Consider the following 72,089-nt stretch of genomic DNA (forward strand, 5'->3'; position numbering starts at 1 on the left):
AAATTGTCGTTTCAAAAGGAAAAAAAGTTGAATCAAAAATTAATTTTATTGCGCCACATAAACCCAGCTGTCAAATTCAACAATAAATATTTTTAAACCAAATTACGAGTGGTTATTGAAACAATGATAGACAATTATAAGCCGACAAATAATACAGATATATATTGTTGTGATACAGAATATATTTGATTTTAAAAACGTTTTCTCTGCGTGAATGTTAGTTCTTACATCATGGGACAGCAATTGCATTTCTACTCTGTAGAATTTCCACCTCTCGTTCTTTGCTTTTAAGAAAATCGGATATGACGTCGGATAACTCTTCAAAAGAAATCAAACCGAATCCTTCAATAAAGTATTTAGAAACTTTTTTATGTGGATACACCTATACCCCATTTTTATGTTTTAAGCTAGCTTTACATAGACATTCCACGAGATTTCCGTGTGTTCTCTTATATTGGAACTTTCCAATCAGTCTTCCTTTTAATCGGCTGTCCGAAGTAAACATATTAATATCGTAATATTTGGCAACCTTATTTTTAGAGAAGTTCCATGATTTGGCCATGATAATAGCTTTTAACGCTTTGAGTATAGTGTTTCTTGAATTATAAGCACGTTCTGTTATTCTATGATAATTGCGAACCTTGTGTACTACCTAGAGAGAAAACACAAATTCAATCTCTAAAGAGAAACTTTTCACTTGCCCCACGTGATTGGAAAATTGACGGTGTTTCAATTTAGTTATTTTTAGGTCTATGTCGAATTAATTCTAAAACTTTTTTTATTCCAGTTTAAAACTGTCAGAGGGGACAACTTAAAAGTGGTACAGAATATTTTTTCCGCAACTTTTTTCCACTGAAAATATTAAAATAAGATTGCACGCTGCCAACTTGTTACGGAGTACCAGTTGACAGGTTAACACTCTTTCGCTCTATTATGCAATAATGGTTGAAAATTCTCAGGAATCTCTTACCTACCGTAATGTTCTGAATGGCCTCAACGGCTTACGCATGATTTTGAAACGTTAATTCACATATTCAGTAAAATATACACATTATTTTCACTTACCCCATTTACCCACTTGCCCCGCGGTACCTTATACTAATATTCTTTCACGAATATCGAAGAATAGCTTTTGCTGCAAATCTGTAGGAAATAAGTCAAACAAAATCTCATCTTCGACAAAATTGCACATAGGACACTCATGCGTCCACCGGCAGCCAAGGGACTGTGATACTATGAATCTGAGACTATGAATGTTTGTGTTCGTCTAGGTACATACACGGGAAAAAAATCTGTGGTAAAAATTACTATTGTAGCTGACTACGCCCATTCTTGAAACTACCATGGAATTTCAGACCAATTTACTATGTTTACGGTACATCCCACCACATTACTGGTCCACTTGACAGAAATAATTTACAACAATCTGATTTCGACAATAGACATGGTAAAATCAAGCGCATTTCTGGTCTGCTGAAAATTGCCGGTGCGAGCGCTTAAGTTAACCCCCTAAAATGGTAGTTTTTACTGCACAATTTTTTTGCGTGTATGAATGAAGAGGTAACTTATTCAATTTAGGTTAGGCCATTATATATAGATCTTACCAGCCGATCAAACAGGTTTTTGAGATGGATACTCAAGTCTTATATGTACAAGAAACTCAAGATAGCATAACAGTTGAGGTCAGATCAGAATACGCTTATCAGTCAAATGATAAGATTTCCTAGTTAAAATTAAGGGGACACGGGAGACCGTGTTATTTTCCCTATCTTTCGTCTCACTCTAACAATAATCATCAAAACTTTGTGGAAGCAAATCTCGAGTTTTTGTGGACCGATGAACCTGAAAATTTATCGGGTTGTGCACTCCATGTATAGAATCATAGTGATACATTTTCGCATCGATATATAGAGTGGTTCTTGGGATTTGCTTCTTGAAATGGATAGGATGATTATGATGACGTCCCGTGCGGCCTTAAGGGGTCTATTTTGTAATTCGAGCAAATTCACGTGACTCGTCTGAAGTCATTGTCGATCAAAGTAAGCATGCATATTTCAGATGTCACCCGTCGACTCCCATAGTAATCCAGTCACATAGAGTGACAACTGTCGATAAACTCGATTGACAGAGCCAAGTCGAGCGAAATTTTTGGTCGACAGTGACTCCAGTCGAGTCGTTTTTGATCGACTCGACTTATAAAATAGGGCCCTAAATCGTGCATAATTAAATTCGATTTCTGATTTACTTAATCATCAATACCTTCAGACGTATTCAAGTACTTGTGCTGCAACTTATCATTTATTTTTATCTAAATATGAAATGACAATTTCGAGGATAAATCATTTTATTTTCAGTTTTTTGAGACTGTTATACATTTTTTGATAAAACGAACTAAAACTATCAACTTTTCCGTGCTGTTATGGCACATAAACATTTTCAATAAGTTTACAACTACAAAATACATATGGTTATTATGGGAGTATCTTATTTAATAATTTGGTAATCGAGAAAGAAGGATCAGCTTTGGTATTATGCCAAATAGCACTATGCCATAAGAGGCACTCCCGTAATTACCGAACATGCATGTCAGTCCCATGTTTGCTGGATGTCACATGAGAGAATTATGTGTTTATGGGCAGTAGAGAAAACTTAACACCAACTCAAGCACTTCTTCGCTTATACCAGTAAATTCCACCTCCAATGGCTGCCACAATCACTATGACCGCAGCACCAATTATGACCAGGTGAGAACTTCCATTTCCACCTTCGTTGCTACCATTGGTGTTGTCCTGGGCCTTGTGCCCATCTTCGTGATCAGTTTTACCGGGTTCCTCCGGCGGCGGCTGTGGCGGTGGCGGCGAAGGCGTCGTTTGAGGAGAAGGAACTGGTTCAGGACGAGGTCTAGGAGGCATCGGCCCGGTACAGCACATTCCTTCAACCTCCCGCTCATTCTGTTCGCAGTTGCTGTGCCGATCAGTCGGCGTGGCAATATTGTGTTCTTGGAGGAAATCAAGCATGTCCTTTATATTTCGGCACTGGAAACTGTTTCCGTTCAGGTACACGGCTTTCAGCGATTTCATGTCCAGCAGATGGGCGTAGTCGATGCTGTCCATATTATTGTCATTCAGTTTGAGAGTTTCCAAAGCCGTGAAAGGATAGAAGATTTCTAGTCTCAAATCTGAGGGCAATATGTCGTTTTTCGATAGGTCTATGGTTTTTAACAGAGGTAAACCGATTTTCTTAGTGTTGTCCAGGTATAGCACTCCTGTTCCGGCTAGATTGAGATCTTGCAGTTGAACCATGTTTGAGAATACCGACAGATCGAGAGTACTGTCCTCCCAGAGATCTTCATTTTCACTCAAATTGAGTGTCTCGAGCTTAAGGCAGCTTGTCACATTGGCAACATTTCCCAAACGATTGCTACTTAAATCTAATTCCCTGAGATTTTCGCACTGATTGTTCCGGTACATCAATACCTTTTCGATGTAATTGTTCTTGGCGTGCAGAGCTAACAAATTCTTTGTGATTGTCACTGTTTGCAGTTGACAATTTTCAACCTTCAGTACCTTTAAGTTGTCGGCAAACGCGATCAAGAAGTTCGGAGGAATGGCCACCATATGGCTGTCCTTGAAGGCCACATTTTCCGGCTTTGTCGAGCCGGGTGAATAGAAGGCAATTTGTGTCGTGTTTTTGAAGTATTTCACATTGCGAAATACGCATATTTCCAGATCATTGTCCTTTTCGATGGTGCAGTCGTAGGTTTCCGCTATGGACACTGCTATTACTCCTGCTAACAGTAGTGGGATCACCCAGGATGCCATTGTTGGTCTGAAAAGACATCAGGTCGAATAATATAATTCATATGATACAGAAATTGTTTACAATTGGGTTTATTCTACGAGTGACGTGAGGTGAGAATTGTTGGTGTCGTATGAGCCTATGCGTGCTATAAAACGTTTGACTTTTACTGTGCGCCCTGTTTTCAAGCTTCCCGTAAGAGAGAGCGAGACAGCACCAACACACGGCGCACAGTAAAAGTCAAAAGAACAAAAGAATTTATGGCACGCGCAGAGGCTCATAGCGAGGTGAAAATTTACGACTCGAGTGAAGTGACTCGCCGTGTAAATTAAATGGAGAGTCACTTTACTCGAATCGAAAATTGTCACCTCACTATTATCAAGTCGAAAAGAATTTAAGGCCAAAATCATTAACATATTGTTATGATAGTATTGGTATTTGCAGCATCGATGAAATATAACTGCTTATCACCTGATTTAATGGATAATTTATGCGAAGAAAAATGCTTCAGGTGGTATTTCAATATATAAACAACACTTTCAGATACAGCATTATCAATTTAGCGACAATATACATGAGATTTATATTCTCGAAAAAAAATCTCCGATTTTATGCCGCATTTCATTGCCTCACACAACTACACTTGTAAATAGAAGGTGCTTACCTTTTCCATTGTAATTCTGCAGCAAACATTTGTATTTTGGATTTTATATTGCGTTCACTACACTTCCACTAAACAAATCTTTCATTCACTTTCCTTAAAGGAACACATTTCAAACGGGAATCAAATATTTATAAAGTTTTATCAACCGCAACACTCAAAACTATTATGAGCCTCTGTACGTGCCATAAATTCTTTTGTTCTCATGACTTTTACTGTGCGCCGTGTGTTGGTGCTGTCTCGCTCTCTCTCACGGGCAACTTGAAAACAGGGCGCACAGTAAAAGTCAAACGTTTTATAGCATGCACAGGCTCATGGCGGTTGTTTTCACTTGCTGCGAATCGACGCCGCCACCGCACACTGAGGCATGCCTGTGTTTATAGTCTAAAATATCCAACTTTTTTCCTGTTGTATTAATTTTCAGTACGGAAAGGTTGGGCAAAGCATAGAAACTTGAAACTCATACGTTGTTTGTTTTTCGATTCTCTCAAATAACGAAAACCATCTCTACGAAGCATAAAATCATACCAAGAGTTTATCAATTTGGACCACCCAAAATAATTGAAAAGCTCCACAGTGCGATGCGTCGGGATGCGTCGGGACGCGTCTATCATGTGTGCACAATCATCGCGATCGTTGAGCGCAGTGATGTCAGAGTTGCTATCTGTAAAATCATAGCATTTAATGTGAATTGATCACAAAAATCATTGAAATTTTATTAAATCAGTGATCTTGTGATGGAAAACTATTTGCAAAATGATAAGTTTTTATCATATGCAGCAAATGTTCCGAAAACAAGCATATAACAATTGCTAGAAAAATCTGTCACCAATCACCTGGCAACACCGTCATCCCTTGCAAACATAAACCGTACCGATGCATAACAAAAATATGCGATAAATTCAATTAAAAACAGAGAAATTCCGTTGCCCTTCATTAAATTGTAATGTTTTCTTTTGATATGTACGATTGAAGAGTTGATTTTGATTTCCAATACTCGTCAATCTACTAAATTTACCATGTGTTTACATAAAAATATGCTAAACACAAATGTTATATTTTTTGTTTGTATGTTTTGAAAATATACATGGAAAGGCGACACTACTACTATTACATCAATGATGATTCTAATGATTCTTTGAGTTACACGCCGCTTCACCTTAAGATTCAGTCTAGAAAAATTATAAGCGTATAGATGAAGTTCCGTCAAATGTAATCAGAGTATCGAGTGAAATGTAATTCACAGATCAAAAAAAATCGTGATGGATACAAGTCAAACAGCACTTAACACACTGAAAAACATTTTATTATTGATTATTTGTAGAAAAAATCACTTTGGGAGCAACAATGTCAGCTATTATACTTTAGAAACCACTACTGGTGCCTCATTTTGGTTTATGATTATGATTTTGCTGATGATGTTTACATTTTTATAAATTTCACTCCAACAATTTTGGTTTACCAAATAGGTGGCACACTTGCCCCAAAAAGTATGGGTTTCCACCAATCTGAATTTCGTATGTAAAACTAAATACTTTTTTCGTTCAAATGCCTGTTAATAATGTACCTATTTACCATGCTATTTAGAAACAACGAAATCTTATAAAAATCCACTGAAATTTGGATGTTGTTACAAAAGTCTAGGTAACTACGTGAAAAATAGAGCAATTTTCATCAGCCCCAAAGTTCGCTATGAGTGAAATATGCTTAAAACCGCGTCCTTCAAACGCCGACTAAGGAAGAACAAATGGTTGACATAAGCCTGAGTGACATTGAAATTTTTCATCAGTAATTTTGATGGGAGGTACGTTTGGCCGAATGGACTTTATGAAGACGTCTTTATGCTAAATGACGATAGGCTTAATACGCTGTTCTTCTGACACAGCTGAAAATATGTTGTAAATTTAAGTTTATTTTCATGCACATATTTGGAGCATCAAAATAAACTGAAATGTCAACGATAAATCGCTTATTCTTCAATCAAATGCACTTTAAATTTACACGATCATGTAGCCTTCAAGCACTTTGTTTGATAACTAAACGAAATGCCATAACAATAGATGAATTTGGTTTATTTTTACTCTATGCCATATCTTACACTACATTGGAATTTAAATATTTTAATTATGGGGAGTTATGCTGTTAAAGTAGTTAATAGCACTAAGCATCTAACATTTCAATCAAAATTACTTAGACACTTTCATTATTTACTTGATATTGGGAATTATAGTTTGTCGTATTGTAATAAACTATGCAATAAACAATACTTTAACATTCCAGTCGTCGCGCTGTTGTATTTTGTACAACATTGGTGAACAAACCTCGCTTTTCAATCACAACAGCAGCGTGGTGGTTCTGACGGTGGTCAACCACTCGACGACTGGAAGGTTAATACTGCGCATATTATTATCGAATATAAACTCTATGGCTTTCATAAAACCTCCTGCCGAAGTGAGTCAAGGTTTGGTTACCAAGTAAAGTCTGTCGTTGTTTGTTGCTATTTTTCATAGCGTTTTCTCTTTCAAGCATACTATCAACTATTAATCTCTTAATAGTATTTGGTGTTTTAGTATTTTTGCTTTCACTCAGGCCTATACGGGTTAAGCATGTTCTATCTTGTGATCCTTAGAATCAGAATGAGCCTCTGTACGTGCCATAAATTCTTTTGTTCTTTTGACTTTTACTGTGCGCCGTGTGTTGGTGCTGTCTCGCTCTTTCTCACTGGCAACTTGAAAACAGCGTGCACAGTAAAAGTCAAACGTTTTATAGCATGCATAGGCTCATGTCAAGGACATCCGGAAGGTAGGTAAATCGATTTTATTTTTTTCTGCTGGGTGGCGCTAGTGAGTAGTTTAACATAAGCATTTATCTAATGATCCAGATAATGTAGAAAATTCGAATCTTCGACAAAGTTGATTATAAGGTCAAGGACATCGAAAATGCAAACAGTTTGGTTCCAACTTTCGCCACTAGGTTGCGCTAGTGAGCATGTGAAATTGAGCCTTTTTAACTAGTTTTTTCTTCTGATTCAAATAAGATAGAAAGATGGAGTCTCCGTAAAAGTTGTTGAAAAACAGAGCTACCAACATTGATGAATTGCTTCTTGTGTCAGAAAATGACGTTGGTCTTCGTTTTAGGTGGGCTATAGCCCAACTAACGGGAGCCCAATTAAAACGTAGCCCATTTAAAGATAGTGCAACAAACGAAATTCGACTGTAATTCTATCTTGGTAAAGATAGACAGTTCAGTTCATAATTATGTCACTAGGTAGCGTAAGTAATTGAGTTATGTTTTCACATTTGTTCAAGTAACTCAGGTCTGATGCTTTTAATTTTCAATTGATTTAGATTAAAATCTCCTCACATTAGATACTGATTCACTATATTCAAATGTTTTAGATCTTTTATACTTCATATTTAAGTGATTCAGGACAGATTCACTTCATATACATATATTTCAAGTCTGATGTACTGGATTGGTCTACTTAATTTTTAACAAATCATGTCAAATTCACCTCATATTTAAGTCATTCGGATATGACATCATATTCAAGAGTTTCATGCCTGATTCACTTCATACTTACGATTTCCTTGACCTACTGAATAACTTTGCCGAAAACTTGATCTTTCTATCTCATGTGGGTCAATGTTCATGCTCACTAGCGCCACCTAGCAGCAGGATGTCCTTGATGTGCTGAACAACTTTGCTGAAGATCGGTCCTTTGCTATTCATAAAAATCTCGAGATATAGCAATTTAAATTTAACTATTTTGTGGCGATGCTAAACTTTTTTGGGGGTAATTCAATTGCAATACCTATTTTAGTGAGTCCGTATTTACATACAGTAGTGTATAGACATACAAAATATTTTCAAATGTCTTGGAAAATTTTCCAAATATTGCCCTACATAAGTATAAGCCATCAATAAAACAATGTTGATGTCAAAGCTATAAAAAATACAAAAAATCATGAAGGGTATCCGGTCTCGGAGCATATGCCTCTTCCCTTTCCTTCTCACACGGTACATTGGTACATTTTTTATACGAAACCTTCAAAAAAATGGTATGGACAATTATGTTTTGTTGAACTCGCTCACTCTCTAGTAACCTGTTGTATGTTATGGACGACCCTTGATTTTAACGAAGTGACTTTTAATTTATAATAGAACCTTACCTCATATTGGGCACCTGTCGTTCAACTGAAAAGAAAACAAGCGAAACATAGATGTATAGTGTTTATGGCTATGATTAGCACTGTGCATATTTGTAGTCATAAATGATGTTTCGCATAACGGTCACTTGGCATAACAATTTAACATCAAGAACAGGCATCAAGAAGGGGAATATGTAATTCCGGTTATCGCAAAATGTCCATTGTGCCATATGACCGTTATGTCAAATAACTATATGATAAACAATCTCATGCCAAATGGCCCACTCCCTATTAGCCAGGACTCTGCACTAGGGAAAGTGTACCAGTTATGGCCATAGTGGTTCCCTATTTGGCCATATGCAAATTTCAGATAACTTTTACATTTTTAATCTTTTTGAATGTTTTAACATCAAGATTTATCCTTTATTGTACTGCTAAAACACAAAAGATTTTTCAAAATGTGAAGACATTCTAGATATCACGTATGGCGAAATAGGGAACCACTATGGCCATAACTGGTACACCTACCCTTTTTTGTTTTGTGGGATTTTGACTTCTATTGGTCTTGTTGTTTACAAGTTTTATGCAGAACCCAAAGTATGGAATCGCTTCACCAAGTATTGTAACACTATACTTTGAATAGTGCAACACTTCCCGAAAAGTTTGGAATCATTACATGAGAAACTTATGCTTACCGCTGGTTCTCAATATTTTGATGTGTTATAATATTCTGTGAAGCAATTCCGGACTTTTGGAGGGTAGTGTACATGCTTCGACAACTCTGCTACACGCAAACAAATTTTCTTGTATAATCTACCGAATCCATGGTAGAATTGAGAACTGCACCAACGATTTTCAACCGACTACAAAAATCTGTTAAGTTTACTATCATCTGGTGAAAATCACTGAGCAGTGCAGTAAATTTGACTATGTCCATAGTAGCATCCACTACAAAGCATTGTATTTCAATCCGTGACACCCACCGTACAACAAAGTGTGGTCAAAAGTATGATGCTAAACTTCTCAAATCTAGAATGTTTCTAGTCATAAATACTACAACTCTGGTTAAATTAACAGAAGAATTTTTTTGTGTAGTGATGTTGACTATGTTTTTGTAGAGTTAACAGATTAATGTATTCGGTTGAAAATCGTTGGTGCAGTTCTTAATTTTACCATGGATTCAGTAGTTTCTACAATAAAATTCATTTCAGTGTAACTTAAAATATTGCGTATCAATAGAAGAAAAAAAAAACTAATCATCCGATGACCGTAGTTACCTTGCCTGAAAAATTCTAAAATAAAATATAAGTCATTCGCAGATGCGCATATCTCACATAACTTATGATCTCGCTCTAAGAACCATTGCTAAGTGTGTAGATCGTCGTTTTTAAGCAAATTAACGGACATCACGCTTGGTTAACAATGGCTCTTAGGGCGAGTACACAGCTTCAAAGCTAAAATTTATTTGAAAAATTACATATAATCCTTTCACTTACAATACGTTTAAAATAACTTACATTCTAGTTTTACTTCAAATTTCCCTGAGGAACAAACTCGCCACCCTTTCTTACTCTATTTCAGTTCACAACTAATCCACTTCAATACAATTTTATATATCTACATACAACAAGGTCAGTGTTGCTAGTTTCACCAAAAATCCATCGCAACACGAGATATATCATATATGTTGCCGTCGTTATCGGTTAACAGTGAAAGAAAATATGCAAATAAATAAATTGCTTTTTATATAGTATTTTGTTTATTAATGGCTGTAATATACTTTTTTTCTGCATGAAAAAAATGTAAGATTAACTGATATTTTGCAAATTATTACTACAATGGTAGTAATTCATGATATATCTTCTAATGAATCTATTTAATATAAATTGACTAAGATACATTAGAAAGGTTAACTTTACTAACTTTTAATGAATTCGCGAAGCTAATGAATTGATGCACTATTGCAGTATAATAAGTATTATTTTCTTTTGGCGAGTACACCAATCAGTAAAATAAACCAATTCAAAACATTTCTAATAAAATCGGCTCCGTTATGCCTGATGGCACTTGAGCCTTGTTTAAAAAAAAAAAATTAAAAAAAAAACAATGGCCAGTTTTGACACCCACCCACCCCCTCGTAAGACCTTTTTGTATGGGAATTCTACAAATTGTGATTGGGCTGTAATATTTTGAGGACGCCCGCCCACCCCCTTCAGTGTTATAGCATTTGTGGATGGGCCCTTAGCTTTAGTGAGTGGCGCTCCCTTACATTGCCATTAGCCTATCTGTACGATGTTATGTTACTCTCATCCAAAATTGTGTCTTTAACGCCTACGAAAGTAACACAACATATTTACTGAATACAATAGAACATCAGTAGCTTAAAACAGATCTAAAAACTATTACAAAATACGTACCTTCGCTTTAAATTTTGTTTGAAAAAATGCCTCCAAAATATGCTTTCGCATATCTGTTCGCTAACCGTGCACTGACAATAAATTTTATGAGTCAGAACCAGAGGAGGAGGATGCATTCGGCTGAAACGCTGAATGCAGTTATTATAGCATGCTAAATGCAATCTGTCTAGCACACTAGCACGGTAAAAAATTACGCCATACAAATTAAGTATAGTACAGTACAAGACCAAAGTACTCTTTAATGGGTAAAAAAGTACCCTTTATGAGAGAAACTAGTTTAACTCATAAAAAGAGTAAAGGGCCTGTACTCTTTAAAGAGTAAACGGCTTGTACGTCATATCAACGAGTGAATTTTACCCATTATCCAAAACATATCTGGAGCTCGATTTGAAAAGGTCCTAAGTAACAAAAGTTAATAATTTGTGTTTATTTCACCATTAGGTAGATTCTACTCATCTTAATATGAGTGTGAAGTACCAATTTGATATTATATTTCTTAAAAAATACAAAAATAATTAACACTTTGACGTAATTAACAAAAACTAGGAACAGTAAAAATTTGTCCATTCGTCCTATTGCGCATTCGGTCGAATGTAGCTTAATCGAAAAAAACGCGTATTCGACCTTTTGTCTTATATCTTCAAGATTACAAAATCCCCCCAGAATCAGACTCTGGTTGAGCTACTGAGCAAACCATTTATTGAGATGAAGGCAAACAGCAGCTGATGCTGTGTCATTTCCTAGGAATTCATGTTTTAGTGTTCGCGATTGTGAAAGATCTTAAGGAAAAGTTTAGGGAAACCGACAGCGACATTTTGCTCTCTTCGTTCAACTTTGATTTAATCTTCGGCCTGTTGCTATCCGAGCATCACCGCAGAAGTACCGACGATGCCTTATGAAGACTTCTCCAACGATATAAACAAGTAAATCTCCGACAGCCGCATCCGTTTCATCTTCTGTAAAGTAGACATTCCGCAGAGATGTGAATTTGCACTGAGTAACATCGCTGATCGCATTAATCACTTCGTCAACGTTATACAAAACATATAAATATGCAGAAAACTCCAGAAATTCTCTGAAAATCTCTATTTTTGTTTACAACGGTGGGTCGTATGTGCTTCACTGACCATCAACCAGCCCGATCGTACTTTGACGTATGGACAGTTTCAGACGTCAAACGTCTGAACGTGCCCGTTCGATGTGCAGCGGTGACTGGCGTTAGGTCGTATCGATTAGGTCGAATGAAACACAAACAATCTCAGATAGACGGAAAACTTGTTTATGCTCGTAAATAAAAAAAATGAGTGTATTCTTATGCTTTTGTTTAAAGGTTCACTGGGATGGATTTCGTTTTGTGTCTTAATACGTATATTGTGTGTTTTTAACTGTTTGCTTGAAATAGGAATTGAATTTCGTTTGTGAAACTTCATAGAGAGTTATCTCAGACAGTCAAAAATGTCACATTCGACCTTTTCAAATCGATCTCCAGATATATTTTGGCAAACAGAGTAAAATTTACTCTTTTTCGAATATGAAAATTCAATTTAATTCTATTATTTTTTTTCGTATATAAAATAATCAACCAAAGAAATTTTAATATATTAATTATTTTTATTAATTAAAACAGTTACAATAAATCATTGTTTATTTGCGAAAGCATAATTGACTGATTAATTTTGATGTTACTAGGTTGGTAAACGGGGCAGCTGCTACTGGCGATTTCATGCACCGGGACATGCAAACGGGATGCATATGAAAGCAAAAGTATCCTGTAATATTTAATTGTTTCCTTATTATCAGAATACGACAGGGACAAAAAATTATACCTACTGTGGTAGTTATGTATATAGCTGGGTAGGCCATGCTATACAGAAATGATCATTATCATTCAATCTGTCAAGTGCACAAGTACCACATTGGCGACGAGCAAGAACCCAAGAACAGCGGATAAACCAGTCGGAAGTTGGATCAGAATAGATCTCAAGGCATCTATAAAGGGTAACTATAAACGTCTGATTTTCCGAAAGATAGAATCTCATCGGAACAGACTCGAGGGAAAAAGAAAAGTCTCGCCTCAATTGAGGGAGATGCCTTAACGGTGGATGAAAATCCACCCGGAGAAGGCAAGAAAGTCTCGCCTCAAAGGAGGGAGACGCCTTAACGGTGGATGAAAATCCATCCGGAGGAGGCCAGAATGTTTCGCCTCAATGAAGGGAAACGCCTTGACGGAGGATGAAAATCCTACCGGAGAAGGCAAGCATATCTCTCCTCAATGGAGGGCAATGCCTAAAGGGCGGATGAATATCCATCAGGAAAAGGCAAAAATGGACTCAAATTTGAAAATTTGACCGCACCATCAAAGAGGTAGAAAAGGATACGGATGTCAAAACCGGATATAAATTCGGGTTACTATGGTAATTAAATTTCCCATTGAAGGAATAAGATGAGTAAAGGTTCAAGTGAAAAATTCATAAAAAAAAACCTAAGTTGCAAATATTCATCTTAACGTGCATAAAAGAGAGCAACCACAGGATTGATCTGAATGATTATACGCAGGAAATCGCTAAAATATAATTAATGTCATACAAGACCATCTCTCGTTATAGAAAAGGAGATGTGGTAGTTATGTATATAGCTGAGTAGGCCATGCTATACAGAAATGATCATTATCATTCAATCTGTCAAGTGCACAAGTACCACACCTACTATTGATTTATCCGAATTAGTAAATACTTATTTCAGTTATGACGGCAACAAACTTGAAAGTGTGTCAAACACTGCTCCATTAAGAGTAAGTTCATGGAATTTAAAAAAGGGCAAAAAATACCCTTAATTCGAAAAAATTAAGTACCCATTATTTTGACGTTTCCATACATCAGCAAATAATGGGTATTTTTTCCACATTAAAGGGTACTGCTGAGTTTACGTATACGTGCCATTAATTCTTTTGTTCTTTTGACTTAAACTGTGCGCCGTGTGTTGGTGCTGTCTCGCTCTCTCTTGAAAACAGCGCGCACAGTAAAAGTCAAACGTTTTATAGCATGCATAGGCTCATGAGATTGAGTGTGAGTTTGAGTAGATTTGAACGAGCGTGTCCTATTAGTGAGCCATAAACGCATCAGGGTTGTCTAAAAACCGTTTGTCGACTGGCTGCATACTTTGATGCACGCACACCGTGCGTGACGTGACCAGAAACGTCAAACATAAACAAACCTGATTGTTGAAACTGGAAAAAGACTGTTTTGCGGCGGCGGCGAAATTAAAGTTTGAAATCAATTATTTTCGAGGAAAAACGTTTGCTCGAATTGCTAATCACATTTGTACGGATTGTTCCTAAGATCAGGAACAAAAATCAAGCGGTATGAGCGATCAGGACGTCTCAAAAATGAAGGTAAGTGAAGCATTTGTTTTGCCGATGTTGAGAGCCGAAAAGAAAAATGTCCGACCGACATCACAAATCAGGTTATGAAAGTTCGGGAGTCGGTGGATATCAGCGGCCGTAGATATTCAATAATATTATATCGCATTCTTAATCAGGTTGCAGATTTGAAGAAGGAGCTCAAAAATCGAGGACTCAGCACACTTGGAAATAAAAACGAACTGGTCGATCGTCTTCAAGGTGCGCTCATAGGTAAGAAATAGCGTAAACAGGGCTGGTAGCGAGTCACTTCATATTTATTTGGTCACTTAATTTTTTGACTAAAAAGTCACTAAAGTATTTTTTTTTTCGGTAAAATGGAAACTAAAGACACTACTTTGGTGATGAATAAAAATAAAAATAAGATCTGCCGTAGCTTCTAGAATTCAAAGAATCACAACATTTCTGTTGAAATTTCTGAAGAATGTTATTTAGGAAATGTCGAACAATAGCAAATTACTTTCGTTATTCTTAAAGCAATGATGACTGATGAAATGTATGATTTTTTTTCGATGTTCTAGGAGAAATTTTTGAAGACATTCGTTAATTAACATTTTTCTCCAATGTAATTTTGATCACGTTTTTCTTTCCTTGACCTTGTGTAAAAGTAAACTAATAGGCCCACGTATGATAAATAAATTACAATTACAATTACAATTAAAGATTTTTCAAGGAAGGAGTTCCTAAGTCGATTGTTTCCATCCAATTCTCTATCCGTTTTCATATGAATTTCATGAATTCATGTATAGTTTATCTCAGAAATTACTCTAAAATACTTCCAGAGTTTATTCCTGAAAATCTTTTAAGAACTATCGTTGGAATTCCTCAATTTGGAAAAGTGACCTTCTAGTTCCTTCTGAAATTTATCTAGAAATTTTTGCAATATTTCATCCACGATTACATCTGTAGTTCTTCCAAACATTGTCGATTTTTCAAGTAAAATTTCTACACAAGCAATGAACGGAATCAATGTTTTTCAAAGAATTCCTCCATAAAATCTTGCAGGATTTTTTCAGGAATTCAATGTATTATTTTGTCGATCCAGGATCTTTTCGTAATGGAAATTTCCTTGATTTCCCTAGGCATAGAGTATCATCGTACCTGCCACACGGGGTCTACCCCGTTTGGCATAATGCCGTATGGCATAATGCCGTTTGGCATACAGTCGTTTGGCATAATAGCTGTTTGGCATAATGCCATTTGGCATAACGGTCGTTTGGCATAATCGCCATTTGGCATAATAGCCGTTTGGCATAATTGTGAAAAACATTGAATTTGATCAAATTCCTTCCATTAAGCAAAGGGGTGTGTATAAACTGCTCACTATCGTACATTCCGTTGTCAGTTAGTGATAGGACATACTTCTAATCATCATTTTTCAAGGAAACCAATATCCAATAAAGCTCTTTTGGAATTGCATCATACATGACTTCCGGGGTCATTAAGTCCCGGATATTATGGCGCATTTTTAAGGTGAAGATGAATCGAAGCCAAACCTCAAAGCACGGATCTGAAGAATCGAACATCCGTTCAGGCTGGAAACTTAATCGATTGATCACTAGCTGGTGGTGACCAATTAATTAAGTGTTCAGCTCAAATGAGTGTTCGGTTCTCTAGATCCGTGCTCTTGAAAATTTGAAGTTTGGCTTTGATTCATCTTCACCTTAACAAAAATATATCCAACGCCTAAGTTATTCCATGTCATTTAAAAAAAAAGGAACATGAAATTTGATGACGCATCTTATGGTACGGCATATTACTGTACCACTGCAGTATCTTCCTTTTACAAATTATGCCAAACGACCATTATGCCAAATGGCTATTATGCCAAACGACTCTTATGCCAAACGACTATTATGCCAAACGACTTTATGCCAAACGACTGTATGCCAAATGGCATTATGCCAAACGGGGTAGACCCGCCACACGATATATGAACGTGAAAATGACAGCTATGGCAAAGAAAGCTTTCAGTTAATAACTGTGGAAGGGCTCATTGAACACTAAGCTGAGAAGTAGGCTCTGTCCCAGTGAAGATGTAATGCAAAGAAGAAGAAGGAGAAGAACACTATGAAATTTATTTCAGCGGTAGTTTAAACGATGATCCCTGGCAACATTTCTGAATAAACGCTATATAAAAAAGGTATCTACCGTGATAATTATATTTAATTTGTTTACCGGCATATCGGTCTATTTTGCTCGAAGTAAGAGGGAGCATTATTATTTATCTTTATTTGATTGGCTTTTCGCTCTTGGCGAGTTCGCCACATCAAAGAGGGAGCATGGAGTAGAAAGCAATGAATACTAGATAGATAAGTACCGTAAGGGAACGGCGAGAGAAATTGGATTAGATGTTGAAGAGGACATATCATATAAAAAAGTATTACATGAAACGTTATTTCTTGTGGCTAACGTCCCCTATGGGAACGGCTTGGCGTGTTGTTAGAATAACACTACCAAGACAGCCAAACATCTTCAACATCTAATTCAATTTCTCTCGCCGTTCCCTTAGGGACGGTTCAAATATTACGTAACGCAACAGGGGGAGGGAGGGGGTCTTCCGTAGTGTTACGGTCCATACAACAATTTTATATATTCCATACAAAAGCTGTTACGTGGGGGAGGAATAATATTGTCAAAATATGCGTTACGTAATATTTGAATCATCCCTTATAGTACCTATCCATCTAGTATTCATTGCTTTCTTCTCCATGCTCCCTCTTACTTCGAGCAAAATAGACCGGTATGCCTTTAGACAAATTAAATGGATAAATTTTTTGAAAACATTTTTGAACAACCACGAAAAAATAGGCTGGACTTACAAAACAATTAAAATAGGGAATCTCTGGAGTAATTTCTAAAGGTATCTTTAGAGAAGTTCTTGGTTAAAATGTAGTGAAAAAACGAACGACAATTCTGGAGAAATTATAGTCGAGCTCTTGAAAATGTCCTAAACGGAACTCTTGGTCGCAATCCTAATTATAGTGATCCGTTGAAGAAACACGCCAACTCGACACGCGAATGGCAGCACTCCTTCAGAATTCAATGAAACTTTCTGGATGTCAAAAGTTTGTGAAACTAAGATACTTTGCATATTTTGTTTTTATTTTCAAAATTGATCTAGACTAACATTTGGAAAGTGTCAAAGTTTTATTTACTAATATATGAGTTTTAATCACAAAATAGATTATATTTGTTTTATTGGGAGTAGTTTAAAGAAATAAAACGGAATTATACAGAGTTTTGTTTTAATTAAATACAATTGATCTCGCACCAAACCGCTTATGAGAAAATCAACTCCGTCTAACAATCCGAAGAGTTTTTTATGGTTGGAAAGATATCACAATAATATTTCATTTCTTATTTGGTCAAAGCCAATCTTAACAGGTGTCTGGAAAGGGTAAAAAATCGTGGTTTGTTTTTATGATGCATTATTATTTTCATTATTGCTATATATCCTAAAACGTAGTATCTGCACATGAATATATACGTTATTTTTGGGCTTTTCTGAATAAACTGAATATTTTTGGTTTATCCTCTGAATTGGTATACCGTATGGCTGCAATTTGTGTATCACTAATAGGCATAAAACAATGATACAGTTTTAACCTTATCAAACAATTCCACCAATTTCTCTGACATTCTAACATATTGTTCATTAGATATATAACAGAAATTTAATTTGGTGATACATGTATCAGTTTGTTTCACTGCCCAGTCGAATAGTTCTCCCGGAGTTGCGATTGTGTTTCCATAGTCTTTTTCAAGACTTGCTCTTTTTGCCATTCGCTTGAGAGTGTCACCAATAGCGTCACAGGGGCCTTTGCCGTGGGATGTGGCAAAAAAGTGCCACTCTGCTTCCAATCCATGTATTTTCTTGTAATTACATAAGCTGGCAATTTTTTTTTTTTATTTTTTATAATGAGCTGCAGCTCTACCTGACATAAAGATAGCTTTTGAGAAATTTAATTTTTGTTCAACAAAATTTATCTGTTAAATAGCTGAACTGCAACTGTGTCATGGGTCAACACTTCTGATATTATAATAAAACTAACGTTTTCCAATTTATTATCTTTTTTATGGTAAATTTCGAATTGGTGTATCGTTGCTTGGGAATTATTCCAGCGATATCCTTGGGCAGTTGTAAGTTAAATACCTATATTTCTATACACTCATGCGGTGGTTGTTGAGTAACTCAGATCGTTAACGAAAATTTTAGGTAGATAACAATACAAACATCTTTATTATTTCTTATTCATCTGGCGTGTAACGCAGGTACGTTTTTTTCACAAAACTTTTTCTAGAAGAGAATTTAATGGGGTATGTATAAGGTTGTTACTTTTCAATGTTTGCAATACGGTTGTGATATCTTTCAAACTATAAAAATCCGTCGGATTGTTAGACGGAGTTGATTTTCTCATAAGCAGAGACGAAGTCCATTGACTGCCTTCATTTAAAAAACATAATCACTGTATAATTTCGTTTTTTACCTATTCTCAATAAAAATACAATCTATTTTCTGATTGAAACTCATTTATCACTTGAAAACCCAATCATATTTGACGGTTTAGAACAAAATCTTGGAAACAAATATTTCAGTTTTGGACTTGAAAAATCCGTTGTTAGAAAAACTTTTTTCCCTTGAATATGCCCAATTTGCAATGTATGGACGACTTTTAGTAAACTTAATTGCGAAACTTTTTGCCTAAAAACGTTCAAAATCTGAAATGGCCGTTTTTTTAAATCGATTTTACAATTTTGAATCATTGTTTTTTCAGTGTAGAAAACTTTTTTTTTTAATTTTTTCAATATTTTTTTTTTCTAAAACTTTAGGAAATTTCACAACAGTCCCCCATACAACACTTTTTTGTAGGTCTTACCGTTTTCGAGTTATACGGGTTTATAAAAAAAGTAAAAAAAAAAATTGAAAAAAGTCTAGATCGATTTTCAAAAAACAAAGTATGTAAGGTATCTTAGTTACACATAGTCTACACACTCATAAAGTTTCATTGAATTCTGAAGGTGTCCCTTTGTCGAGTTGGCGTGAAATCCGTCATACAGGATTATCTCCCGTTATTTTCTCAAGAAATCCATGAAATATTCTAAAAAAAAAACAGATAGAACTCTTGCAGGCATTTTAAAATAATTCATGGCGCAATTCCTTAAGAAGCCAGTAACGAATCAATCTTTGGTCAAATATTTCAATTAGTTAACTATGACAATCCTGCAAAAAGTCTTGAAAAATGTTTCAAACAAAGATTCATATTTGTGAGCCGATTTTTTGAAAAACTTCAATCTCGCATCATGGCCTTTTATGCAGTTTGTAAACAAAACTGTACACGTGGTTTGCACTCAAATTTTTGGTTAAAAGCTAGCCGTAGCATCTTTAAATGGACATAGGTACTTTTATTTTCGTGACTTTGATTTTTCGCGATTTGGATGTGCGAAAAGTCTGGGGAAAATACTGTTGTCACTATTATTTTACTGTCTGGCCGCTACCAGTCCTAAATAAATGAATTCAATGGTACTTAAGTCCCCTTTTCTAGACGGAGGTGATCCATTGGAAGATACAGCCATTTCCGAGGATCTACTCGAAGACGACGAACTTAACGATGACATCCTCGAGGACGAGGAAGAGGAAAAGCAACACCATGAAGCGACCGAAGAAGATCGAATACTGAAATCTCCCACTCCAAGCGAACCGTCGAAATCTGAATCACCAGAGCAGAAAAAGCCGGAAACCGTTGCAAAAGATTCAGAAGCAGATAAGAAAGAAGACCAACCAGCAGTTATCCAGAAGAAGGTGGCCCTCAAGCGAAACATTTCAATTTCCGTTCCCACTCCAGCAGCGGCAGCAGTAACGGCCACTCCGAAAGGCACCGATGAGGATAAGAAGCCACAATCTGATGATTCTGCAAAGGAATCTGAAACCGGTTCCAGTGAACCGGAGAAAAAGGTGATCAAACTGACCGAACTGACCGCTCAAGAGAGGCTTGAGATGCGTGCCAAGAAGTTTGGTGCCCAAGCAAACGAAACGCCCGATTCGAAACTGCAGGCTCGAGCTGCCCGTTTCGGACTTACCAACAGCGATTCTTCCTCCGGCGGGTCAGCAACCAAACCGGTCAGCACTCTGGTGAGCGTTGATGCGTTAAAGAAGCGGGCCGAACGTTTCGGTGTAAGCGTGTCGGATAAGATGACTAAACTGGAACAGGACGAAAAGCTGATCAAACGCCAGGAACGATTCGGAGCCGTATCGGCACCTACTCTCACGGCCACCGGTAAAGTGGCCATCAGCAGCAGCAGCACTAGCAGCACAAAGACAGACTACGCTGAACGTGCCCGTCTACGGTTGGAACGCTTCAAGAATACCGCCTAAGAAGCAATGCTCGCCCTCGGGAAAATATGCTGGTCTCTTCTGCAATCAATCATTTTCATAAAACGTTACTTCGGATCAGTTCATGTGAGTGGATTCATCCCCTAGTTCCATACTAAATACACATTGATATTGGGTACAGTATAATCGATTACCCACAGGACGCTAACGATTGTTTTTATGTCACCCGAAATATCCATATATTTTAGGAGAAATAATACGTCTTCAGAAAATATTATCTACCACGTACCTCGTTCTCTACGCCGTTACTGATCGTATTGCAGAGCTCCTTCATCGTTCAAAATTATCCCCAACTACTTCAACGTTAATACTACTGGACCTGCCTCTATCTTTACCTGCTACCATGTTATTCGTGGTGGTAATATTATCATGGCAACCTATCCTCGCTGTCTCCCTCTTAAGTGGGACGAGGTCCTCCTCCTCAGTCCTGCGACCGGTTCCAATGAGATCGATGTCGTCCACGATGCTAAGGAGCACATGTGACCGTGTGATGATAGCACCATTCCTCTGCACGTTCGATCTCCTAATGGCACCATTGAGTGCAATACCAAATCTTAAGCTCAGCGCTGCTCGTGTTGTCATGAAGAAAGGTGAATTTCATGCTTCAACGTCTCAATCCGAGCATTTGTTTTTGAACTATGGGGTGTATCCAGCGGGGCACTTATCAACCTCGGCGGACATCAACGTTTAGGCATTATTCAGCCTAACTCTACGTAACACCATGAAGAACGTAAACGCTTCCCATTTTTTTATTCCCAAAGTTTACAGGGGAAGCTATTTTTTTTTTTCAAAGTATGTATTCTAAAATTCATGCCTGCAAATCTTCTATCTCACATTAACTATATATTATTATCCACATAATTTTCCCAAAAAAACTAAAATTCTATCAAATATTCATTCCCAAGGATAGCTTTATAGACTCTCCTAAAATATTAACAGTAGTTTTCTTAGCAGCTCTAATTGAAATTACTAAAGTAAGAATAACACCAGTTAGGAAAATATATCAAAGAAATACTTTTTGAATTATGGAGAAAATTTATGGAGAGATTTAATAAAATTCATCACATATACCTTATACGGGATTGCTTAGACACACTTCCAGTCTTATGGTCACTATTCTCATACGGACAAGTTCCAACTCTCCATATATAATGCAATTCATAGGATATACCGTGAGGGCCCCTAACTCTGCGCAGCTCCTAACTTTGCGCACTTTTACCAAAAATCCACCAAAATCTGGTAAAATACTTAATATTTTGTTTTAATTTTGTGGGGGTGGGAATGCCAAATTCTTTAGAGCAAACACAGGGTTGTAGTGTACTGCTTAAAGCTACAAATAAATTTTATTGTAAGGTAGAATCTCTTTATGTAAATCTATTGTCACTTACATATTTTGGTGATAACCTCCGAAACGTTCGATTCGTTTCGTCGACTGCTGATGATACTTGCTTCCTACAAATGTTTATTACTTGTAATATTTCTTTTTAGGATCATTTTCTATTACTTACTGCGTGTAGCCAAACTCTAGCCAAAGATTAAACTGTGATCTAGTATTAAGTTGAATTTAGGTTCTAAGTAAACAATATCGAGATCAATAGAAATAGGAATTTAGTTAAGTATTATTTCACAATTCTGCATAAAGGTTTTACTCACTAGGTTTAAGAACACTAACTGCATGAATTCAACACTAGATTAACTTGATAATTTAAGATTTGCTTAAGAAATTTTAGTTCACACTGACTGAAAATAACTTGATTGTTCTATCCAATTTATTTAGCATGATATGCAAAATCACTTATCGATCTGACAGTCCACGTCATCGACCGTTGACATAACTCCTCTTCTTTCATCTACGGCGTCGCTGCAACGAGGGGTTTGCCGTCACATTCCCCCTTCCGTAAATCCTGGAACATCCGAGGATCCGTTACCAGGTTTTGCTTCATCTAAGACGTCCAAAACTGCTAGATTCACCGCCGCTCGTCGATGAACTCCTGAAGATGTTTTCACCATTGCTTGACGAACTCTGCCATCTTTGCCTTTCACGACTTCTACAATTCTCCCGCGCACCCATTGACTTCTCGACGGACCTCCAATAACCATCACCAAATCTCCTACTTCAAGGTCCTTAACATTTTCAAACCACTTTGATCGTCTGGTGATGATTGGAATGTATTCCTTAATCCATCTCGTCCAAAAACTGTCCGTAATGGATTGCGCTAATTTCCAGCTACTGCGAAGATTCCCAATAAACTTTAAAGGTTCCATCGGCATCATTTTTGATCCATTAGAACTGCCCAATAAAAAATGATTGGGCGTTAAAGATTCCTGATCTGCAGAGTCTAAAGGAATGTAGGTGAGAGGACGACAATTGATCATCGCTTCAACCTCGCACAGAATGGTCTCCAAAGTCTCGTCATCCGGTTTCCGTGGCGCTTCTAAAATTGTTCCAGCTGCTACTTTTACAGAACGCACCAGGCGTTCCCAAACACCGCCCATGTGTGGTGTTGCGGGAGGAATGAATCTCCACTTTGTATGCGCACTGGTAAATGTAGTAGAGAGTTTATTACCAATTTCTTCTTGCAATTCCCTGCTGGCACCCTGAAAACAGGTCGCGTTGTCTGTATAGAATTCTGCTGGTGAACCGCGTCTTGCCACAAATCGTCGTACTGCCATAACGCAAGACTCAGTTGAAAGACTATGCACGACCTCGAGGTGTATAGCCCTTATTGCCAGGCAGGTAAATAGAGCAACCCACCGTTTTACTTGACTACGCCCAACTCGCACCAGCAATGGGCCGAAATAGTCCAACCCGACAGATGTAAACGGTTTAACATAAGGCGTAACTCGATACTCCGGGAGTGGTGCCATAATGGGTGGCTGAGGTTTTGCTTTCATCACACGACACCAAACACAGCTTTTTGCTACCTTGTAAATCAGGGAACGTAGTCTTGCAATCTCGAAACGTTGTCTTACTTCATTTGCAATAGTTTCTCTGTTAGCGTGGCGGTAGAACTGATGATACCAGTCGATGAGCAAGAAAGTAATCGGATGGTCATGGGGTAGAATCACCGGATACTTCGCTTCAAAACTCATGAAAGTTGCTGCTCCTGCTCGACTACGTTTCCGTAGTACGCCTTTATCGTCAACGTAAGGCCAAGTTTTATAGATAGGGCTGGATTTGTTCACGGTGAGATGTTGATCGTCAGGACCACCTTTACTGCTAGATAGAACTCTTATTTCATTAGCGAAAACTTCCGACTGTGCTTCTCTCCATAACTCGCACTCCGCACGTTCTAGTTCCTCTTGTTGGAGCGTTCCTACCTGCAGTGGAATGCCCTGTACTTTCCGTTGCACATTGTCAAGAAAGCGCAGAACATACGCCATTACACGGTGTAACCTGATCCATTTACTGTAGCGACTGACGTCAATTATCGGCTGATGATGCTTGTGATGCAACACGCGGCTATGGTTTGGGCGTAATTCTTCTTCGGTTAGTGGAAGTTTTGACTGCCTCGGCCATTCTTCTTCTGCATTATGTAGGAAACTCGGACCTTGGAACCACTGACTGTCCGATTGAAGTTTCGGTCCCTCATTCCACTTGGTGGCTTGGTCCGCTATATTCAACTTGGAAGGTACCCAGCGCCAATTTTTCTGCTCCGTAGACGTTAAAATTTCTCCAATCCGAACGGCTACGAATTTGTTATAACGACGGTGTTCGGAATTTATCCACGCCAACACTGTTGCTGAGTCACTCCACATGTATCGCTGGTGAACTTTGAAGGAATGCTGATTACTGATTGATTCCAAATATCTCACCCCAAGGACTGCTGCCTTGAGTTCCAATCTAGGAATAGACAACGACTTGAGAGGCGCCACTTTGGATTTAGCTCCGATTAGTGACACGCTTACGTCTTCTCCTGTTGCCAGGCGGAAATAGGCAACGCAAGCGTAGGCACCTTCACTTGCATCCACAAACACGTGGACCTGTAGCTGGTTCTTGTCACCTGGAACCAGCGACTTAAAATAGCAGCGTGGAATGCGCAATGCATCAAGTTGTGGAAAGAATCGCGTCCATTGCTTCCAACGAATGCACAAAGCTTCATTGATTTGCTCGTCCCAATCGCATCCTGAGGCCCAGATATCTTGCATGAGCACTTTCCCATGTATAAGAAAAAAGGCAATGAAGCCTAAAGGATCGAAAAGGGTCATAAGTATCTTCAGTACTTCGCGTTTTGTTGGATTGTGGTTATTCTCCAAAATTGTGCGCAGATCATCTCTTAGAGAGAATGTATACGTGAATGTATCCTCGACAGGAACCCATCTCATCCCGAGTATCGATTCAGATATCGCGCTGCGCTCCAACGTCATATCTTTGATATTATTTGAAGTCTTTTCTCCAATGCTGCGCAGCAGTTCAGATGAGTTCGATCGGAAATTTCTTAATTCAAACCTCCTTCTGCATGTATTGTCCTCACCTCCTTCACTACCTGCTTGGCTTCTTGAATAGTCTCAAAGCTATCCAAATAGTCATCTACATAATGATATTTCTGGATGGCAATTACAGCTCGGGGATACTGATCGGAGAATGCCGCCGCGTTGACATTTTTCACATATTGTGCCGACGCAGGGGAGCACGTTGCCCCAAAAGTAGCCACATCCATCACATATATTTCCGGACGTTCCGACGGATCTTCCCTCCACAGGAATCGCTGGGATTGCTGGTCTTCAGCTCGCATTTTTAGTTGGTGAAACATTTCCCTAATGTCACCACTTACGGCAATCGGAAAATGTCTAAACTGAATGAGTACAGCCGTTAGTGACGACAGAAAGTCGGGACCCTTCATCAGTTGAGAATTAAGAGAAATTCCTGATGCTTTTGCGGCTGCGTCCCAAATTAGCCTTATTTTTTCTGGCTTTTTGGGATTCACTACCACACCAAGTGGTAAGTACCACACTCGCCGTGGGTCAGCTGTTTCTAGCTCAGCATTCGTTATCCGATGAGCGTAACCCTTTCGTTCGTATTCCGCTATCTGCTCTCGTATTTTCTGCTTCATACTTGGATCTTGCTTTAACCTCTTCTCCAAGGATTGCAGCCTACGTGCTGCCATCGAATAGCTATCCGGTAGCTCAGGATTATCAGTCTTCCACAAAAGGGCTACTTCAAATCCTGATGAGGTACGCCTGGTAGTGTCTGCCAGCATTCGTTTGGCCCTTTTATCCTCGTCAGATTCCAGTTTCGCTTGCGTACCTTCTGTTCCCATACTTTCAACTGTGAAAAAGTTTTTCAACTGCTCGTTCAACAGCATGTCGGGGTTGTCCACTTCGGTCATGTGGAAGTTTATCACTGCTTTGGGAAGAGCCAGCATCTGGTTTGCTGCCATAAATACCCCAACCTAGTCGGCATTTTGCAGCAATCGGTTCTCCTTGCCGTCCTTGACGGATTTTTAATGGAACACCCAACTGCAGATTATCCAGTCCAATCAAAAGTTGGGGTTGGATCCGTGCATGATCTTCTATCGGAAGACCACGCAGATGAGGGAATTTTTTTGCCAATTCTTGGTATCTCATGGACTGAGAAGGTAGGGACAGACTACTTACGGTATGAGCACCGACCAACTGATGCTTTGTCTTCCCTTTTTTCCCGGAGATCTCCAAGTGCACCTTTTGAGATTTTGCTTCCCTTCGGGTCACGTTTCCAGTCCATTTCAATGTTAACGGTTCATTCTCGCCATTTACGCCCAATTGACTTGCAACGCTCGCATCGAGAAAGGTGAGCTCCGACCCCTCATCAATGAAAGCAAATACCATGACTGATTGCTCTTTATAATGCAGTACAACGGGTAGCACGCGGAAGAAAGTATACGTACCTTCAGAAGACATGGAGACATTAGAAGAAACATTGACTGAGTGCGATGGCGCAGATGGAACTGGACAGTGGAGCAATGTATGGTGCTTATTGCGACAATCTTGAACACCACATCCTTGCCAGGATTTACATGGCCATTTCCCATGATTATTCAAGCATGTTCTGCAAAGTCCTTTGTGTTGTATGGTTTTCCATCGCTCGTCCACATTCATCGCCTTGAACTTGAGACAGTCGCAGACTCTATGACCCTCACAGTCGCAAACTACACAAATCTTACCAGTTTTCCTACTGTTAGTCGAAAATTTGGAGGAAGAACTAGTTTGTATTGCAGACCCTATTGAATGTGCTTGAATATGGGCCTTTTCTCTAGGTTTATATCGTTCATTTTTAAAACCACCGCTAGCGACCGGTAAGTCGAACGTAACTTCACTTGCTGCGCTGACTAATTGGGACATAAATTTACCAAATGTCCGCAGTGTGGGCATGGGGTAATGTTTCTTGTATATTCCCCAGTCTAGCCTGAGAGGACCTGGTAGTTTTTCAACCAATTGTTGTATTAGAATAGGATTGGTTAAATGGCTTTCCTGATGCGCTGCCTCCAGGTGGTCTACTAAGTTTTGTACTGCTAATCCAAACTCCATTACCGATTCTAGACGGTCGTGCCTTGGAGCCGCAACTTGCTGAACCTTTCGTAGCAAAGATCGAATCAGTAACTCTGGACGACCATATAAAGTGCGTAGCGTTTCGATTACCGAGGGAACACTGGACGGTAGCAATAGGCGACTGCGTACTGCCTCTAGTGCAGGTCCTTTCAGGCACCTTTGTAATCGGATTAAATTTTCAGCATCAGAATACCCGCAGGTGATTGTTGTTTGTTCGAAGCAGCAGATAAATATGGGCCAATCTTCGGGATTGCCACAGAACGTAGGTAACTCTTTACCCATCACTTGACGAGCTGCTATGTGTTCGGCTCCAAGCACTGTCGGCGTGTTGTTTTCGACCATTCGTCCTATTGGTTCCTCTGTCGCCATGGCACGATACCTAGATGGAATCCAAGGATTGTCGTGCAATGCGTGTTGATAGTTGAGATCTCTCTGCACTGGATTTGGAGGCGAAAAACGAGTAGAACCGTTTGGATTCGTTTGATAAACATGGTGAACGACAGGATTTTTAACTCCCATTCGCGAGGTAACCTGAGGATTGACTGCATCTACGGGGCCAGTAGGAATGCCAGTAGGGCTTGGATTGACGACTTCCTTATGTCGCCCTTGATTGTCCTCGCCACATTCCAAGGGTCTTCCAGTAAGTTGCAGATCCGCAAGCCACGATGAGACATTATCCTGAACGTCGACCTCGGATGCACATTTGCTGCCAGCGTTGCTTTCTGCGATTTGCCGTAAGAGTGCTTTCCTTTTCGTCAAAGAATCCTGCCGAATCTGCTGCTGCTCTTCTTGAATCTTCCGTTCTTCCGTTAACTGCAGCTGTCGTAACTCGGCTTCTTCTTCCAACAACTTTCTCTTTTCCTCTAACTGACGCTTCCTTTCCTCAATCTCCTTCTTCTTCATTTTCTCCTTTTCCTTCATTTCCTCTTCTTTCGCCAGACGTTCCTCTTCTACTATTTTCAGCTCCGCCTCCAGAACAGCAACCCGTTCAGAAACACGAGAGCCAGCCTGGCTTCCAACCGGAGTTTTCAGCTTTGTTTTACTCCGCGTGGTCATTACGCTACGGGAATCCGAGTGTTTGGGTCGATTTTCGCGTCCTGCCGTTCCTTTATGTAGCTGACCTGATGTTTCTCCTGTACACTCCTTACAAACGTACGATTGATCTCTTACGTTTCCATCAACATTTGCGCAACCAAAATGCTCCCATTCGTGGCATTTGTCGCAAGCTACCATTTGGTCTTCCGCTGAATTCGGTCGGGTACATCGCTTGCCATTGTGGCCATCTATCGAGTCGCGAAGATCTTCCATTTCGGAACCCACGTACAAAATATCTTTAAGTTTGTGGGGGTGGGAATGCCAAATTCTTTAGAGCAAACACAGGGTTGTAGTGTACTGCTTAAAGCTACAAATAAATTTTATTGTAAGGTAGAATCTCTTTATGTAAATCTATTGTCACTTACATATTTTGGTGATAACCTCCGAAACGTTCGATTCGTTTCGTCGACTGCTGATGATACTTGCTTCCTACAAATGTTTATTACTTGTAATATTTCTTTTTAGGATCATTTTCTATTACTTACTGCGTGTAGCCAAACTCTAGCCAAAGATTAAACTGTGATCTAGTATTAAGTTGAATTTAGGTTCTAAGTAAACAATATCGAGATCAATAGAAATAGGAATTTAGTTAAGTATTATTTCACAATTCTGCATAAAGGTTTTACTCACTAGGTTTAAGAACACTAACTGCATGAATTCAACACTAGATTAACTTGATAATTTAAGATTTGCTTAAGAAATTTTAGTTCACACTGACTGAAAATAACTTGATTGTTCTATCCAATTTATTTAGCATGATATGCAAAATCACTTATCGATCTGACAGTCCACGTCATCGACCGTTGACATAACTCCTCTTCTTTCATCTACGGCGTCGCTGCAACGAGGGGTTTGCCGTCACAAATTTGTTTGTTCATATATTGCTACAATAGGGGTACCGGGGGCAGTATGGACACCCGGGGCAGAATGGACACCCCCTGTATCTTTGCATAGGCGAATACTTTTACACTTTCAATGCAAACAATATTTCAGTTGCCGATCGGAAGAGTAAACTATCCACTAAAATTTCAGAAAAAATGTTCAAAACATTGATTTTAAATCGAAAAATTGAGCATGATTTTATTTGGTTCGAAAATTATAACATTCACACCTCACTAAATAAGGTTTCAGAAGCAAATGACTGCAAGTTGACCGATAATGTAGCTCTTGATTGAATCTTCAATTATTTATGCTATATTCAAAAATATAGTAGATTTTTTTCTGGTACTTTAAGACATTGAAAAACTTATATGGAAATTTCTAATACTGTTGGGGCAATATGGACACCGGGTGGCAAAGTAGAGCTGGCACTTCAAAGAGGAAGAAATATAACTTCAAACACAAAATTATCCAAAAATATTTAGCATTCAATGCAATAATTATGAAGTGGAACCCCAAATCGGTTGAAAATCGTCAATTCTTGATTAAAACTAACCTGGAGGCAATATTGAAAGCTTCCCTACGAAAAATGTCGTATATTGATTTTAATCATATTTTCAGTGGCACAGTGACCTGTCACTATGGTTTTCTGAATATGTACTTCATTTTCCGAGGTTTTGCGAACGATCGCAGGACAATTTTCCTATAAACATTGAGGTGTCCATACTGCCCCATGGGGGTGTCCACTTTGCCCCGCTAGCTTGATGGCGACTACGAAATATAAGCTTTTTTTAAACCTTTTTTTGACAACAAAATATGTTTTCCTGATTATGTAACCATGTTTAACAAATGCTCAAGAACTTTAAAAGCAGACTGCACATAAAAACAGTATAATATTCATGTTTTTACAGTCAAAATAGGCAAATTCCTTAGGGTGTCCATACTGCCCCGTGTCCCCCTAGTAATAAAAACGTACGCGAAGAATTTTCTTGATAAATTTACGTTTATTACTTTAATAAAAAATAAAATAGCTTTAAAAATGTTGAAAAACGTCCAAATTTACTGCCCGCTAGCAAAAATGCTAAGGAAGTACATCATCACTTAAGTCATTTGAAGCAAATTGAAGAGAACATATTTCAGATTTTTAGTACCTAGGCACTAGTTTATTTATCGAGCAATCATCACTGGTAAAGTGCAACTTATATTCTCTTCATTTTCGTATTCTTCTTAAGTGCGCATAGTAAGGAACCATTTTTCAACTATGTTCCTTATTATGCGCAGCAGTTAAAACACGTTATTTTCAATATACAATCAATCCTCCAGAGGTCGATATTGTAGGGAACCATCGACTTGTCGACACCATCGAGATATGGAATAGAAATACTTTGGAAAATTGTTTGAGGGGATCATCATAGTAAGGGAAGATTAAAAAACGACGTCCATCATATTTTAAGGATTTCTACACTCCGTCTCCGCAATCCTCTGTCGCGATTGTCATATTTTCGTAGACTCCTCCTCCCCTGAACGATGGACGTAATTTTTGAATGCTCCCTAACCATGCAATAAAATAATTTTGATTTTTTGTATAGTTTCATGAGTCAATTGGGTTAATTCTACGAGTGGCGTGAGGTGACAATTGTCGGTGTCGTATAGCGAGGTGACAATTCTCGACTCGAGTGAAGTGACTTGCCGTGCAAATCAAATGGAGAGTCACTTCACTCGAGTCGATAATTGTCACCTCGCTATACGACACCGACAATTGTCACCTCACGCCACTCGTAGAATAAACCCAAATATCGAGTAATGAAACATCGAGGTTTATTCGTATTTGCTATATAGAAATGCCAATACAGTACTGTTATTGATATGTAATAGGAATCGTTCATTAATTACGTCACGCTTATACAGAGTGACGATACTTCTCGTTTGAGTGATGAACAATACATTAAGAATGGATATACCCTTTCGCTCAAACTATTCTTCGTATTTAGTGAAAATGTTCGGGTTTCACATATAACAAACCAGAACCAGGTTCTTTTTATTTTCTTCAAACCCGGATCCGACCCGAATCCGAGACAATTATTTAATACCAAACCCGGACCCGAACCGAACCAAAGAAAATTTGGTTGTTATATTTTCTAGTGAAAATACATTCGTGCCTATTCTGCGCGGCGTGTGAGGTGACACGACTCGAATGAGGTGGCAATTGTCGACTCGCTCCCATTTGATTAACACTCGTCTCGACTCACACGCCGCGCAGAATAAGCACAATTAACAGTCAAGGCTAATTTTCCTCTACACGCCAAGGGTGAACGCAAAAAGACGTAGTTTGTACCCTTTTTGTATGTTGGTTTAGATTTTAGAAAACTAAGTTAATTACATGTTTTGGAAACCATATGATGATTTCGATTATTTTGAGAGCGACATTCCACGCTCCACTGGGGACGTAAAGCCGTATAAAGCAACAAAATGATGATTAATTCAGAGTTTAAATGCTAATAATGTTTTTAGTAAAATACTTCAACTGTTATAAAGAATTTATCGAGTGTGCAGAGTTAGGAACCTAAATGCGCAGAATAAGGGGCATTGCAAAAATGAGTGCACAGAGTTAGGAACACGAACACCTTTGAGAAAAATTAAAAATTTGCAACAAAAATCATTACTTAGGGAAGCTTTTATATTTTTTCCTTATACATAAGATCAATAAGTATTTGCTCCCAAAATTTCAGAGTATTGTGTTTTGTTTTCAATTAATTACAGCTGTTTGAAATTTGAAAAGCCTTAAGTGCGCAGAGTAAGGGGCCTTCACGGTAATGACCTTTGCAACACGCTAAAGAAACCATCCAACTAAAGGGCATTCCCCAGTATGACAAGAACGTGGGCAAAGCGGATCTCGAATGCAGAAGAATATGTAAATCATGTCTTAGAGCTGAAATGCCAAATCGCTGCTTCGCGGTAATAAAAAAGAAAAAGGCAGCGCTACCTATACAGTCGTCTTATGTTGTATCACCTGAGAATTTGTGCGGTTTGCTCAAGGTTAATGATGTTTCCTCTGCAATTTCGGGAAATTCGACAAATAATCCGGGCCCTGGGATTGTAAAGATCTCGGGAAATCACGGGTGAGACCCTCTATTCCTACGATGTCCTTTCAGAGATTTCAGTTGCAAAAAAACAGCGACATTTATCTGAATGAAATAAGTATATTTGGTAAATGGTGTAGTAAAGCTTACTTCAATTAAACATCAAAAAATGTAATTTAATCACATAGGTATAGCAGAAACGATATAAATACCAGATTACTGTCTTTGTAGAAAATCAAGATGTTCAAAGGTGCGATAAGATTAGACATTTAGGTGTTATATTTGATTCTAAACTTACATTTACTGGTCATTATACTATTGTTCATAAAGCAACCAATATTTTAAACTTTATTAAGCGTTTTAGCTCAAATTTTCGGGATCCATATACGATTAAAACCTTGTACATTGCTTCAGCATAATTATGCAGCACATAATTATGTAAGATCTGTTTTAGAATATTGTGTTTAGAATATTGTGTGGTCCCCAAATATGAAAACACATGAGGATAGAATCGAATCAGTACAAAAGCAATTTATTGAATCTGCCTTACGCAACGTTTCCACTGCCATCATCAATGTGATGGATTTTGCTCAGGTGGCGCAGATCATTGATGCGTGCCACTAGTGCTCTCTTTCATGCTCCCGCTGTTCTTATGCAGCGCAAATAGTGACGTCACTATTTGCGCTGTATAAGAACAGCGGGAGAATAAAAAAGAGAACTAGTGGCACGCATCAATCATCTGCGCCATCTGAGTAAAATCCATAACATTGCCATAACAGGCTCGATGCATGCTTATTGACATTCAAACTTTAAAGAAAAGTCGCGAATCAGCCATGATTTCATTTATCAATGATATTCACGTTCAACTGCCACTTCAATGACATCGTTTCGAGAGCAAACAAACAGCTTGGTTTTGTTCTGAAGGTAACAGAAGGTTTCAGCGACCCACTGTGTCTGAGATCCCTTTACTGCGCTCTAGTTCGTTCGATTTTGGAATTTGCTGAGATAGTGTGGTGTCCGTTCCACGCCAGCTGGATTACCGGAATTGAATCTGTTCAGAGAAAATTCCTGCGCCACGCCCTTAGAAATCTTCCTTGGCGTGATCCCAGTAACCTGCCTCTTTACAAAGACCGCTGTCGTTTATTGGGGGATTGATACTTTGGAGAACAGGCGTTGTGTATCGCAAGCTGCTGTTGTAGCCAAGTTGCTTCAAGGGGACATCGATTCGCCATCCCTTCTGGCTGATTTTAGCATCTACACTCCGGAGCGGAATCTGCGCAGACGAAATTTTGTCAGTCTCGGCAGTCGGAACACTCTATACGGACAACATGACCCAACTAGATATATGGCAACGAAATTCAACGAAATTTATCATCTCTTCGATTTTAACATCACTATGACGACGCTTCGTAATCGATTTGCAGAATACTTTAGACATAGGGGTCATGCACAAATTACGTCACGCTCCGAGGGGGGGTCAAGCCAAGCGTGACAAGCCTTACATAAAATTTGGAGGACTCATACAAAAAACGCGACAAAGGGGGCGTGACATAATTTGTGTACCATCCCATAGTTAAGTATGCATTTCATGTAATGTTGTCGTTTGTTGCTCGTTTTGTTTGTTAGTTTTACTTATATTCATTAAGGCAAATTTTTTGTGAGATGGATCAAATGCAAATAAATAAATAAATATTGTATCACATCGTATTAACTCCACCAATATTTTATCTAGTTTGAATTTCTACACGCCCACCAGACCGTTAATAAATCGGAATTTGCTTGCATGTCTTATTATAATCAGCATGTTTGATGTCTTATTATAATCAGCATTACACAGAAATTGATTTGACCATGTCGTGAGCAAAGGTTAGACAATATTTCAATTCCCTAAGATATAATACAACATAATACTATGCAAACATGGATTCTACAATTGATCGACGAAATAAATAAATAAATTCAGCTTTTTTAAGAATATTCTCATCTAATTCGCACAAGCAAGATTATCGCAAAGTTCGGGGAAAATTCCTTATCAATTTTTTTAAACATTTTTCCTTTGATTTGTTCATTAGAAATTCTGTTTACTGAAGTTTGTTTGTGCACTGAAAAAAATGGCTCACTACACAATATTGTTTCCGAGATTTGGCCCACGCTTATACAAGGTTGGACAGACTTGGACTAAATGAATATGTGAACTATTGATGTAAGAGCTCATGGTGGCTTTATTGTATGATTTCCTGGAAAAATCACTTAACAAAATCCTGAAATTAATGTTTGTTTTTGAAAGAAATCCTGCAAGAGCCTTTGGAGAATCTCTTAGAGTAACAACTAGGTGAAAGAACTGTGAACTGTAAAATTCTCGGGAGAAAATCTAGGAAAATTTTAAAGGTGATTGAGGTTGGAATACTAAAGGGGTTCCTGAAGCAATCTCTCCCAGAAATCGACCGAGGAATTTTTATACGAATTCCAGGGAGAATATGTAGAGAATTTCCCATAGGCATTCTGGAAGAAACCATTGAAGAAATGACTAAATAGGTATTTTTCTTACTGAAACTTTTCCTCAATGTCTTCATGAAAGTTCCAGAATAACAGTCACGTAAGAATCTCTGGAGCCTTTGGAATGTTGCACCAGGAGAAAAAATGACTGTAGACTGTTGAATGAAAAAGAGACTAAAATGACTATCAGTAGGTTTCTTTATAGTGACTTGATCACTATTTTAACGCAAGTTTCTAAAAAGCCTATTTTTAATGAAAGGCCTTCAACTTTTATTGAAAAAAGGCATTTTAGAAACTTGCATTGAAATAGTGACCATGTCTCTATGAAGAAACCAGCTGATTTCCGAAAATTAGGTTTCGAAATGTACCATAAAAATGCACGAGAAATAGTCTATTTGAGCGAATAGAATTCGGCCGATATTTTTTTCAATATGATAGAACTAAGTGTTTTCAAACTGTCGCGTTCAATTTCGGTTCCGCGTTTTTTTTTTTTCGATTTTGCTGATGGGATATCAAAACGGCTGATGGTGCTACCCCTTCCGAAAAACATTTGGAAAACGTGCTATGTGGAAATTGGATCGGAGTTTGTGAAAGTGGTTAGTTTGCTTTTACGCAAACGGTAGTGTCTCATGTTGTACGAGCTATAATTTCCGCGATTTTTGTCGTCGTATTAGCTGGTACCATTTCACTCGGAACCGACGAATGTTTCGTAGTACATTTTACTTTGAGTAACATTCCGCGTGTGGCGCTTCAATGAGAACGACATAGAATGCTGTTATGTTGCAAATAACAGAGGATTTCCAAAGGTTGAATACGGCGAGTTTGCTCCGATCTGGAGGCCAGAGGAACTCGGAAATATTCCTGTGGCCGGAGTTATGCCGGTGGATCACTGGGTCAAGTCGGGTAAAAAAGGGATGTTTTTTGGACATACCAAGTTACCACTTCTAGAAACTAGATATGTGGGCCAGTATACTGACAAAAAATCATTTGAATCCATTAAGAATTCTCTAAGCGGTGAGGGTTTCAGCATTTTTGCTTTCACTCAGACCTATACGAGTAAACTGCGAGCTTTCTTTGCCGATTGGCCATTTTTGCATGTGTATATCGTGTCGCAGGTACGAAGCTACTCTATGCCCTGGGAATTTAGAAAATTTCCTTTACGAAAACATCCTCGACCAGCGGGATTCGAACCCACTACCCTCAGCATGGTCATGCTGAATAGCTGCGCGTTTACCGCTACGGCTATCTGGGCCCCAATGGTAATAGTAGTAGGCTTTATTTCCGCGAAACTCACGTGGCTTTCCTGACTACATTAGTTTGAGGTGAAGATGCATCGAAGCCAAACCTCAATTTTCCAAGAGCACACATCTCGAGAACCAGACAAATGTTTGTGCTGAAAATATAACTCACTCAAATCGATCAAACGAGTGTTTTACTTATTTCAAGGCAATTTACCTACAGCGGCGATAGGCGTGAATTTCACTGACTTTGCTGACTGTGATTGGTTTTGCTAGGCGACTGTAGTATGAAACTCGGAAATTTTCCAAACTCTGAGCTTGAGGGGTTTTCTCGGTCAAGTTGTCTGAATCTTGGCAATAAAAATAAAAGTAAATACTTAAGTCGTAAATACTAACATGTTCTCGTTTTGCCAATAAATTACAATTACAAAAAGCAATTAAATACGACACGTCGCCAAATATGAGCTCAGTAGCTTACTCCAGCCGAAATGAATCAAAAGTGCCAAACATATGAGTCGAGAATTGTTACCTCGCTTCACGATACCGACGATTCTCACCTCACGCCACTTGTAAAATAAGCCCAAGTGACTACAGACGAGTCACATGAATCTGCTTGATTTACTAAATAGGCTCCATAATCCGGCTCCCTACTTTTCCAATAGAAAATCACTATAGATTCGTTTTCTCAAATGATTAATACGTTAGTTTCAGACAAATTAATGCTTTATTTGACAAAATAGATTATCTCTACGATCTACGTTAACACGACACATGTCGCAAAACGCCACATTTATGTATTGGAATAGAACGTTATCAACAGAAACGCGATCATAGTGATAGCTAATTGTAAGAGCAGAACAAGGTTCTCTTCCTTAAACGATACAGCTTTTATTTCTGCATTCGGAATTACGACGCTAGATTCTAAAGATACTTTGTTGGGATAAAACGAATTTATAATTTAAAATGTTACGTTCTCGCGCAAACACGAACCCTACGGGGCTCCCGATTCAATCTCACTGGCCGGCACGTCCGGTTCCTCATCATTGTAGATGTTTTCAGCCATTTGCCAAACCTGCATGATGTTATCCTCGGACACCGAGCAGATGACCCACGGTTCATTGGGGTTCCACGAGAAATCGGAGATCTTGGCCGTGTGGCCACCGTGGATGAAAAGAAGTTCCGGCGGTCCATCCTCGGTGTCTTCGGCGCTTTGCTCTTCGCCAATCTTGGACAGATCCCACACATGAAGCCGCCTATCGGTGCCGGATGAAGCAAGAATGGTTTCGTTATGTGGCGACCATTGGACCTGGAAGATTTCATCCTTGTGCGACTCGAACGAATGCAGTTTGAGCTTGAGGTTGCGGAGATCCCACAGGGCAACGGTTTTGTCTGCAGATCCAGTGGCCAGAATGAATTCTGAATAGGGATTGAAGCTCAGGCAGTTTACTTCAGCCGTGTGCGCGTCGACGGTATGCGATGGCTTGGAGGTGTTATTACAACGGGTATCCCAGATCATCAGTTTCTGATCATCGGCTACCGAACCGAACAGCGATTCATGTAGCAAATGCCAGGCCACGTCTTCAACGACCGCCGTATGACCGGTGAAAATGTTCTTAGCGTCGATAATTCGGTGTTCCTTGGGAGTCGCATTGATATCCCACAAGCAAATTGTATGGTCATCACTGGCTGATAGAAGGTATCCGTTCAGATTAGGATTCCAGGATAGCCCATAGCCTTCTTTTTGATGACCCCGTAGACGCAAATCCGGATGGCATTCGCCACTTGGTTCCGGTTTGCTCGGATGCTTCGTGTAGTCGAACACCAAGACATCACTGGATGGCGTTTTGGTAGCGATAACGCAGGGATTCTGCGGCATGTATCTTGCCCTATTGACCTCACCCTCGTGATTGATCTTGATTTCAATCTCAATCTTACCCGATACGGATCCAAATCCGCCAAACTCTCCCTTCTCATTGTCATAGTGGCTCGCGTCAAACTGGGCGTCCTCATTCGGAAGTTGCACACTGGCAATCAGCAGGTGATTCTGTTCATCCGATGTGTGCGTTCCCAGTATCAACCGATGGACGGAGTAATCTTTGCCTTCCGGTTTGGTCACATCCGGCAACCATTGCGCAGTCAACGAAGGCCACTCCAAAGCATGGGTCATTACCAAATCGTACAGGAAAGGAGTGTTCTTCTTCCATACTTTGTACTCCTCGTTGATGACACGCTCCTCAACGGCATCATCGAAAGCTTCCGCTGCAAAACAATAGTAAATCGAATCAAAATCTTATAAACATTCTGATAGCAAAACCCAATCTTACCTCCATCGCCACGATCACCCATTTTTGCAGATGCTTCCTTTGAAGATCAATCACCCGCCAAATCGTCAAGCTTGCAGCCAGCCGAAAAGTTTCTCTTTTCCTCCCGTCACCTCTTCTTCCACAGACACGCTTGCAAATTGGGGCACTTTGAACTGCAATTAAACGGAGGAAAAACCGTCCAATCGTGGAGATTTTATCGTCATTAGATTCACTAGCACCACATTTATCAATAAAATAGAAAACTAACAGAAATAGTAAGCTATTGTAACAGAAAAATGGAATTATTACCGAGCTGCACAAAATACCACTGCTTCGCTCCAGAAATCGGCGCTTCTTTTGTGCAAAATGCCGCAAAAATGGCTGCGTGCGCAATTGAGTGGTCAGAGAAATTACCTGGTCATTCAATGACATTTGACGTCTTCCTTGCAGTGTTGGCAGTTCTTAGGCTTTGAACCATTTCACCGATTCGTTTAACTTGATATTAAAATTTAAGTTGAATTTTGACATTTCAATAGTTACACGCAAACTATTTTGTTGTATAATCTACCGAATCCATGGTAGAATTAAGAACTGCACCAACGATTTTCAACCGACTACAAAAATCTGTTAAGTTTACTAAAATCTGGTAAAAATCACTGAGCAGTGCAGTAAATTTGTCTATGTCGATAGTAGCATCCACTACAAAGCATTGTGTTTCAATCCATGACACCCACCGTACAACACAGTCTGGTCAAAAGTATGATGCTAAACTTCTCAAATCTAGAATGTTTCTAGTCAAAAATACTACAACTCTGGTTAAATCAAAAGAAGAAATTTTCTTGTGTAGTGATGTTGACTATGTTTTGGTAGAGTTAACAGATTAATGTAGTCGGTTGAAAATCGTTGGTGCAGTTCTTAATTTTACCATGGATTCAGTAGTTTCTACAATAAAATTCATTTCAGTGTATATTTTTGGTTAAATCAAAGACAACTTCGCGGTCGACCCATTTGAGTTTTGTCAGTCAAGTAGTAGCTCTGAACAAAGTTGACAGAGATTGGAAGGTATGAATAAAAAGCGTTGAACCAAAGACAAAATAGTTGAACTCTCGCATACTCTGAGATAACGCCCTAAAAACGATTGGTAGCGCTCGTTGTTTCTGAGCAAAACTTGTATAATTTGTGATCTTGCCCTAAAAGCCATTAGTAACCGAGTATGTAGCTTGCAGTTACCGTGCAAACGGATGGATTTACACCTTACTCAACAATGCTACAATGAAGAGAAGATACTCATCTATCTCCTAGTGGTGATAGTTTTCATCCTGGTCCTTGCATTTACTTAGAAACAAGGAGCTACACACACGATTACCAATGGCTTTTAGGGCGAAATCACAGGTTATGCGAGAAAAGAAAGAACCCAGACAACCAGAAATCGCATGAAAGTTCACGTTACAACTCGTTTATCCATACTAATTACATCAAACCCGCAAAACACCGTGGATAAACTCGTCAGTTTGATGAGTTTCCTCGCATAAAACACTTCTTTTCTGAGTTCATTTATACATTTTGTTTCGTCTCGTACACTCATACAAAGTAAGTCGCATCAATCCGTAGCAGCTGTCAAATCAACATTTGTTATCATAAGTTAAGTCGCATAAGATCACAGGTTGGTTCGGTAGAATATTTATACACTCGCATTGTATGTTATTATTCATCACATAATATATGCACGCATATCGCCTCCACTTTTGTACGTAGAAGGCCTTTTCACGACATCTTATAAGTGAAATTTTGCACATATAAAGCCTCCAGGTGATTTCGTTATACGTACATTTTGGTTGTCTGGGAATAAGCATCCAAACCAACATCAAGGGCAGGTATATAATGATTCTTTCCTCCTCATAGCCTTGTTAAATAGCATGAAAATCTATTCAAATGCTCAGAAACTTTAGGGCGAGATCAGAAGTTATGCGAGAGCTTTACTACATGTAGCATCTACTCAAAAACAAAATCCTCAAAGTTTACTACACTTTTGGTATTAATAAAAAAAACTTTAGAACATGTAGTCACGTATATGGCAACCCTAATCCCACCTAATGGATTTGACAGCAGCCAAGATCTTTTGAGTATCCGCATTGAAATGCATTTGAGTATCCAACGGTTGCTTAGACCATGTTGGATTCGAAAAGATGGCGGCGCCGCATACTGCTGCATGTAGTACCTACTACTTACGAACATGAGCAGTGACTTATGCTGCACGTTAAGAAATTTCTATTCAGAATGCAGAATGATGCTGCACGTTAAGAAAATTCCATTCAGAGTGACACTTAAAATCAATAAAACCATGCACATATGTCAAATTTTTCGCTTATTCACACGACAAATCATGTGAAAATATGAGTATTACTACATTCCCGCTTTACATTGCGTATTCGAGCATGGACACTAAGGGCCAATTTCTTCACCACCGCTTAGGCCTTAAACCTAGTTTAACTATATGGGTAAGCGTGGTTTACCGCTTAAGCCATGGTGAAGAAATCGGCCCTAAGTCATGTAAATTATGTAATTTTGCACGATTTGAAGTATAAATTTGTGATAAACCTACACTGAGCTCAATCTCCAATTGGAATTTATGCGCAGCGACCATAGATTTTTGCAATCCAGCTTGGCATTTGCAATTAATTAGTCACGCACATAAAAACAAAAGTTTTGTCACGCTCATTTTTAAATGCAGTGCACATATAAAGCAAATGCAGGTGCAACTTATTTCAAACGGTCGCGCTAATATATTTTATCTCTGATCGCATGTAGTAAATAAATGAACTAGTCAAATAAATTTTCTATTTTTCTTTTTGTAAAAAAATGATGATGAAAATCAAATACGCATACAGTAATACACATTTATTCCGGAGAATAAAAATTAATACATATTCAAACGGGCCCCAGTTAGAAATCCATGAAATAGTAAATTATCTGGTCGTCTTGATGTTAGCAGCTGCGGGGATGATACCAACAAGAGCGTGGGAGTCTGTACGAGTGCTGCTGGAGAATGTGGAACCACTGTGTTCTTCCATCGCCACCCAGTGCATCGCGTGGTTTGGCAAATAGTCATTGCACGAGCGGGATACATTTCCATTGGAGTTCATCGTCTGAATCGAATATTCGGCTGAAATGTGATGTGTATTACTGTTATAAAAATGATAGTACTCTGGGAAAACTCGTACAGTAGCAGTAAAGAAATAAGATGGCGATACATGTTTGCAACCGTTGGCATACAGGTTTGTGCCTTTCAAAAATATTAGCAGCTTAAATAGGTTGTACCACAGACGTTGTACTAAATTAACCTTTATAATGCATTGCAATGCTAGTGGTATTTACATGCATAGACTTTGAATTTTATTATTCACAAATAAAATTTAAAAGTGGCACATAAAATAATGTTGGAGGCAGAAAATCTGCTTCTATATGGTTTTCGCACATAAATTATAATGGAGTTTTTTGCTTTCCACTACTGAGATTTTGATGTAAAATCTGAAAATCTCAGACATACCTTCTTAGGAGTCATGCACAAATTACGTCACGCTCCAAGGGGGGGGAGGGGGTCAAGCCAAGCGTGACAAGCCTTACAAAATTTTCGAAGGACTCATACAAAAAACGTGACAAAGGGGGGGGGGGGGGAGGGGAGGGGGTCGAAAAAGTTGAAATTTAGCGTGACATAATTTGTGTACCATCCCTTAAAGATAAGGTGGGGGGAAGTGTATCAGTGGGGTAAGTGGATCATTTGTCCATATTGAGCATAAATACTTGAATATGTTGAATGTTTTTGCACCATTGCATCGTTTTAGGTTATGTTCTTACGTCCACACTGATACTGATGCCAAACTGATACTACACGTACACTAACACAAGCAAACTTGTTGGCTGCAAAAATCAATTAATTTTAAAATTGTTTTCCGTCAATCAAAAATCCATTGTATCTCTGCGTTAAATTAAATTCTACTAGTTTTTTCAACGCATGGTGAGCATTTCAGTTCTTATTGAATGAATCACAATGAAAATATGTGATTTTTATAAATAAATACAGATATATTGGACATGATACACTTACCCCCACTTTTTAATGGGGTGGGGTAAGTGGATCAAGTATTATTATAATTTATTGGCAGACTGCTTACGATAATTTGAATAAGTTTGAATACTCACAAATATTGTTTTGTTTTTACTTTTTCTCATTACTAGCTTGAATTTGTCTAATTGACTATAGAAAATTTGAATTAATACACCGAAAATTTATGTTAATATTTCTGGTGCAAGAAAATATAAGAGAATGAATATCGCAAAATTCAAACAAAACTTTTCGTGGTATATTAAAGCTGAGTTGTAAAAGAGCAAAATATAGAAATTTTCCAATTGAAAACATAATATTGTACCTTATTTGACCATATAAATTGTTCTAGACAGATAATAGAAATACATTCATAAATAGAATAAGAAGATTTCAGTTTGTTACACAAACATAAATGTAACTAATTTTTTAAACTACCAGTGTTTTTCGAAAACTTCGTTAGAAATTATCCTACAAGACTTCAGTATAACTTTTGTAAATATATAGAAGAATTTTATCCAAATAATTCTAGCTACAATGTTTTTTTTGTTCGAATTATTGTGAACTATTGTATTAATATTCTTAATCATATAATTAAGACACTTTTTTAATTTTTATAGTATCAAATCATGACATAACTAGCACTAATAATAAGAACGAGAGCAATATCATTCTGAGTATACATAATCACACCATACATATTTTGAGAATAGTTTTTTTTTAGCGGTGATCCACTTACCCCAATATGGTGGAGTAAGTGGATCGTTTGGCGCAAATTTTCAAGTCCCTCATACTCAATACATAAAAATCCGAAAAATCTAAAGAAATGATGATTTGAAGTATATTAGCCCCTCATTTGTTATCCACAGAAAAAAAGTTTGAATTACATTATTCACGTAAGCTGTACATAATAATGAAGTTGACTATTGATTTTTCTGTATCCAATTACCCCACGGTACCTTACCAAAATAATTTCAAAAGATTAATAATCGAATCAGATTGCGGATTTTTAATATTGCCACAAGAATTCCAGAATGCCTTACATAGTCCCAAAATTATTATGAATAACATATTGTGCTTTGTTTTGATAAATGGACTATTGGGAAAGTTGTGTATCGCACTTCGAAGGTCACCAAGCAGTGGTTCCAAATATGTTTCTAAGCAAATTGATCCATACCCAAAGTCCTTCAAATGTACATTTACGCGACAAATTACATTGGATTTTCTATCCAAATGCAGATTTGCACTTGAGTGCATCATTGCCACAATTAATTACAAGCCTATTTCAAATGGCTGACATACTTTTATCAAATGTTTTCGTGAAACAAATAAAACAAACAAACTAGCAACCCTGCTGAGAGCACATGTTTTCGATAAAACGTAAACAATTTTCGTTGGCGCGAAACCGATTCACTGCCTTTTCTTGCCCGCCAACGGCGAAAACAAAGAGTTTGACGTTTCCGCACTTATGAACCCGCCCGTACTTCTGAAGTGCGGGGTCCAATAAGGTGGGAACTGCGCAATATCTAGAATGTATTGGAATCCCAGAATTTCATAAAAGATCTGAAATTCCAAAAGACAACCGAGAATCTTGGATATCACAATTCTCACATAAATTTCTATGGTAATCTTACTGGAATGTCAAAACTCTTATTGAAATCTCAGATTTTTCACGGAAATCTCAAAATTGTAGCATTCGAATTTTCACATTTTTATAACGAATTAAGGGGACACGGAAGACCGTGTTATTTTCCCTATCTTTCGTCTCACTATAACAATTATCATCAAAACTTTGTGGAAGCAAATCTCGAGTTTTAGTGAACCGATGAAGCTGAAAATTTATTGGGTTGTGCACTACATACAGTAATACCTCGATATAACGTAACCTCGATATAACGTGACCTCTTTATAACGTAACTCGATATAACGTAATTTTTACCTCGATATAACGTAACTTTTTTTTGACCCTATTTATTTTTACAATTTTTATTAAAAACATGGTTTATGAACTGCTATAAACATTTTTCAAGATTCAAACACCTACCAATACTAAATCAGAGCAATTCAAGCATTTACTATCACTGAATACAGTCATAAATCGATATCGAAATTTCTCGACGGATTCTGAAGATGCCTCCAGATATTCCGCCAATAATTGCTCCATGGGCTTATCTCAAACTGTCCTGGCATTCATGTATAAAACTTAAAACCTATTCTTAAAATAATTCCGACAGGGATATTCCAGAAATTCCACAAGTTAACCCTCCTGATATTCATGTGTAATTTCTCCAGGATACAAAGTGGATTCAACTATGAATTCTTCAAACAATTCCACATATGATACCTTATATTTTTCCGGAGTCTAAAAATTTATAAATTATTTCAGCATTTTTTCATGAATTCTTCCAGCGGCCACTTTAAAGGACAATCCAGTTATAATTCTTGGAATGCTCTACAAATTATTTAAAAAACCGTACAGGTATTCTTCCAAAAATCTGAAGAACAACTTTCTTGGCATTTCTCCGCCAATTTAATTATGATTTTCTGCAGAACTTTTTACAAATATTTATGCAGAAACCATTCTATATACTACTTTAGGTTCTTCAAGGATTTTATGTGAAATGAAATCTTTCATTGATTCCATCACGAATTTCTTAAGAAAGATTCCAATGATTCTTTTTCATTGGGTTCTTCAAGTAATTCTTGAAGACTATAAGTCTAGAAATTTTTTTATTGATGTTTTTTATTACAAAAACACATTCACGGATTTCAAAAACTGAGCATCCTCCTCCTGAGATCCCCCAGAAATTTCTCCTAAAATACTACCGAAAATTCCACAATGTATTCGTTCAGAAACTTTTGCATGAAAAATTACTCGAAGATAGTTCTTGTTTTTGATAGTTTTCTAGTGATTTCTTCATGAATTCTAACAAAAACATATTTCAAAGAATTCTTGGGTTATTCATTCTAAAATTCTGTCCAGAAATTACAAAAAGATTTGCTTTAGGAGTTTTACCACGAGTTCCTCATAACAAAATTCTTGAAATTCCATAACTGCTTGCTAGAAATGTTCATGGATTGCTCAACACTAACATTTTTAAAGATTTCTGAAAGATCTCATTTATGAATTTCTTCTATAGTTTCTCCGAGTGTTCAAGGATTCCTCCAAAGTTTTTTTCCTGAATACATTTCATTAGGGATTACTGCAATAAAAAGGTAAAAGTAAAAAATAAAACAAAAAGAAAAATATAAAAAAATTACATAGTGAAAAATATTAAAAAAAAAAATATGTGAGATAAACTGAAAATGCCTGCTAGTTCAATAATATCAATATAAGACCCATTTTCTCACCAAACAATACATGGTGAACGAAATTCAGAAAAAAAGTATTTTGCTTCGATATAACGTAACCTCGATATAACGTAACGAAAATAAAAATCGAGTTACGTTATATCGAGGTATTACTGTATATAGAATCATAGTGATACATTTTCGCATCGATATATGATGTGGTTCTTGGGATTTGCTTCTTGAAATCGATAGGGTGATTATGATGACGTCCCGTGCGGCCTTAACTAAATTAGAATGAAAATTGCCCGATCACAAAAATGTCTGCTATACATCATGACTGGATATTCTCTTTCGAAATATCAAAGCTGACATTATTGTCCATGATTTTTACTCACATTATTCCATTCAGTTCAACAAGTGACTGATGCTGCACGTTAAGAAAAGTCCATTGGGCTTGTTCACAAATTTCATAACGCTGAAGGGGGTGGGTGGGTGTCCTCAAAATGTTACAGCTCGTACAATATTTGTAAAATATCCATACAAAAAGCGTTACGAGGGGGTGGGTGGTTTTTGACGTTGGCCATTTTTGACGTTATGAGATTTGTGAATGAGCCCCATTCAGAGTGCAGCGAAAAATCAATTAATTCATGCATATAAAGGGGATGCCAAATTTGTCACTTATCCACACGACAAATCATTTGAAAATATGAATATTACTACATTCCCGCTATGCATCGCGTAATCGATCATGAACACAAATTCATGTAGGTAATGTAATTTTACACGATTTGAAGTGTAAATTTGCGATAACTATTCCCTTTATGTGCATGTGAATTTTATATTGATTTTTCTGTGAATTTTAGAATTTTAGCTAGAAATCTGTATCCTATGAAGTAATCTTGAGATTACAGCAATAAGGTAACAACTGCTTATTTCGTTCTTAAACGCTAACTGCGGCAAAAAGTACAGGCAACAACCTTTCGAACATTCAGTTTCCTTGACTGGCCGCCGAGCGACGACAATGTTGTTTGTATTCCACCCACTGATCGCCCTACGCTGGATTCTCAAATTTCTCAAACTTTCAACACAAGCGCATGGAAGAATGGTAGTCGAAGAACTGTCAAAATGTAAGAAAAAAATGAAAAACGTAAATTACTTGAAATTAGGAAACTTGATCAAAAAAGTAGTGATTACAAATCAAGTGTAAGCTGCCCATAACTGCATATTTGTTACATTCGACATGTTTTACAATTTAGAGGTAATACCGGGGAGAGTCATCAAATGACAAATAGTTTCGATCAACTCACTAAAATCTGTGAGTTTGTTCTAGAGAATCCGAAAAGAATACCAAGTTGTTTTGTCACATTGATAATTGTAACCGCATAACAGTCACATTGAGATTATACACGAGTCTTGTAATGAAGTAGCGATGAAATTTCTATCAGAATTATTTTCTGACTATTCACCCAGTATGTGATATGAGTTGTACACAATTTCAGCCTCAGATAAGCACTTTTGATTTCATCGTAATTTTTAGAAATTTTGACTTCATCCTATACTGCCATGAAATTCAAACTTGGTATTCCATTTACTCAATGCCTACTCTTGTCGAATGTTACAAATATGCAGTTATGGGCAGTAAAGTGAATACATAACCTTTTGTGTTTAGTTCATCTTCCGTGGTGCTTTCTTTGCTTCAGGATTTCGATTTTACTACCACTAAAAAAGAGCCATCTATTGCCTTTTTAGTTTTAAATATCGCGCTATTGTGGAATTATGAAGTTCCTAAGGCCCCAAGCACAATGTGAACGGCAACGCGGTACAACGGCAAAACGGCATGCCCGTCTTGATCTACACTTTACTTATCAATCCAGTGTTGACTAAATCCTTTTCAACATTGACTTGACAAGTAGAGTGTAGCTCAAGATGGGATTGCCGTATTGCCGCTGTACCGCGCTGCCGCTCACATTGTGCTTGGGGCTTAACATTTTCAAGATTCCAGTACTGAGAATTTGATAAAGTAGCGGTAGAATTTTGAGCTTCCTCTGTGAATTAAAAAAAAAACAGCAAGTTGAACTCCGGATATGGGATTCTTAGTATTCCTGTGGACTTCTCGTTATTTCGGTAGGTTCTCTGGTAGTACCCCTGGAATTCTTACACACAAAAAAAAATGTGCGGTAAAAACTACTATTTTAGGGGGTTTACTTAAGTGTTCGCACCGGCAATTTTCAGCAGACCAGAAATGCGCTTGATTTTACCATGTCTGAGGTCGAAATCAGATTGTTGTAAATTATTTCTGTCAAATGTACCAGTAATGTGGTGGGCTGTACCGTAAACATGGTAAATTGGTCTGAAATTCCATGGTAGTTTCAAGAAAGGGCGTACTCAGCTAAAATAGTAAGTTTTACCACAGATTTTTTTCCCGTGTAGAAATAAAAATAAATTCTCACAATAGTGATTGAATTAAGGATTTTCCTTTACATGTTTACATTCAGGCATTGAAAGGTTGATACTATAATTGAAGATTTCCTCTGAAACAGTGTTGATAGACTCGCACTCAAATGTCAATCAATACGCTCTCCCGAGAGAGCAAAATCATTAGAGATCTGCTTCGCAAATCTCACGCTTGAGATTTTGATGCAAAATCAACTCAATCAACTCAAACCGTAAAAAATGATTCAGTCGCAAACCCGGCCAAAACTCGTGAAACCAGAATATTGTTGTTTACGTTAGAAAGGATTACTATAATTTTAGCAGACTAACAAGAAATTATTGCCGTGTGTGAGTAGACTGTGGAAATACGAGACAATGAGCGGTATGAATAAAAAGCATTGAACTTTACTACATGTAGCATCTACTCAAAAACAAAATCCACAAAGTTTACTACACTTTTGATATGAATAAAATACCTTTCGAACATGTAGTACCTACCAGAGTTTATGAATGGAGAGTTGCGCGAAGAGTGAAACCAAATCTACCTATCGAACTGTCAAACCGTCTACCTATCGAGCAGACCAGCAAAACAGATAGGGGCTATTTTCGAAGACGAAGAAGAACAACTATTCAAAGAAGTCGCTTCGCGCAACTCTCCATTCATAGACTCTGGTACCTACTACTTTCGAACATGAGCAGTGACTGATGCTGCACGTTAAGAAAATTATATTCAGAGTGCAGAGTGATGCTGCACGTTAAGAAAATTCCATTCAGAGTGACACTTAAAATCAATAAAATCATGCATATATGCCAAATTTGTCGATGCATAAACGACAAATCATGTGAAAATATGAATATTACTACATTCCCGCTATGAATCGCGTAATCGATCATGAACACAAATTCATGTTGGTTATGTAACTTTACACCATTCCCTTTATGTGCATGTGAATTTTATGATTTTAAAAACAAGGATTTTTCTGAAAATTTTAGGATTTTAGCTAGAAATCTGTATCCTATGAAAGAATCTTGAGATTACAGCAATTGTGACATTAAAAAGTTCCTAACATTTTCAAGATTCCAGTATTGAGAATTTAATGAAATAGCGGTAGAATTTTGAGCTTCCTCTGTGAATTAAGAAAAACAGCATGTTGAGCTCCGATGATGGATATGGGATTCTTATTATTTCTGTGGTATTCTCGTTATTTCGGTACGTTTCCTGGTAGTATCCCTGGAATTCTTAGAAATGAAAATAAATTCTCACAATAGTGGTTGAATTAAGGATTTTCTTTTACATTTTTACATTCAGACACTCAAAGGTTTATACTATAATTGAAGATTTCCTCCGAAATCCCAACGGAACTGGAAATCAAAGGGATCTAAAGTTTACAAGAATTCCAAAGATTCGGACCAGAGTTTGCAGGAATCTCACTGAAATTTCAGAGGTTCTTACAGAAATACCGTCTTAAAGATACCCGAATAATTTCAAGAGATTAATAGCCAGATCAAATACCGGATTTACAATATTCCCAAAAGAATCCCAGAATGGCTTACAGAATCCCAGGATAGTTATAACAAATCTAGAATGCATATCGGAAACCCAGAATTACTATAGGTATTCCAGAATTCCAAAGGAAATCAGAGAATCTGGGATGTCAGGATTTTTACATAAAATTAAGAATTACTTTATAATTAGCTGAAATCCATCCGACATCCGAGAATTCATAAGAAACAACATAATTATCGTAATGCCAGATTGAACATAATAATCGTAATGAGTATCTTCGTATCTGCCACACATTATTCACATGCAAAATGGTCAATTGACATTGAAAGCTCTCAGTTAAAAACTGTGTAAGTACTCATGAGAACACTAAGCTGAGAATTAGGCTCTGTCCCAGTTGGGACTTAACGTCAGAAAGAATACCAGGTCTCTCAAATAAATTAAAAATTCTTTATCGGAATCTTAAAATTCTTTTCGAAATATCAATTTTTTTACGGAAATCTTAAAATACCTTTCGAAATATCAAAACTGACATCGTTTTCCCATGACATTTACTCAAATTTTAATTATTCCATTCATTTCAACAATCTCAAAGCATGAGTAGCAACCTCTAAAGCAAACTACCAGTAGCTTTGTAGTAAATGCTACCTTTATTCATAGCAACGCGTTGTTTGTAGTATGTTCGAAAGGTGTAGAAAGAGAAATGACACAAACATGTTCCACTCGTGTTCCACATCTAGCGTTTACTACCGATCATGTAGTAAACTCACTTTACTACATTTTTATTCATACTGCCCAATGAGTCAAAAAGGTGAGCCAACTCATCCGTGATTTTTTGACTACTGAGTTGCGTGATTGACAACTCACGCATGAAAAATCTCAAGCGTGAGTTGTGAGAAATTGAGTTTTTCACAACACTGCTCTGAAATCCCAACGGAAGTGGAAATCAAAGGGATTTAAAGTTTACAAGAATTTCAAAGATTCGGACCAGAGATTTTGCCAGAGGAATCTCACTGAAATCTTAGAGATTCCTACAGAAATACCGTCTTGAAGATACCAGAATAATTTCAGAAGATTAATAGCCAGATCAAATACCGGATTTACAATATTCATAAAAGAATCCCAGAATGGCTTCCAGAATCCCAGAATGTTATAACAAATCTAGAAGGCCAATCGGAAACCCAGAATTACTATAGGGATTCCAGAATTTCAAAGGAAACCAGAGAATCTGGGATGTCAGAATTCTGACATAAAATTAAGAATTACATTATAATTAGCTGAAATCCATCCGACATCCGAGAATTCCTAAGAAACAACATAATTATCGTAATTCCAGATTGAACATAATTATCTTGAAGAGTATCTTCGTAGAAAATCCTGAGTTTTCGGGGGATATTCCCGGAGAAATTACTGGAGCAAATCTCTGGAGAAATTCATGGTACAAATCCTCAGAGATATTCCTGGACCAAATCTTCGGCTAAATTCTCTAAAAATATCTCCGAAGGAATTTCTGGAGAAAATCCTCGGAGGACTTCTCAATTAAATTCTAGACGAAATTCCCAGAGGAATTCCTGGACGAAATCCCCGGAGCAGTTCTAGGAAAAATCATCGGAGTAATTTCTGGAAAAAATCCCCAAAGGAATTCCTGGAGCAAATTTCTGGAAAAAAAAACCCCGGAGGATTTCCTGGACGAAACCTCCGGAAAAAAAAATCTAGTGCAAATCCTCAGAGAAATTTTTTGGCTTGACCAAAATTGTTTGTCCAAATTTAGTTTTAATATGGTTTAAAACACATTCTTACCACAAAAAAACAGACGTAACACTTAGAACAAATCGCGATGAAAATCATAGTCGAGAGAACATTTACACCCAATGCTAAAATCGTTGTGTTTAGCCGATGAGCCAACAGATGGCGGTAGTGTGTAAATGTCAAACGCGAACAAAAACGATGGGAGCGCTGCGGGTGGTGGATTCACCACCTACAATATCTCGCATACACGGTGAAAATTGAAAATACTAATTAGCATAGTGTTTAATATTTCCTTGACATTTTTCATGTTTATCCCTTGCGATGCATATGAAGCATGCACTACATGATTTTAATGTATACTTTGTAATGAATATTTAACGTTTATCTTTTCCTGTGCATATGCATGACCTTCTGATAATCTTGGAACTTGTAGAAATTAATTTTATTTTCCTGGCAAACCAGCAAGCAACGACATGTTTGCTAATAGTTTTCCATCGTTTTCTTTGACTGTTTCGTTGGAAATACTTTCAAATAATAGCAAAAAAAGGACCGCTGCTGAAATTGTATGCAGAGGTAATTTAAAGATTAAAAGTTCTAATTCCAAATCAAATCATTTAGGATATTCAATGTGTTTCAGTAAGTACCATCCGAGTGAATTACAATGGTGGCATCGGTAGACTTTTAAAGCCGGAAGTGATCAGTAGAAAGCCCATTCCAGAGCGCGATCGATTCTGCGGCATTTCCAGTATTCTGACAAGGTAAGTCCGTAAGTTATTATTTTTGTAGATTTTTTATCATACAACCGTTCTATTTATCCATTTCAGGAGTACCACACGAAGCAGACCGTGTTCCGTCGAATTTTCTCAAACTCTTCTCAATGGATTACTGAAGCTGTTTCCTCAAATGTTCGATAAACGCAAGCAGCTCTCCATCGGACCAAAGAGTGAGTCAAGGACATTCGGGAAAACGTGGACTGTTATGCAGGATGATGTCGAATCGAGAACACGGTGAGCAACGCGATGAATCAATATGACTCGGGTGAAGCCAACTCATGTGATTTTAGAATAGGATTTAGTAATGTGATCATCAATCAGATGTGTAATTATTGGTTCAATAAATATAAATTATTCGCGGAATAATATCGCGAGATTTTTCATTTGTTTAGAAAAACAAAAGAAAAATTAAATTTTAAGAAATTCAGTGAATTATTATTCATTATGCATTGGATAAATTAACTGTGATATATGCACACGTTGCTATAAAAGTTTTTTATACTAGCGATGCATATTAGGTACATATTCATTGCTAGGGGTGAATAGACCGAATATGGTTTTAGTATGGCTTTTACACTGCTTAGCATATATTTTTTTAACCGTGTAATCTGGGATAACGCCCTAAAAGCCATTGGTAACCACGTGTGTAGCTCGTTGGTTCTGAGCAAATGAATGAATCAGCATCCAAACCAACATCACTGGCGTGTAGAGAATGATTCTTTCTTCACCATACCGTTGTTAAATAACGTGTAACTCCATTTAAATGTGCAGAAACAACGAGCTACACACATGGTTAGCAATGGCTTTTAGGGCGAGATCATAAAATATGCGAGATATATTTGAATCGATCGTTAAAAAGGTGGTCAATGGACAATGATGAGAGTGTGACGTCTGTTTGTCTGTGTTCTTGCTTTCAAATTATGATTATCTTCGATCATTTTGGGTAGAATGGGTAGAATGTTAATATGTAAAATACTGGTTACCCCTAAACAAGCAAATTAGGCTTAAATTTAAGGCGATACGTCATTTTTTCAACGATTTTCAAACATCTCTAGTTAAAAAAAAACTCTTGACATTCGAGTGCTTTTTAGTTGGAATTATTGCCAACCAGCGAACATCCAACCCAAGGGTGGAGGGCGGCTGTCATATGGGAGTAAAATTGAAAAGCCGCCAACCTAAGTCCAGAACCAGTTTTAAGGCTTAACGCAGAAGAGTGAAAATTATTATTCGCAATATTGCAGGTAATCAATGCGCTTAAAAGATATTAGGTCGTATGAATAAAACCGAGTACTTGCTCATGCTCAACACGATTTGTGCAAAGTAAAGTCTCTGAGCATTTACTCAAAACCATATGAATAAAACGATACTTTACTCAGAGTAAGTTCGAATTTCGAACTTAGCATTTACTCTGTCAAAAGTATTGTTTTCGTTTTGATTAGGTATCTGATTTTTGCCACGAGAAGAAAGCCAGCGGTGCACAGAAGAAGCCCGTGCCGTTTGTTGCCGGCTGATAACGGATCCACTAACCCCGGCGGAAGATAACTGCCAGCATCACATCTTCCTGGGATGCGTCGATGAGCGCCACTTGGAAGAATGGATAATATGAAATTATGGAATACGTCGAGGGAAATCAACGATGTGGCGCAAAACGATCGGTCACCGCAAAGGTAAGTGTTTGGCACTTATTTTGTTCTGTAATATATTTATGTTTGTCCTTTCTAAATAGCCATAATCGATGAGTGATAAGCTTCAGTGGAATCGGTACTGGAGGGCAAGTCAAAACACCAGCGGAGCAAGAAACGGCAACAAAACCCTCCGAATCAGCTACAAACGGGAATATCCGGTCGACACCGACGAACATCGTTTCCATCATGGTCATTGAACATTTCCATCCGCACATTGAACGGAAGGACTTCGGTGAGGACATGCCACGACCATCCCCAGGAAACTAACGTGTTGCTGCTAGTGTTGTTCCTGCAATCGCTGTTGAAATCCTCATCGGGCTAAATTGGCGTTAGAACAGGATCGAGATCCTTAGGGATGGTGTCCGGTGCTGGAGGATCTTTCTCGTGATGATTTCATGATAAAACGATTTTCATCAAATATCCTTAAACGTATTTAAGAACACACTTCAAAAATCTTCTTACGAATAGATACTGGAACTCGATAGATTTTGAGATAACTTTCTGAAGAATTTTTGAAGAAATTTTCCTATAGGGTAGGTGTACCAGTTATGTTCATAGGAGTTCCCTTCTTCTTTTTCTTCTTGGCATTAACGTCCTCACTGGGACAGAGCCTGCTTCTCAGCTTAGTGTTTTTATGAGCACTTCCACAGTTATTAACTGAGAGCTTTCTTTGCCAAAGTTGCCATTTTTGCATTCGTATATCGTGTGGCAGGTACGATGATACTCTATCTATACCCAAGGAAGTCAAGGAAATTTCCATTATGAAAAGATCCTGGACCGTCCGGGAATCGAACCCAGACACCCTCAGCACGGCTTTGCTTTGTAGCCGCGGACTCTAACCACTCGGCTAAGGAAGGCCCCTTAGGAGTTCCCCTTTTCGCTATATGTCAGAATTCTATTGTTTTCAAATTTTGAACTGTTTCGTGTGTAGTTAGATATCAAATCAAGAGTATTAGAATATTCAAAATATATAGAATGAAATGTAAAAGCATTCGTAATTTGTCCAAATTTCCATTTCCATTTATCCAAACAGGATACAACTATGGTCATTACTGGTTCACTTTCCATGTGAATCAGAAATTTCTTAAAAGGCCTATCAGAAATTCTTCCTGTGTTTCCCATCAAAAAATATTCTCAAAACAATCGATAGAAATTTCGCCGAAAATCTTCAGCATGATGGGTGATCATCTCTAGCTGTACCGGGAAATTTTGGGCTTATTCTACGGAGTGGCGTGAGGTGAGAATTGTTGGTCTCGTGTACTACCCATAAAAGCATAACTGGCCCATATTAATTTTTGAACCAAAACCTTTTTTCATTACAACGTTTATGTTTTCATATATATTTCACTACGCATATACATAATTGTATGAAAATGTTATGGAAAAATATGAAGTTGACGTAGTTCCATATTGAAAAATAGGGGCATTACAGTCTTTTTATATGAGCTTTCAACCCAAATAGCAACTGCAAAATGTGAAATACTACACATATTGGACATTCTCACATCTTTTTATAAATTCTAAAAGGAATTTTTGAAATAAATAATAAAAAGGACAAACAATTACTACATTAGAACATTTTTCCAAATGTTACAGTATTTATTTAGGGCTTCTCAAAAAGTACAATGATTTTTCCAAATATTCTAAAATTCAACTAATCATATGCTTAAAATTTTCTACCATATTTTCGAAGAGTTTCTTCGAGGTTTGGTGAAAAAATTATTCTAAGAAAATCTCCAGGATTCATTTTAGAGATTTTTGCACTAATCTATCCACTGAAAAATAGAAAACCTTCAAAGATATCACCAGAATTTATTTAGAGAGCCTTCGGTAGAAGTTCTTCCAATGTTATCTTGAGGAATTTTGATTAAGTTATATTCACAATTTTCGTAGTAATTGCTCTTGAAATAATTTAAGAATACTTTCAATGATTTCTTTAAACAAATTTCTACGTTAATATAATAATAATTCCATCAGGTTTTTATTTTGTAATATTACAAGCAATAGCATTAATGCTCCATTGCCTGAAAGCTCTTGTCATTTGTCGAATAAAAGCAATGTCGCATCAGTTTTGTTGATATGTACAGTTGACTCCCCCTTACTCGATATCGAGTTAGAGAACCATAGTAAAAGTTGGTTTTCATGGCTAACTCGATGGTCCCTTCAATAACGAGTAAGGGAGAGATGACTGTAGTAGAATACGTGAAATGTTATAATGATTGTGGTTACTTGGAGAGTCTTGAAATAGAAGAGTTTACGAGAACTAGTAAAAAATGGTACAAAAATATATTTAACCAAAAACAACAGCTTAAAGGCGATTTGATTTTTTTTTTTGTAGTCACTATATATAGCAATAACTACAAATAAAATCAAATCGCGATTTAGTTTTTATTTTTGGTTAAATATATTTTTGTACTATTTGTTTTAATCACTGCACAATGGTCGGGCTCCATATAAAGGGGCGGCCAAAACTACCAAAAACTTTTTTGAGATTTTCATTATTTTTCTACCTTTAAAATATACCTCATGTGTTATATTATTATGATCCTCAATTGAAATCTATCTAAAATTTAAATTTCTATGACTTTTATGACGGCAAACCGGCTGAAGTCAAAAAATTGAAAAATGTAACAATAAAATAAAGCACAAAATTTATAGTTTAGGAATGCAATATTTCCCCAAAGTTACCCACTTTCTGAAAGCTTATAGTTCAACACTTTTATCGAGCATGAGGATGGAAAAAAATATTTGGTTGAAGTTTTAATACTATTCAATATTACACTTTAGTAATTTTGATGATATTGAACATGAAAAACATCTCTTGTCGCGTCATGTCGCCGCCATTTCGAATATTGCACATCAAAAAGCATCCTTAGATCTAACAAAAAACCTTTAAAATTTTTGCAGAAATTTGCTGATTTGCAAGTTAGAGCTATTTGAATAATTTAATATTTTACATATTTTTGGACGATATTTTTCATACAAAGTTTATTTGAAATATATTTAACCTCTATTCATACACATTTTGATCTAACTCGATCAAATATAAACAAAATTTGTGCTTTCAGCCCAGTTTGATAACAAATTTAATTTTAAAAAATCCTTTTTTTAAGTTACGTAATTTGTGAATAACCCTTCTGAAACATCGAAAACGCCAAATAACATATTCAGATTACATATTTCATCGATTAAGGCGATAAAAATAGTTTTGGCCAAACTTCATTTTTTCCAGACCATTGTGCACTGGTTGAATTAATCACTGGTTGAAGGTTTCAGCCAAAATTATATAAGTACGTTGCATAATTGTTAATTAAATGTCGAGAAATTCGAAGATGTGTCCTTTGGGTAATTTTAAGCTGAATTTATGGAGGAATCCCGAAAAAATCCTGGAAGGACTCGTCTTAATATATAAAGTTGGAAAAATAACTATTGTAGAAACCTGAGGTGCAAAGCTTGGGTAAATTCTTGAATAAATCAACGAAGTGATATGTTATGTTGTCTTAGAAGGTAGCAACTCAATGAGAAATCCTCAAGGAAATGCCTCAAAATATTTGTAGAGCAATTTCTTGTAAAATTATCTGAGCTCTTAAAATTGTGACCAGTTCTTAAAAACAAATTAGAAAGAAAAATATATAAAAAGTAAGAGTGATGAAATTTTAATGGAATTTATGAGCAAATTTGATTAACGAACTTCTTAAAAAGTCATGTCCAACGATTATTTTTTTCATCAAAAGTTTTAAGTGGTGAATTTTCTTTAAGCGAAAAAACGATCATAGTAAAACTAGTAATAATTGTTCACGCATTTCTCTTAAATTCGTCGCGCTGGGTCTTATTATTTTTAAGAATATACCAGGAATTTCTTCAAGTATTTCTTCTTTGATTCAATTAGATATACTACATACGTTATGATTTTTTTTCCAAGAGGTGAATTTGAAAAAATAAACGTTTTACCTAGAGACTATTCCAAAAATTATTGAGCGTTTTAGTCAAAATATGCTATTTTGGCTCTAAAAAGATTCCAATTCTATCAACTTTGATATTTCCAACGAAATTTTGAGAGATGTGTACGCTTTTTTAAACTCAATCAACAGAACTTGCTCCGGTGTGACTTAGCACCGACCAATTGTTCTTGGAATTCCACCAGGATGTTTGAAAAATTACTCAGATTTCAACTATTTGTTCTAAAAGTCTTTCAGTCTGCTATTTTAAACCTTATTACAAATTTAAAAGTAACTTTCACGCTTGTTTGTTTTCAACTGAGCATGGTCAGTAGGTGACTCAGGATTTTCTGAGCATTTACTCAGCTTTTACCGCTTTATTCATACGAATTGGGATGTTCGAAAAGTAAATGCTCAAATGCTCAGTTTTATCATACCAACTTGAGTAAATGCTCAAGAAAATGATTTGACAGATGGATTTGAGTAAAGTAAAAGCTTTTGCTCAGATTATTCATACGACCTATTGTTTGCAAGCAGTTGTTTGTTACTTGCTACTGTAGTGTGCTGCTGGCAATTTAATCAGCAAATTCTGCTAAATTCCCAAAATAGATGTTTTCGAGAAAACTGATTACGCCCTTATATTGTATGGTTGTTTACATTTTAGAACCAGCAACACGCCGGGGTAGCAATAAAGAGCCGCCAGTATCACACTTGATCTAATGTTTAGTATGCACCTGAAACGTAAAGTATTGCGCATTTCTATTAATCGCAGTCCAAAGAATAAGTGCTCTGAAGACACCAATATGATTCGATACAATCTCGCACTTTTATTCGCATTTTCGCACTTATGAAGCCACACTTCGCAGTCCAGTAGTGAAAGAAATACACAATACTCAAGTAAAATCCTTTTTACCGAAGTAATTTTGACAGCTGATCCAGTATGGGCGAAGTGTCACTTTTACTTGCGGAATAATTGAGCGGCACATATTTCCTTACGGAAAAGTGACAGTTCCATTTGATATGTACGGCAGGCGTTACTGACGTTATGAAATCAGCTCTACTTATCAGCAGCGTACAGCTCAAGTAAATAATTTCGGTACCGGAATCATTCTTTGACCGTTTCTTGTCCTATCCTTTTGCACAGTACTTATGATCAGCGTACCGGCCATAACCATCGAGTCATTCCATGTAGCGGAGCTCTAAGGAGCGAATTCCCACTATATTCACAGAAGAGAGAATCGATCATGCGACTTACGCCCTTATTCTAGCACACGCTATATTTGTTTCTAATTTTTCTTAATGACCAAGTAAATTTCAATTCCCTTCGTCGGCCCACTGTCGCCAGTTTGCATTCTGTCAAAAATCTTCCGCCGCGAAGAAAAGCAAAACGGTGCGTGTGCAGCAGTGAAAGAGTTTCCTTTTTGGAAAATTGGAATTTTATTCCGGAATCGAGGCAGCAAACCTCGTTATAAACCAGTGGCGACAACTTCTACGTAATAATTACAAGGTGCAACAGTGAAAATATGGAATAGTGGCTGAATTGGGCAGTGTTTAGTTGAAACGAACGCAGGGCGAATCGAGCTGCCGCCGTGGATATATTTGGGGCTCGGTCTACGCCTCTTCTCACAAACGCTGCAAACAAACGACGACCCCATTGTTCGAGGCGAAGCATTTCGGAGAGGAGTGGACTTCCCGTGTCCCGTTCGGGAGATCCAGTTGCGGCTACGGATTACTTTTTACAGGAACTGTTTTGGAGATTAACTTTCGGAGTGTAGAATATTAGTTTGCTAATTGTTTTCTAATTTATTTGTCTATTTCATGGGATTTGCTGGGATTTGATTTCGGGCGATTTGGACATTGTATGGAAAATGGTTTAAAATTGTGTAAAATTGAATTCTATAAATTGTGAACAATGATACAAACGATTCAGGATGTCAGTGACTGTGTGCCGCTGTATTTACCGCATAGTCTGTACCTCAAGCCATCGGCCAAGTTCAATGTTTCCGTGGCCCTCCCGAATGCCATCACTGGCAAAACCATCTCCAACTATGAAGTCATGGAGAAGATGCGTCAGATGATCCTGCCGGACAAATTCTCGGTACTGAAGGTAAGTGTCCTATATCCTAGGGGGGATTTGCAGGCTCTACCCTATTTGGCATAATGTTCACTTCCAGCTCAGGTAGCAAGTTACTTTTTAGTGACTTGGTCACTATTTTCGACCTGGTCACAAAAAGTCACTATTTGCAACAAAAGCATTGTTTTTTTTTTTTTTTCAAATGGTAAGCAGCACTGGAAGAAAACCTGTAGTAGCTACTTAAATTCTAAGTATTGAGAAAATAAATGATTCCTGTTGACATTTCTGGGGAATATTATCAATGTATGATGGATTGTATGTCTACCATATTTTTTGAGGTTCTAGGAGAAATTTGAGGTGGAAATTATGGTAAAAATCGCAAAAATGGGTTTAGGCGGAATTTGGATAAATTTTAGCCGAAGATCGGGGCTATTTTAATTGTAGGACCTGTTACATTAATTCCTCATGGGATTTCTAGAGCGGAGCAATCTCCAGCGGAAAAATAGAAGGGATCTTCGAGCTACCCTTTCAAGATATTTTAACAAATTCCTACAGAAATCATGCAGAAATTGTCCCGGAGTTTTAACCAACAGTTATTCAAAGAAATCGATAGAAGTCCCTCCAGAAATTTGAATATTAAATAGGAATAAATTTAGCTAGCAATTCTATCAGTATTTTTGTGGTATGGCTGTTTGAAAATATGAAGGAAATAAATTGGTTATAGTTATCGAAAAATACACAGGCTTTAAACTCTCCAACTAATGCACAGCTATTGCGTATGGATGAGCAAAAATTGGCCTGTGAAATAAGTTGAAATCTACCCCAATGGGTTTATTCACAAATTTCATAATACCAAAAATGATAATTTTTGACATCCACTCACTTTTTGTATGCAACTTCTTCGAATTTTATATGAGCTGTAACATTTTCGAGAACATCCACCCATCCTCTTCAGCGTTATAAACATTGTGGCCTGCAAACAATTTACAAGAAAATCATTCGCAAGTTTGTTTCTTCGGAGTTCAGGGTTTGGAATATTGAAGAATTCTCTATCTTCATGAATATATACGTAGCCATAGGAAACCTCGAAGAAAGATCTCTCATGTAGTATCTTGAGTCACACTCTTTTCATTGATGTTACTTATAATTTGGTGATCCATTCCAGAGACCGAGTTATTTTAAGCAATATTTTTTCTGGGACGAGTGACTGAAAAGAATGGGGCCTTCCTTAGCCGAGCGGTTATAGCCCGCGGCTATAAAACAAAGCCATGCTGAAGGTGTCTGCGTTCGATTTCCGTTTGATCCTGGATCTTTTCGTAATGGAAATTTCCTTGGCTTCCCTGAGCATAGAGCTTAGTGACATTTGAACACACGTAGACTAGCATACGCTCGTCATACACAGTTTGTTTTTGTTTTCCTCAAAGAAACTTGCACACGCTTTCCAGACTCATCAAAATGCATATGGAAATATTATTCAATTTGAGAAATTTATACTTATATATTTCTGGGTGTTTTTGGAGACAGAGTGCATATTGTTTTCCTCTAAGGTTCACAACTACATTTACACTAGGGCACCCATACCATCGGGCGTGAAAACCGCTATAGAGTATCATCGTTTTTGCCACACGATATACAAATGCGAAAATGGCAACGTCGGGAAAGAAAGCTCTCAGTTAAGGTGAAACAGTTTGGAATCAACTGCTAAGATTGCACTAAAACTTCAAAGGCACAAATCTCGCGAAGAAAGCATCCCACAACAGCGCACTTTTTATTTTGGCTTTGTGCACTAGCAGAAAGCTTAAAATAAGAAGATCAGGAACATTTGCCAACTGTTTCTCCAGTTTTGTGCCTTTGAAAACGTGAGTAGGGGGAGAAGTCGGCTATTGTGCCGGCCATCTTTGGATTCCGAGATGTTTCACCTTAATAACTGTGGAAATGCTCATAAGAACACTAAGCTGAGAAGCAGGCTCTGTCCCAGTGGGACATAATGCCAAGAAGAAGAAGAATGACCACAAATGAATCTGCCGAAACTATTAGATTTATTGAACGAAATATTTTTTTATAATGTCAGTAGAGTGCATATTCACAAAGAAATTTCAGTGGACATTGTATAACCACTGCTTTTGGGTAGGCTTTTACGAATTTAGCCCAATTTGAATGAGCTTTTGATGGGCTTGGCAGCATTTATAAACAAAAACTGTAAAACTCTGTCTTTGTTGGGCCAAAACTCTACGAAAAAAATAGAATAACGCCACAACATGTCCACAAAACTGGTGCCTTTTCATGTGAAGAACATTTCGTGCAAATGTTAGCCGCATTAAGGAAAATCAAGCTGAAAAAATAAAAAGGGCGTAACTTCAAATTTCGAACTAATCTTTAAAAACCTAAATAAGATTTTGTTAATATGGTTGTGTACTTTCAAGAACTGCAGTCAGAATGTTGTGACGGTAATATTTTATCTTACCCTGCGTGCGTGGCTACATGCGCCAATATTTTATGTTGACAAATCAGTTTCATAGTTTCCAAGTAATTTTAGGGATGTCGTTTTCACACGCCTATACTCGTGCACAAAACAGTATCCTAAAGTAAAACAAGTTAACAATTAACAACCATCATAAATACACATGTTTGCTTACGTGGGAACGGAGCACTTTTTAAGGCTACTACAAACTCGGTGTATGCAAGTTAGTTTTTCAATAGAGTCAGAACCATTTCAACTCCTATCAAGTGTGCAGTGCCTTCTCCTAAACTCCTGTGCGCGTAAGCGTACGAGGTTTATTACAATGTTGTTTACATTTTGTGTATTGCACTGTGTAATCAAAATGAAATTTTAGTTCATTTTCTTGAATACAATTTGTAAGCCATATTTTTTTTAAAGAAAAATGCCTGGGCAACCGCAGACAATTTCAATAATCTAGAATCTAAGGAGTATTTTCACTGTGAGAGTGAGAGATATAGCTAAAAATTTTATAAGTAGCGTAAAATATTTATGTTATTTATTAGTGGAACATGGTCCATTCGGACCTAGTAACAGTTTTTAGGCCATAACTTTTAACCACGATAGGCATGAACAGTTTTATGTTTATGTCTAAGTGAAAGCCTTATTCAGTGCGCGCACCTACCTCTCAGAAAGTTTTTTGCTATCTTCAACCGGAATATGACTAGAAATGTTTGAACTTTCTTCAGAAGGTCCGAATTGGACCAACCCTGTTTCAATTCGGACCATATTCTAATATTCTAATCCAGACCACCAACAACAAAATAACACTCCGACTTGTTTGCTATCAAGTTTATTTACCTATTTTGTAATAGCAAGACTAAAATTTTGAACTTATTCATTTCATTTATTTAGTTAACATCTACACAGATAACACTGAATCAACAATTTCACGCCACAATACTCGGTTCGTGGCCGCATCTCTCCATCCTCGGTTCTGCCCCACGCTCGCCAAATCGATACGCACTTGATCCGCCCACCTAGCTCGCTGCGCTCCACGCCTTCTTGTACCAACCGGATCCGATGCGAATACCATCTTTGCAGGGTTGCTGTCCGGCATTCTTGCAACATGCCCTGCCCATCGTATCCTTCCAGCTTTAGCCACCTTCTGGATACTGGGTTCGCCGTAGAGTTGGGCGAGCTCGTGGTTCATCCTTCGCCGCCACACACCGTTTTCCTGCATACCGCCAAGGATCGTCCTAAGCACCCAATGTTCGAAGACTCCAAGTGCTTGCAAGTCCTCTTCGAGCATCGTCCACGTTTCATCCCCGTAAAGGCCTTAGGCGCCGTCCCCAAATTACGTAACGCTCTATGGGGAGGGGGGGAGTAGGCGAAAGCGTTACGACTCATACAGAAATTAAAAAAAATCGTACAAAAAGCGTTACGGACGGGGGGGAGGGGGTCCAAAAGGTTGCCAATTTTAGCGTTACGTAATAAATGGATGCTGCCTTATGAGCGTTTTGTACATGGTACATTTGGTGCGGGCGTGAATCTTTTTTGACCGCAGCTTCTTCTGGAGGCCATAGTAGGCCCGACTTCCACTGATGATGCGCCTCCGTATTTCACGGCTAACGTTATTGTCAGCCGTCATCAAGGATCCAAGGTAGACGAACTCGTCGACCACCTCGAACGTATCCCCGTCTATCGTAACACTGCTACCTAGGCGAGCCCTGTCGCGCTCGGCCCCACCAGCTAGCATGTACTTTGTCTTGGCCGCATTCACCACCAGTCCAACTTTTGCTGCCTCGCGTTTCAGGCGAGTGTACAGGTCTGCCACCTTTTCAAATGTTCGGCCGACGATGTCCATATCATCCGCGAAGCAAACAAATTGACTGGATCTCGTAAAAATCGTACCCCGGCTGTTAAGCCCGGCTCTCCGCATAACACCTTCAAGCGCAATATTGAACAACAGACACGAAAGTCCATCACCTTGTCGTAGTCCCCGGTGGGATCCAAACGAACTGGAGTGTTCGCCTGAAACTTTCACACAATTTTGCACACCTTCCATCGTCGCTCGTATCAGTCTCGTGAGCTTCCCGGGAAAGCTGTTCTCGTCCATGATTTTCCATAGCTCTACGCGGTCGATACTGTCGTATGCCGCCTTGAAATCGATGGAAAGGTGATGCGTTGGGACCTGGTATTCACGACATTTTTGGAGGATTTGCCGTACAGTAAAGATCTGGTCCGTTGTCGATCGGCCGTCAACGAAGCCGGCTTGATAACTTCCCACGAACTCGTTTACTACGGGTGACAGACGACGGAAGATGATCTGGGATAATACTTTGTAGGCCGCATTTAGAATGGTGATCGCTCGAAAGTTCTCACAATCTAACTTGTCGCCTTTCTTGTAGATGGGGCAGATTACCCCTTCCTTCCACTCCTCCGGTAGCTGTTCTGTTTCCCAGATTGTGCCTATCAGCCGGTGCAGACAAATGGCCAGCCTTTCCGGACCCATCTTTATGAGTTCAGCTCCGATACTATCCTTACCAGCAGCTTTATTGTTCTTGAGCTGGTGAATGGCATCCTTAACCTCCCTCAAAGTGGGGGCTGGTTGGTTTCCATCTTCCGCAGTACTGACGAAGGCATTTCCTCCGTTGTCCCATCTTTCATTGCCTGTGCTCTCAGCACCATTCAGGTGCTCGTCGAAGTGCTGCTTCCACCTTTCGATCACCTCACGCTCGTCGGTCAGAATGCTCCCATCCTTATCCCTGCACATCTCGGCTCGCGGCACGAAGCCGTTGCGGGATGCGTTGAGTTTCTGATAGAACTTACGTGTTTCTTGACACCGGCACAGCTGTTCCATCTCCTCGCACTCCGTCTCCTCCAGGTGGCGTTTTTTCTCCCGAAAGAGGCGGGTCTGCTGTAGCCGTTTCCGTTTATAGCGTTCCACGTTCTGCCGGGTCCCTTGCTGCAGCATGACCGCCCGCGCTGCATTCTTCTCCTTCAAAACCTCCTGGCACTCCTCGTCGAACCAATCGTTCCGTCGACTCCGTCCCACGTACCCGACGTTGCTCTCAGCTGCATCGTTGATGGCTGCTTTTACTGTTCTCCAGCAGTCCTCAAGAGGGGCTTCGTCCAGCTCACCCTCTTCCGGTAATGCAGCCTCGAGTTGCTGCGCGTATGCCGCTGCGACATCCGGTTGCTTGAGCCGCTCTAGGTCATACCGGGGCGGCCGTCGGTACCGTACGTTGTTAACGACGGAGAGTTTTGGGCGCAGTTTGACCATCACCAGATAGTGGTCGGAGTCGATGTTAGCGCCACGATAGGTCCTGACGTCGATAATGTCGGAGAAGTGCCGACCATCAATCAGAACGTGGTCGATTTGCGATTCTGTCTGCTGTGGTGATCTCCAGGTGTATCGGTACGGAAGGCTGTGCTGGAAGTAGGTGCTACGAATGGCCATATTCTTGGAGGCGGCAAAATCAATTAGTCGTAGGCCGTTTTCGTTCGTTAGCCGGTGGGCGCTGAACTTTCCAATCGTCGGTCTGAATTCCTCCTCCTGGCCAACCTGGGCGTTTAGATCTCCTATGATGACTTTGACGTCGTGGCTTGGGCAACTGTCGTACTCGCGTTCAAGCTGCGCGTAAAAAGCGTCTTTATCATCATCAGTGCTTCCGGAGTGAGGGCTGTGCACGTTTATTATGCTGAAGTTGAAGAACCGGCCTTTGATCCTCAACTTGCACATTCTCTCATTGATCGGCCACCACCCGATCACGCGCCTCTGCATATCACCCATCACTATAAAAGCTGTTCCCAGCTCATGTGTATTGCCGCAGCTCTGGTAGATGGTATGGTTACCTCTAAACGTTCGCACCATTGATCCCTTCCAACACACTTCCTGCAACGCTACGATGCCGAATCCGTCGGCAAGTATGCGTGTGCTCCCGATGAAGTTGAGAGATTTACAGTTCCACGTACCGAGCTTCAATCGCTAGTCCCTTTACGTCGCTGTGGTCTTCGCCGATTGTCCCGGTTCGTATTCTCTCGTTGATTATTCGTTGCTTGATTTTTTACGGCTGGCTTGCAGGGCCTGACACCAACCCCCTAGATTTCCGGAGGACCATTCCCTCTAAATGTTCGGAGGACCATAGTGCGCAGTTTAGCTTAGAGTCCTTCTCTGGCACTCGGACGATGATCAGCCGCCCCTGACATGGGGAACAGACGCTGTTGTGAGCCGCTCCTAACATGGAGTACAGACGCTCAAGGTTTGCAGAAGCAAAAGCAAACCCCCCCTTCCCTGTCAGCATACGACCAAAGTTCCCACCGGGGGTTGGTTACCCGATCTTCCCTAAGGTTACTCGTACCCCGGCCAGTACCGCGAGGAGGTAGGGATAGGAGTTGCTGGGCAAGAGGCTAAGGACCGCACAAAGGGGTCTATTTTATTCCTTCAGGTACGCGAGGTACCAATGGTACGCCATGCCCAGCCATTTGCCAACCAAATTTTGAACTTAATTGAAGACAAATTTAAATATCTATATATATATAAATATTTTAAGTCTGAACTAGCTCAAGTAAAATGTAGTTTGATTTGAAGAACGTAAGGTAAATTCGAATCCGTTTCAAAATTTAGTACAATCAACTCTTCCTGATTTGATTTTGAGGAGACTATTGAGTTAAGTAACATTCGGGGTTAGGATATCAAGACAAGGTTCACATGTTTTGAAGTTTTAGTTAATTTGACAAAATACATTCGAAATAGTTATATTAACGTTAACAATAATAATAATTAAACACACTGAAACTTTTCATGAAAATATGGAGTTAGCGAGTAAACTTGTAAATGAAGCTGTCATCGCGTTAGCAAACATCTAAAAGTTTCTAAATACTTTATTGAAGAGTTCCATATCCGACTTTCTCAAAAACAAATAACGAGCGGTGGGAATTATACAGAGCAGAAATGCAATTGCTGTCCTATAATGTAAGAACTAACATTGGAAATGTTGCAGTTATAATGTTGTCGAAATATTTCAACTAACATAACTGAACAGAAGAAAATTCAAGTGAAAAGAATAACATTTTCTTTGTTTACATATTACTTATGTTATTGTTCATTGGGAAGCCTTAACAAATGTTAAAGCTTATAGAAATCGTGGATATAACTGTTTGTTTTTGAATTTATTGTTCAAAACGGTAAACTTTTCACTTGCCCCACTTTTAGGGCAAGTGAAAAGTAAGAAGACATTTTTTTAAAACTTTTTCTGTCTTTTTTTCTTCAATTTTTCATAAAAATCAATTTTAGCATGCTGCTTATATTTGGTGGGAGTCAAGCTAAAAAATATACACGACCTCATTTGTTTCAATTTAAAGTCTCTAGAATTTGAAGAAACTCAACTATGCGAATTCCATTACCCACTTGCCCCACGGTACCTTACACATTTTTTGAAGTTTTAGTTGATTCGAAGAGAGAGTTAAAGAGATTCGATGAGAAAATAACACAGATAGATTCATTAATTATTGTTGCTTGCAAAAGCTTAGTACAGTCATCTCTCCCTTACTCGATATTTGGTATCTCGATATCAAGTTAGAGAACCATAGTAAAAGCTAATTTCATGGCTAACTCAATGATCCCTTGGATCACATTTGCACATTTGGTCAAATTTGTTGTGTTAGATCTGAGCTAGATGCTGAATAGAAACATGGTACAATTTATATATTACGATTTTTATAGTAGCACCAATGTTGAGAAATACTTGATGGTCCGAATTAGAACAGGGTCCGAATTGGACCATGTTCCCCTAAAGATTTTTAGAAATTCAAAAAACAGTTTTCAGTGAATTTTAACATAGTTTTCATGTGTCAGATCCATTGAAAAGCGGCAGCAAGGATTGTAATGGGAAATTCTGCCATCAGTTAACAAAAACTTTCTTGAAATGTTACTGAATGTTTTATGTAGATTTCAAGAAATGCTTATGAACAATGAATTCTTTAAATTATAATATTGCTTGAGTATGATCATAGATGACCGTACACTTAGTAGTTGCTACTCCGTGATTGACCAGAGCAACCGAAGTTGCACATAGATTAAATGAATGAGGGTTGAGATTAGTTTACCATTCTCAATGTGCACACATCAAGAGCTCATATTTTAAAAGTCAATAACAATGCCGGCCACGTCCTCACGATCATCGGAGAAGGGAAGGAATGTTAGTTAGACAACCATTGCTACTAGAGAACGAAGAATCTTCTGTATTTCCACAGTTGTCATGGGGAGGATATTGGGTTAGTGGGATAATGTAAAGATCTGAGAGTCACCTTTAGTGATGCGATTCATAACATATTCACGCCTAACCGGATTCGCGATATGATTTGATAACCGCATTGTACACATTGTGTTTGTCAACTACCCCTACAGGAACAAACAACGCGAAAAGGGCCAAACACTATACTCAATGACTTCTAATTAGGTATAACATTATTGAAAAAATAAACCAATATTGGTTTGGATTTCATTATTATTATGTGTGTCGGTACTAATGGTTGTGAATGAACCAGTAGATTGGACTATGGAATAAAACGTATATTCTCGCATAACTTCTGATCTCGCCCTGAAAGCCATTGGTAGCCACGTGTGTAGCTCGTTGTTTCTGAGCATTTGATTGGATTTTCATGTTATTTAACAACGCTATGGGGAAGAAAGGCTCATTATCTACCTGTCCGTTATGTTGGTTTGGATGCTTATTCTTTCATTTGCTCAGAAACAACGAGCAACACACGTGGCTACCAATGGCTTATAGGGCGTTATCTCAGAGTATGCGAGATATTATCGATAAAAACGACAAGTGCTTGATACCTTGGACAAGTGCTACTCAGTGTTTGGATTTTGATCCGAATAAGCCGATCGAACCATATTTGGAGAGTGTAACAGTTCGTGGCACATCGTAATCGGAGAGCCCTGTCTATGTTTGATTTGTAGCGAGATAGCGTTCAAGTTACAAGTGTTGAGACACAGTGATCAGCGCCAAACAGTGGGTAGTGTGTATCCGTCTTTTTTCCTTTCGAGGCTCAATTCGTTACTTTCCATGTACAATAAGTGTCATGCATGTTGTGTGAATGCAGGCGGATAAATGGGACAAAATTAAGGCTCGTGTGTCAATGATCGTTTTACCAGAGCCTATAAGGCCAAAAATACTACTGGGGTAAAATCAACTAAGGAACGTAACTTGTACAACAGTCTTCCCAAACGAACACCAAACACATTGGTTCAGGCGGTTTCGTACTCTCCTTGTACTTTGTTTTCGTGTGCAAACTGAAACGCTCGAAACTGAGGCCAAACCCAAACATGTGTAAAGTGAACATCGGTGCAAACGCCGGTTTGAAAACCGGTCCATTTGTACCTCGATTGCAACCGCAGTTTAAATTTTGGTGCAAATCTTCGGTTGCATGCGAGGTTCAGAACGATGACACAAACGGAGAAACAGAAAATTGTTGGTATCCACGCTTATCAATTTCTACTTATCGTGTCTTGTTGTTTGATATAGTAAAATCCTTCGTTTTTTTCATAAAGTTACCGCTAAATGTTTTTTAAAGTATTGATCTTAGTTGATCTGCTTAAATGGAACATTTATTCAAGCCTCAAGGGTCTTGCGATTTGAACTAAGAAGTTCCATATATGATCGTAGAAATTTATTTGCGTGGATTTCAACCGTTCCTTGTCTGCCTGCTTTGTGTCATTATTTGAACCCAAGTTTGAACCGAAGTACCTAGTAATTTGGCCACTTCCATTTGATTTTGCCGTAAATGGCCAAATTATATATGCGTAACGGTCTGTCCAAAATACTTTGATCTCCCTAAACATAATCTTTATGCATCATTCGAAAGATTTAAATTGCTGCTCCGAAAGAAAAATGCTAAACCTATCTGAAAACCTACTATTTTCTTTAAATTTTTTTGTATCATTCCTAAACGGCTACTACCGGAGCACTAGCGCAATTAGTCGAACACGTGAACCAATGGTTCAAGCGATATCTTACACGAACATAAATTTTATCATTCTTTTTTACTTTATCTGTCCGTCTGGTCTTCTTCTTCTTTCCGGCGTTACGTCTTCACTGGGACAGAGCCTGCTTCTCAGCTTAGTGTTCTTATGAGCACTTCCACAGTTATTAACTGAGAGCTTACTATGCCAATGACCATTTTTTGCATGTGTATATCGTGTTAGAGTGGTTCAAAAAATCGTTTTTGCTCCACACCGCTCATTCGATTCAAGATCAAATTCTGAGTGTCCTCCCAAAATTTGAGCTCATTCAGATGAAAATTGAGACTGCACAAGCCCTTCAAAGTTTATATGGGAATTACTATGGGAAATGCAAACAAATCATTCAATCGGTCATAGTGTTTGCCCATGTGCTCTTGGGGATTAGAGCTACGCTGATAATGTAACATACAATCATCAGCAATAACTTTGTCGAAGACCGTTTTCAAATCGGATGCCTCAGTAATTAGTTATTGATTTTTATGTGAGTTGTAAAACTTTGGCTTCAATAATTGGGCTAATCTGCAGGCATCACTGGATATATGTAGTAGAACATAGTAGCCATGATTTATGCGAGCTATCTTTCGCGCCAGATGCAGCATTGTTGCCTGTTCAGAAGATAAATGAGCACTACAGAAGAATTTGCGATTGGATTTAAATCAATAAGTAATTAACGAGCCGTCCGGTTTGAAAACAGTCTTCGTCAAAGTTGTAGCTGATGGTTGTATCTTACATTATCAGCGTAACTCTAATCCCCAAGAGCACATGGGCAAACACTATGACCAATTGAATGATTTGCTTGCATTTCCCATAGTAATTCCCATATAAACTTTGAAGGGCTTGTGCAGTCTCAATTTTTATCCGAATGAGCTCAAATTTTGGGAGGACACTCAGAATTTGATCTTGAATCGAATGAGCGGTGTGGAGCAAAAACGATTTTTTGAACCACTCTAATATCGTGTGGCAGGTACGAAGATACTCTATGCCCTGGGAAGTCGAGAAAATTTTCAATCCGGAAAGATCCTCGACCGGTGGGATTCGAACCCACGATCCTCAGCTTGGTCTTGCTGAATAGCTGCGCGTTTACCGCTACGGCTATCTGGGCCTGTCCGTCTGGTATTGTGTCTGAATTGCCTTCGATTATGTGGAAAGTCTGTGGTCAAAATTTATGAACCGAGATTCGCATAGCCGAGCTTGTGAACATCTTATAGCCGTTCATAAAGCCATGAATGGAAGGGAAAGAGAATCGGGGATGACATAGGGTAACTGGGGATAAAACGCGCCCTCTAAGGAAGGAAGCGTTTTTAGCTATGAAGAACATTATTATAAGCATTTTTTATTCATTACCTCATAGACAAACATGTTTTCTATCAAATAGTAGAAACAGCTATCCATTTCCTTTTTCTGGAGTTAATACCGTGATGCATCAATACCCGGACGCTTAAGTGGACACAAATCTTCAAATTCGAATATGAGTCTGTTGTTTTTGAAAAGCCTCAGTGTAATATTGTTTGAGACATTATTTCAAATAAGATCTTCACGAAAATGATTAGCTTTTAAGTAAAAACAATGATTTTAACATGAAAATCATTAAAATATTAGAGCATGTCTTG

The 72,089-nt window shown here is 38.2% G+C and overlaps 4 protein-coding genes and 1 long non-coding RNA gene across 10 annotated transcripts in view; 3 read left to right on the top strand and 2 right to left on the bottom strand.

The window, feature by feature from the left end:
- Nucleotides 1-2,326: 2,326 nt before the first annotated feature.
- Nucleotides 2,327-11,134, bottom strand: LOC5572561 (leucine-rich repeat transmembrane neuronal protein 3). Of its 2 annotated transcripts, XM_021850337.1 has the most exons (3): nt 11,028-11,134; nt 8,632-8,656; nt 2,327-3,828 (listed from the first exon to the last, which is right to left on the bottom strand). In XM_021850337.1, the coding sequence occupies exons 2-3, from the start codon at nt 8,634-8,636 to the stop codon at nt 2,661-2,663; spliced, it is 1,173 nt and encodes a 390-aa protein (XP_021706029.1). In that variant the 5' UTR covers nt 8,637-8,656; nt 11,028-11,134; the 3' UTR covers nt 2,327-2,660. The 2 variants fall into 2 exon arrangements, with proteins under 2 accessions (XP_021706029.1, XP_001654076.1); XM_001654026.2 differs by lacking the exon at nt 8,632-8,656 and having other exon boundaries at nt 11,028-11,117.
- A 3,079-nt stretch (nt 11,135-14,213) lies between these two features.
- On the top strand, nt 14,214-20,981 carry LOC5572563 (SAP domain-containing ribonucleoprotein). Its single transcript, XM_001654028.2, has 3 exons — nt 14,214-14,418; nt 14,565-14,658; nt 19,992-20,981. The coding sequence occupies exons 1-3, from the start codon at nt 14,389-14,391 to the stop codon at nt 20,819-20,821; spliced, it is 954 nt and encodes a 317-aa protein (XP_001654078.2). The 5' UTR covers nt 14,214-14,388; the 3' UTR covers nt 20,822-20,981.
- A 15,879-nt stretch (nt 20,982-36,860) lies between these two features.
- On the bottom strand, nt 36,861-38,857 carry LOC5572564 (probable histone-binding protein Caf1). 2 transcript variants are annotated; one of them, XM_001654030.2, is made up of 3 exons: nt 38,768-38,857; nt 38,480-38,631; nt 36,861-38,414 (listed from the first exon to the last, which is right to left on the bottom strand). In XM_001654030.2, exons 2-3 carry the CDS (start codon nt 38,499-38,501, stop codon nt 37,147-37,149), a joined length of 1,290 nt encoding a protein of 429 aa, XP_001654080.1. In that variant the 5' UTR covers nt 38,502-38,631; nt 38,768-38,857; the 3' UTR covers nt 36,861-37,146. The 2 variants fall into 2 exon arrangements, with proteins under 2 accessions (XP_001654080.1, XP_001654079.1); XM_001654029.2 differs by having other exon boundaries at nt 38,727-38,823.
- A 14,737-nt stretch (nt 38,858-53,594) lies between these two features.
- On the top strand, nt 53,595-54,479 carry LOC110678662. 2 transcript variants are annotated; one of them, XR_002501816.1, is made up of 3 exons: nt 53,595-53,687; nt 53,771-53,977; nt 54,037-54,479. It is a non-coding gene; the product is annotated as an uncharacterized LOC110678662 (long non-coding RNA). The 2 variants fall into 2 exon arrangements; XR_002501815.1 differs by lacking the exon at nt 53,595-53,687 and having other exon boundaries at nt 53,729-53,977.
- Nucleotides 54,480-59,274: 4,795 nt separating this feature from the next.
- Nucleotides 59,275-72,089, top strand: part of LOC5572565 (A-kinase anchor protein 17A) — a 22,222-nt gene continuing 9,407 nt past the window's right edge. For 2 of the 3 annotated variants that reach the window (XM_021855081.1, XM_021855082.1), the window contains exon 1: nt 59,275-60,040. In XM_021855081.1, coding sequence (XP_021710773.1) covers nt 59,846-60,040 — 195 coding nt within the window. In that variant the 5' untranslated portion in view covers nt 59,275-59,845. The remainder of the gene's footprint in view (nt 60,041-72,089) is intronic. The other variant, XM_021855083.1, reaches the window with a different exon arrangement.

Source organism: Aedes aegypti, chromosome 3 (assembly GCF_002204515.2).
Source record: "Aedes aegypti strain LVP_AGWG chromosome 3, AaegL5.0 Primary Assembly, whole genome shotgun sequence".
NCBI classification, from domain to species: Eukaryota; Metazoa; Arthropoda; class Insecta; order Diptera; family Culicidae; genus Aedes; species Aedes aegypti.

Excerpts from the sequence above, each read along its gene's own strand:
- LOC5572564 (XM_001654030.2), bottom strand. The coding sequence starts at position 38,501 with ATGGGTGATCGTGGCGATGGAG. Across the intron at positions 38,415-38,479 it reads GGGTGATCGTGGCGATGGAG|CGGAAGCTTTCGATGATGCC; the intron begins GTAAGATTGGGT and ends ATTGTTTTGCAG.
- LOC5572563 (XM_001654028.2), top strand. The coding sequence starts at position 14,389 with ATGAGCGATCAGGACGTCTCAAAAATGAAG. Across the intron at positions 14,419-14,564 it reads AGGACGTCTCAAAAATGAAG|GTTGCAGATTTGAAGAAGGA; the intron begins GTAAGTGAAGCA and ends ATTCTTAATCAG. Across the intron at positions 14,659-19,991 it reads TCTTCAAGGTGCGCTCATAG|ACGGAGGTGATCCATTGGAA; the intron begins GTAAGAAATAGC and ends CCCCTTTTCTAG.